General features: G+C 43.7%; 1 protein-coding gene across 1 annotated transcript; it reads right to left on the reverse strand.

Annotated features, from left to right (window-relative positions):
- Nucleotides 1–34080: 34080 nt before the first annotated feature.
- HAS2 (hyaluronan synthase 2) lies at nucleotides 34081–54791 on the reverse strand. Its single transcript, XM_075023883.1, has 4 exons — nucleotides 54209–54791; nucleotides 43867–44493; nucleotides 39201–39302; nucleotides 34081–37036 (listed from the first exon to the last, which is right to left on the reverse strand). Exons 2-4 carry the CDS (start codon nucleotides 44491–44493, stop codon nucleotides 36107–36109), a joined length of 1659 nt encoding a protein of 552 aa, XP_074879984.1. The 5' UTR covers nucleotides 54209–54791; the 3' UTR covers nucleotides 34081–36106.
- Between the last annotated feature and the right edge of the window lie 17298 nt (nucleotides 54792–72089).

Genomic DNA, 72089 nt, shown 5'->3' on the forward strand with positions numbered 1-72089 from the left:
TGGCCAGGATTTGTCAGTGGAATATTCCTTAGCTGAGAAACAAGAACTTCTGGAAACTGCAGGAGGCGCTGTCATTTGTGGGTGAGACAGTGAGCAAAAATGGATGGGAGAAAGGAGAACGAGCAGCCATCTCACAAGTGGCTCAGGGGACACAGGGAGGATATCTCTGAAGCAGGCCTGAGCTCCTGGGTCTCTCCTCCTAGGTAAGCAACAGCAGATGAGCCTCAGGAAGACTTTTTCCACATTTTGTAAGTATTTGTAGCAGGCAAGAAGGGCACTGCTGCTTTAGGCAGGAGTTAGATCGCTTACCTGAGCTGACGAGATCCAGATGAAAACTGTTCTGACAGAGCTGGCAGTTGCTCTGGGGGCTTGTCTGAGCTCTCACGCTTTCCACTTCTCAATTCCTTTCCCATATGAAGTGAAATTGAGTTTTTAAATTTTTACAAAATCAAATAAGTATTATTGTTTCCATCCCGTCCTTCCACCATGTAGAATTTTTTCTGTATCTTGACTGGACACGTAATTCTAATAAAGACAGGGATCACAGGGTATCACACACTATCTATGCTGGCTCGGGCAGCCCCTGCCCAGCTCTTGCTCTCCTCTCCCCTGGGCTTGTCCAGCCCTGCCAGGAAGCAGAACAGGGCAAAGCTACAACTTTCTTTACCAAGAGATGTTTGCTGAGTACCTGTAGATAAGAGAGGACAGCAGCAATGGAGGAGATCAGGCCTTCTGCTTTCTCCTTGCTACAGTGAGGCAGAATCAAATATTTTGATATAGAAATTGTAGGGAAGGTAGTTTTGGTAGGTTTTAGCAGAGAAAATGGCTAAAGGAAAGAGACCACAACCTCTGCAAATGTGATGGCTAACTACCTTGCAGCCTCCAGTGAACTTGCAATAGCCTTGAGAACAGAAATGCCCAGACTGGGACTTTTAGTTAAACCATTTCCATTCTTAGCTCAGGGAGTGACACTGAGTGAAAGGAGATTGTTTTGATCATGGGGATGACCTCACAGGCACAGAGTGGGGCGGGGGAGCAGTGAGAAAACAGATGAGTGAGAAAACATATGAGTGAGAAAACAGCCCTCACTGTCTTTCTGTTATCAAGAAATCCTACCCAAATTTACTGGAGTTAGGGATAGAGATCACAAGGCTGCAGTTCCTTTTTATAATCCTGTATCATCTGTTCTTCTTATAAAATTAAGCACTGAATTCTTAGCAGGCAATATCCTGAAGTTAAGGCAAGCAGCTATTTAGGCAGTATATTCTATGTAATAACAATGATGCAAGTTATCATAGGTGTTTGCTGTTGAAGCCACGTTAGGTATCTAAGACATGACTACCTAAGAGCAGTCCTACAAAGTGCAAAGTTTACTAGTCCTGGATGTCCTGAGTATGTTTATTTATTTGTCTGGCAGTGATCTTGGTGATTCCATGACTAACATCTTAATTAATGAAAACATGTGCTCTGGCCGCCAGATCACATTTATGTTGGTTTTTGTTTGAAATCCATGAGCGAGGGAGTCGTTTCCATGAACAGTCTGCAAAACTCTCAGTGATAGATTGTCCTGCAGGCAGGGGTTTTAGTGTGACACCGCAGAACAGGCTGTTCCTGACCAGCGGACCTGGGACGTCACGCCCCGGCTCTGCTTGTTCTGGAGGCGGCTCTGACAGCACGGGGAAGGGGCACCAGGGTGGCTGCCTCAGACCATGGCTCACCAGTTTCCCTCAGTTTTTCACGTGCATGTGTAAATCTGGCATCACTCCTCCCATGGCCTGTCCCATCAATGTGTTGGGAAAGAGCCATCTCTCCATCTTGCATACAAGTTTTTAAACGATTACATTTGGACACCTGTTCCTTTTGCACCTTCCTTTTCTGCAAAGTCATAATAACATCTATGAACCTGCACAGGCTTTTATCTCTGGGAATGTGCTTCTTGCCTTTTTTTTTTTTTTATCATCTCCTCCACATATACTTGGGTTTAGTAACCTTAAAGGCCTATATTTTAACACAGCTATTCACAAAAGGTACTGAAGCTGAAATTGCAAGTTATGAGTTTGTGACTCAGAATCAGACCTGAACTGAGAGCAAGAGGGAAAAGAGGTTTTCCTATAAAGGCCTAGTTTTATCTATAGCAGTAATAAAATCTATTAAGTCAGTAAAGCTAAATGTCAGGGAAGCTGATCTCTTGCTGGCTTTCCTACCCTTTCTCTGCTTTGGGACAATTCGAGCTCATATTATTACTATTCTTCCTGGGAGCAATGGCCAACTTGCGGGCAGGAGCTTTCTGCCTTACTGCTTTCCCCATCTCCTTTCACTCTGGCTGCTGCCTCATGAAATTTCAGTCACGGACTCATAGAGTTTACTGGGGTTCCTTCTTGAAACTTGGTATTTTCTATCTGATCTTCTCCCTCCTCTTTTTTTTAAGGATTGTGAACTCTCTTTTCAGGACTTCCATGACCTGACTCATCTTCCATCTTTCTCTATGACTTACAGTCAGACCAAGGTTAATCTTTGCTCCCATTAACTTTCTTTCCCTTTCTGCATCAAAACAGTTTACCCAACCCCTTCCCCGAATTTGTGCACAGCCTGTGATCTACTTCCTTTCCTGCCCAGCAGTTCAAATTCCCCCGCTGACACCAAATACTGCGTTTAAGATGATTGTCCTCTTTGCTCATAAAAAGCATCATCAACCCAATCTTCCTGTTCAGGCAGCTTTTAAGACTTCCCCATGAAATTACCCAGAAAATTCTCCCCTGTCCTCAGCCACCCAGGTGCCCAACTTCCTTCAGACCCTCAACACAGGCAGTCGTATGCATCAGAGAAGATGATGCCTTCTCCCTTTCTTTTCTGCCTGCCTTTAAGAGCCATGCGGCAGATGGGTTCTCCTGCCACCCTTAGGTGACAGTCATCATCCATCTCTATATCTTGGTGGCTCTGGGGAGGAATGTCAGAGTCTCAGAGTGGGGGTGGTCCTTGGCTTTTCTTCCTCCAACACCAGAGCCTGATGCTCACTTGCTGCCAGGACATAGTATCTGTTCTTCAACTTCACAGGTCTACAGAGGGGGTGAGAAGATGTCCAGAGCAAGACCTGCCTCCAGAACCGCCTGCCTCCTCCACAACTGGTCCTACCACAAATCTCTTTTCCTCTTTAGTGTGTCTCTCTGTTCTGCTGTTTAAAACATAGGGTTTCTCAGTTTGGAAAAATGATAATGGAGGCAGAATATGGCACAGTTCCGTAAAACCAGGGTGGTGCAGGAAAAATGAACAGGGATTGATCGTTTACAGTCTTTCAGAACATAAATTCTTAGGGGGCACCCAATAAAGTTGTCAGGCACAGTTTAAAATAGGCAAAAAAGGAAAACTTTTTTGTGTGGCCTGTAGTTACACTGTGGCCAAATAAATTAAATAAATTCCAAAAGGGATTGACACATTAATGGAGGATGAGTGCTTTGTTGACTATTTGATATTATGCTCTGGATGTAATTTCAGTCTCAGGAAATCTCCAAGCTGTTGATTTTTGGAGGCTGGAAGGCAGTAAAAGGACTCTATATGCCTTAATTCTCATACTTTTGTTTCAGTATCTGCTAATAATCACTGCCAGAGACAGGATACTTGGCTAGACAGGCCTTTGATTTGACTGGCTATGGTACTTCTTACGTTTTTTAATACACACTGGAGCAGCTTTGCTCAGAACTTGCAGTCACAGAGTTTATTCTGCTCTGTGTGCTGCACTCATGTTCTTTTGCTTATAGCCAAGAAAGACAAATTTAAAATAAGAATTATGACAGCAACAGCTTGCATGGCACAAGCAGCACAGTAACGGGTTGGTTTTCCTAGTTAAGTTCTGGAGCAACTTCATTTGCTGCCCATAAATGGGGTCTGTACATTCAATCCCTTGAGAGTGGAGAGGGCCTGCAGTTGGGACGCATCACAGCTTACTGAGCCCTGCAGCTCTCAGCCCTGCCTAATGCTGTGATTTCAATTCATAGGTTGAAATTCAAGCCACTGTGTCATAACCCCAAAGCCTGCCCACAGCCTGGGAAAAACAATTTCACATGATCCTCTTATAAAGCCCCAGTAGGTAAGAATAAGGGATGCTTCCAACAGCTAACGATTGGTAAGCAAAGTTACACACAGTGTTCACAGAGAAAATGGAAACGCCCTGCTAAATTCACCTGATCCTCAGGATCTGGTACAAACTCAAATTTCAGGGTAGGTAAGTGAAATGTTCCTCAGGCATGTCCTTTTCAAACCCTGCTCTGAAACATAGTGCATGAGGAATGATGATGCGTATGGAGCACAGCCAAAGAAAATATTCCCTAATATTTGGAGAAATAAAGCCATTGTCTTTTTGGCATTTGCACAGCAGGACACGCAGGAAATTTCAGGGGCACATTAACAGAATCAGTGCAGACGTTGCTCAGCATTTTCAGCAAATACTGGGCTTTTTTTCTTGTTGGATTTTTTTTTTTTTTGGTTTGTTTATTGGCTCTTTTCAATCCCCCAGGGTTCTGCTGGAAAGGACAGAAATACAAGACTCAGTCCTGCAAAGTGCTGAGAGCCCTAGCCTGGCTTGGCTGGTGTGGAAGCTGATGATACTCTGCACCCATGGGCAAGGTCCCTGCTGCTGGGCAGGATAAGTCCTGCTAACAGGTGTGAGGCTGTGAGCTATTGACGCATAGATTCAACTGTCAGATGTCCCATAAAGTAGTAGCATTTGGCAGATCCTATTATTAATGATACTATGTTTGCCAACAACGTAAAACAATAACACTTGCGAGTTAACAAAATTCAAATCATATGAAGATTTTCCTGCATTCTATCCAAAAAGCTCTTGTAAGAGGCTGATTCATCCGATATCATTTCTATCCCAAGAGCAAGGGAAGATCACTTTCCCACTCTTCCACTGTGGGAAACAGAACCCAAATCAGCACAGATTTAGTCCACTTGGTGATGGCAGACAGACACTACCTTTTTTCTAACAGAGTTTCTCTAAGCTGGGCTTGTTGCTGCTTTCTAAGGAAGCAACTGTTCTTTCCCTGTAAGGTTGCTCATATGGTAGAAATCTACCTAATCAGATAGATTTGAAAAACAGCAAAGAACTATTTTTCTTGCTGCCTCAAAGCCATGTGTCTGGCTTGAAGGTCCCTGCAGATTAATGTGTGAAATTCAAGCTTTGGCACTGTGGTCTTTATTTAGGGAGTTGCAAATACATACAGAGCAAGCGTTCTGTGCTTCCCCCCCTCCCGGAGCATTACGGCAAGATCTCAAAGCATTCACAAATTAACCCATTAATTCTTACAGCCCCCTCAGAGCCTTTCCTCCCATTGTGTCATGAACATCAGAATAATACTCAGGACTTTTCAGAACTCTTCCTCTTTAGGAGGAAACTTTGGTATCATGAACAAGGCATCATCTTTGCTGTTATCTAGTTTACTTCCAATGAGCGGGTACAAGAACATGTTTCCCCCAGGGGTACTGAGAAGTGTCAGTAATTCCTTGCTCAGAAATCCCCAAAATACCACTTCAGAGAAGGCAGAAGTAAAGCTCTGCCTATCCTTTTGGCCAGGGTACCATTCACAGCCGATTCTCATGGCTCTATGATCGCCGCAAACCCATATTCATACTCTGCTGCATTCCTATAGGAGAACACAGTTAATACACTGTGCACACTTTGCTTCAGCTTTGGCACATTGGCCCAGTTGCCTTGGGCAGTGGCTTTAGTTGTTTGCAAGTTTTGCCTCTACAGAATCATAGAATCATAGAATCATTTAGGTTGGAAAAGACCTTCAAGATCATTGAATCCAACCATCATCCATGCCCACTAAACCACGTTATGGAGTACCTCGTCTACGTGCTTTTTGAATACCTCCAGGGATGGTGAGTCAACCACTTCCCCAGGCAGCCTCTTCCAATGTCTGACAACCCTCTCAGTAAAGAAATTTTTCCTAATATCCAACCTAAATCTCCCCTGGCACAACTTGAGGCCATTTCCTCTCATCCTATCTCCAGCCACCTGACAGAAGAGACCAGCACCCACCTCACTACAACCTCCTTCCAGGTAGTTGTAGAGAGTGATAAGGTCTCCCCTCAGCCGCCTCTTCTCCAGACTAAACAACCCCAGTTCCCTCAGCCGCTCCGCATAAGACTTGTGCTCCAGGCCCCTCACCAACTTGGTTGCCCTTCTCTGGACACACTCCAGCACCCCAATGTCTTTCCTGTAGCGAGGGGCCCAAAATTGAACACAGGACTCGAGGTGCAGCCTCACCAGTGCCCAGTACAGGGGAACAACCACCTCCCTGCTCCTGCTGGCCACACTATTTCTGATACAGGCCAGGATGCCGTTGGCCTTCTTGGCCACCTGGGCACACTGCTGGCTCATATTCAGCCGGCTGTCGACCAGCACCCCCAGGTCTTTCTCTGCCGGGCAGCTTTCCAGCCACTCTTCCCCAAGCCTGTAGCGCTGCATGGGGTTGTTGTGACCCAAGTGCAGGACCCGGCACTTGGCCTTGTTGAACCTCATACGATTGGCCTCAGCCCATCGACCCAGCCTGTCCAGATCTCTCTGTAGAGCCTCCCTACCCTCAAGCAGATCGACCCAACCAGGTTGAAGAGATGGATGAATCATTCCACAAGTGGCTGGCAGTAGTCTCAGAATCGTGTGCCCTTGTCCTTGTGGGGGACTTTAACTTTCCAGACGTCTGCTGGAAATACAACACAGCAGTGAGTAAACAATCTAGGAGGTTCCTGGAGTGTGTGGAAGATAAATTCCTGACACAGCTGGTGGGTGAGCCAACCAGGGGAGGAGACTTGCTAGATCTGTTTTTTTACAAACAGGGAAGGACTGGTGGGAGCTGTGATGGTCAGAGGCCATCTTGTGCTTAGCGACCATGAAATGATAGAATTCTCAATTCTTGGTGAGGCAAGGAAGCTGGTCAGCAAAACCACCGCTATGGACTTCTGGAGGGCAAACTGGCCTCTTCAAGGCACTGGTTGAGAGAGTCCCTTGGGAGACGATCCTGAAGGGCAAAGGGGTCCAGGAGGGACGGACATTCTTTAAGAAGGAAATCTTAATGGCTCAGGACCAGGCTATTCCCAAGTGTCACAAGTTGAAGCACCAAGGAGAACAACCGGCCTGGCTGAATGGGGAGCTTTTGCTAGGAGTCAAGAAAAAAAGGAGAGTTTATCATCTCTGGAGGAAAGGGCGGGCAACTTGCCTCCCAATTTGGTGTCATCTGCAAACTTGCTGAGGGTGCACTCAAAACCCTCATCCAGATCATTGATAAAGACATTAAACAGAAAGGGGCCCAACACCAAGCCCTGGGGAACACCACTTGTGACCCACCGCCAACTGGATTTAACCCCATTCATCACAACCCTCTGGGCTCGTCCATCCAGCCAGTTTTTCACCCAGCGAAGAGTACACTTGTCCAAGCCATGAGATGCCAGCTTCTCAAGGAGTATGCCATGAGAGACAGTGTCAAAGGCCTGGCTGGAGTCAAGCTGAAGTTGCTTAATTGCCCCTTTCATGAAAACGAAAAGAGTGCTCAGGCCACCTCAAATCTGAACAGTGAGGCTGTTCTGGAAGAGTCACTTGCTGGCAGCAGTTTACCCCTTCCCATATGGGATTATTATTAATAATATTGCAGTTGCTTAGCATTGCACAAAGGTGTAGGAAGAAGGCGACATTCCACTACAAGAGGTTCTTATTGCTGATTAACAATGAAGTGCCACAGATGGGTGAAGCAAATTCAGGAAAGGGAAGGTTAAAGCCAAAAGCATTATTTCAGATCAGTATTGTGATCAATCTCCTCTTGCCAAATGCACTGTCTCATTTGAAACTGAAGTGGGGAGCCCAAGGAGGCCCCTGTTCTGCTTCGGGTGGCTTGCGCCAGTACAAAGTCCCATGGTTGTGTCCTCCTGCCCACAAATACGTGCAAAGCAGGAGGAACTGCAGGACTTGCTTCCAGGGCTCCCCCAGTTCATCCCTCTGGAGGTGCTAACCAAGTCCAGGACTCTTACACTGGCGTGGCAAAATTCAGTTCGCCTACAGCACCCCGTAGACTGGCGATGTTTTTGTGGGGCATGATTTGAAGCTATTTTTATTCTTTCTTGACAGATCTATGGATGAAGGCAGTGGTGCAAACACACTCCTTGGCAAGGGTATTTAAATCATCCCACAATTCTTTTTGTTCCAGTTTGTGCACCATTGCAGATGATTCTGGTGGTTCCCTTCTTCCCCATATCGTCACCCATTCCAGTGACAGCATACCAGTGCCACATCACTGTGCTTTCTTCTATTTTTCTTGTCCCTTAAGTAATTTCTCTGATCTGCCCTGCAAAGCAGATACCTTCTCTTCATGGAGACTTAAAAAATCTCTCAGTGAAGTCATCCTTTCTCTGTCCAGGTTGGGAATGGGCTCCTCCTTCCTATAGGGAAAATGGGGGAAAGCTGGGAAAAAGAGACAGGCATCACTTAGTTATCACATTAGAAGTATAAAAATTGAATTTAAAAAATAGCGAACGATGCTGTATAAGCTCAGGATCCCTAAGAGCAACCAACAAGGCAATAGCACACCTGCCCAGTTAAGAACTGTGCCTTTGAGGGCCCGTGAACTGTGAACAGTTTATTTGCATGTTGTATCCTATTCCTCCCTCTTGCCATCTGCCCAGAGACAGTGTGTATTTCAGCAGCCCCTTCCCTTTCCTCCGCTTCCCTTCTTCTCCTTTCCCTCTTCCTTTTCCTCTTCCTTTTCCTCTTCCTTTTCCTTTCCCAAAAGCTCTCAAAGTGGTGATATAAGTAAAGAAAATAGACATTGAAATGACTAATGAGGCTTAGATCAATGCGGTAATGGATGTCATACCTAGACTGACCTCCATATGCTTCTTTTCCCTCTGTTTTCTTCTCTGGAGAATATGATTTAAGTTTTTATCAAATGCATAGTTAAGATCTTCTAGTTTCAAGGAAAAGTTTATTTCATAATTGGATCTGCTATGACATTACACGGTTTCTGAATATTGCAATATTTTCCACAGATTACCTGTAGTTTCCTTGTATAAATTATACTTTAGAGATGAAAATCCAGATTATTAATTTTCTACAGTTTAATTTCAAAAAATAGTTTTCCAGGCTGAGCATTGTAGGACTAAGGACTCAATCTAAGCTTTAAAAAATAGATAATTAAATCCACATATATAGATGTATTTATATAATATGGAAGAATGATTTATGAACTTCCTCCTTCAAAAAAGACCCACATGCAGTGGGTCCTTTGGGATTTTGGAGTTACTCTTTTCCTCATAAAGGTCATTAGCACAAACCCATTTCCACCGATTTCCCTGTGAAGGAAAAATATCTTCTTGTGAGAAAATCACTGCTCTAACTGCTTCTGGCTACAGAATGAAATTTCATAGAAAAGGCTACTTTCCCTTTTACTTCCTCTAGTCAAGTTAGCTATTTAACTGAAATAGATGGGTGGAAAGTACAAAAAGATATCCAAAACTGCAAAGGGATCGACAAAGAAGAGCAACGAAGCTGGTGAAGGGCCTGGAGCACAAGACTTATGAGGAGCGGCTGAGGGAAACTGGGGCTGTTTAGTCTGGAGAAAAGGAGGCTGAGGGGAGACCTTATCCCTCTCTACAACTACCTGAAAGGGGGTTGTAGTGAGGTGGGTGCTGGTCTCTTCTCCCAAGTAACAACCAATAGCACAAGAGGCAACGGCCTCAAGTTGTGCCAGGGGAAGTTTAGGTTGGATATTAGGAAAAATTTCTTCACTGAAGGGTTATCAAGCATTGGAACAGGCTCCTGGGGAAGTGGTTGAGTCACCATCCCTGGAGGTATTTAAAAGATGTGTAGATGTGGCACTTAGGGACATGGTTCAGTGGTGGACTTAGCAGTGTTATGTTTATGGTTGGACTTGATGGTCTTAAAAGTCTTTTCCAACCTAAATGATTCTATGATTCTATGAAATTAACTTTCAAACTAAGCTGAGCTGCCAAAAAATGCTATCTGGTCTTGAAAATCTTCATACAGATGCACTTTGGTTCATTTTTAAAGCCTGATTGGCTTTTACATAATTCTTCTGATGATTAAAAAGAGGTGTAGATCAGAAAACTGATTTTTTTACAGAATCTTCAGTACTGCCTGTTGCTATTTCCTTACCTTTATGACTGCTACTGATGTTTTAATGTCTTTCTCGGTCTATTAGAGAAATGGGCAGGTTGAAACAGTCTTCCAGCTCTACATACAACATCAAAACTGTATTCAATTTACTTTAGAAAACACCGCAGAGGTACTTTATGTTAATGCAAGCCAAATTTTAATAACTAATCTCTTTCCATTGTAATGAGAGGAAATTTGTTTGCAAGTACAATCAGTCATTTAGAAGCCATCAACTGAAGCACTTATGGCGAAAAACAATTTGTGGATACACATTTTTGCTTTCTTTTGTACATAAAAGAATTCATTTCTATCCTTCGTATGGAAAGATGGAATTTAGTCACTTCAACCCTTCTTTTAATAAGTTTCAAATAATTAAGAAAATAATTGATAGGTATCTGAGTTAAAAGACAAGTTGTAAGGTTGCCTGGTTCTGTTCTTTTTCTTTTTTTCCTAGTGCTCATGAGAAAATGAATTATTTCCAAGAATTTGTTTTTAGTTTGCTAGCTCAAATTCTAGCAAGTGTCCTGCAAACTGAGAGGTGCTTACCTTGAGTCTTCTGTCTAAAAGGAGTGGTGTTGATGAGTAGTTGCGACAGCAGAAAGACAGTAGTTAGATGCTGGGGATAACCTCCGTCACTGGTGTTCTAATTTAAAAGTATTAAAATTCTTAGCGTGCAGTACAGGAAGGGAGCCTGAAGCCAGTGCTTCCTAGGCACAAGGACACCACCACCCAGTTGTGCCTCACTCTCTTCCTGCCCCTTTGACACTGGCCTTCTCGGCCACACCAGTTTTGACAGAACACGAGGAGGGTGTTTCTTCCCTGTGCTCCTGTGGGAGGTTGCAGATCTGAGCTGGAACTGCCTTTGGCTGAGGGGGAGAAAAACCTCCATCTTCAGCTTCCTGGGTAAATGTTTCAAACATGTAAATTGTTAGACATAAGCAACAGTTCTGCTTCCCTTCCAGATGCAGGACTTCATCTGAGGGCCTGCTGTGCTTCATGCAGAAACCAGTGCTGCCAACACACATCCAGCTTTTTCAGAAAACACCTACTAGACTGGAACACCAGGGACATGGGTGGAGGAGTGTCCAGTTTGCAAGTTCCAAAGGACTGCAAGCATGAGAAAGGCACCAAAATGCTCAGCTCTAGAGGGATGGCAGCAAACCAGGCTGTCAAGCACTGGAAGCACCTAGTGAACTTCAGTGAAGAAAAGATCAGTGGTTGTGGCCCTTTTTGTCCCTTTCAGGGCTAGGCAAGGTTTTGTGGATTGTAGTTTTAGACTTAGGCATCGCAATTCTGCTTCCTTCTCCCTTAAAGCATCTCCATCTGTTGGTGTGGGCCCCTAGATCTTAATCATGCATGCAGGCACATGCATGTAGGCACTGCTTTTACATGAAGCTTCCTGAAACTGAGGCAAAAGAGGCTGGATCTCTTGCAAAAGTTGTTTCAAGGCATAGCTTATTCCTTGGAAATTTTCTAAGCAGACTATTTGTTAAGTGTAAGTATACTCTTGGCCAATCGAGTCAAATGTTTTAGCCATTCCATAAAAATCATTATCTGGCTAAGTCTTGTCATTGGGAATTAACAAGATGACTTCTGCCAGGATCTGCACAGAAAGGGAACTCTGTAAAACAGGATGAGGCAGGACAAAGTTTTCTGCAAAGCTGGGGTTGTTTCCAAAATTGCTTACTAAAAAAATGGCTAATTTTTTTGTTCCAAACCAATACTAACTAAAATTTCCTCTCTATCTGTGTGTCATACGGAAAAGAATTCACTAAGCACAAAATATTTAAATGGAGATTTAGATTTTGTGCTGAATGCTCAAAATTTCTTATGGGAGGTGATAAACACTTCCCTTCTCCTGTAGATTTGTGAATCACATGAAGCAAAATCCATGTTGTTGCCAGTGTGGTCTGGCTTTTTACTTATAAGTAACATAAAAATTAGCAGTTCCATTTAAAGCCATGTGTTTGTTTTTGTTTTTCAATGCAGTTTCTCTTGTGGGAAAGATAGGTAATGAGCTACATGATATTTTTCTGAAGCAATACTGAAACTATGCATACGTTCACTAGCATCTGTGCAGTTTGGCATGCTGTCACTTCAGTGTGGATTCTGGGTCTTCACTAATGGAATCACCCTCTTTTTTTCATTTGCAAAGGTAAACTGACAGCTGATATGGACTGGATGCCTCAGGAGACAGCTGAAGCCAAGAGAGTGGCCCAATGACTATGCTACAGGCATGAGGAAAGGTTGAGTATCTTACACAAGGGTGCAGCAATTCCATAGGAGGGCAAAAATCTTAGGCAGTTAGTCTTGTCCCACATGGTTTTATCCTTCAGGGCCATGGGGCATCATACACAAAAGCAAATCCAAGTCGCATAACTTAAAAAGTATAAACAGAACAACTCTTTAGCTTTGGATACGATGCAGCCTTTTAATCATAGAACTCTCTGTTCCTTCAAAGCCTGTTGATCCTTTTAATTATCTAATATTTAGTCTTCTAATTCCTTGTAGTCCCACAGAGAGCAGGAGAAAATCTTTTGTCCCCAACTTGTTTCTGTTACTCTCCTTTCTGTACATTCCTGAAAGAGAAGCTTGATATGAAATTTTGCTTACTATAAGAAAGCTGTAGAAATGACATATCACAGCTTATGTACGTTGCACATCTCCACTGTGGCCTTGACTGATCTTTCTGGCCTATGACTAACTTTGACCATACAATTCTAAGGACCAAAATAATTTCAGCATAGCTTAGCTTTTCATAACAATACATTAAAAAGCAAACTCACACTGATGGTGTCATTCAGATTTAAGAAAAGAAGATCAGATAGCTTAGATTCTTTGTCATGTTATTGTAAACCCCCTAAAGCATGGAAAACCTGAATCACTGCCTATAGTTTGAAGGGGTAAACTAAGAAGAATTAGTTGGCAATCGAGAATATCAAGAGAAGAAAGGGGAATGAAATAAGACAGCTTCCACCACTTTCCTGGAAATCAAATACATCTACACCACTAACAGTTTGGAGCAACTCCACTGGTTTAGCTGTAGTAACCTGGGTTTCTCTCATGTAGCTGAGAACAGAGTATGGCTATTAATCTTAAATGAAAAATGCTCCATGCAGTTGGCATTCAGCTAGAAACTGCCAATCTTATCCTTAGCTTGCTGTGTTTCTTCTGGAAAACTTCATCTGTGTCTGACATGAATAGGCAATGCACCTCAAGAGCATCATAATGTTATCAGTTCCCTTACATCACCAACACCAGGAACATGAACCCTCAGGAGACTGGTTTGATAAGACACTTGGTTCCATCCTGGTTCATGATGTGGCTTTTTGAGTTTGATTCCTGGACTCTGCTCAAGAATGGAAATTTTCAGGTTTTCATATCCATGGTTATTCCTTGTGTCTTGGAGATAAGGGTAAAAGGAATTGCTACAAAGGGAATATTTTATAGCAGAATATTAAATGGGGGAGCAGAGCAAGGAAAATATAAATTTATTGTATCATCTTTAAAAATCATTTATGGTGGTTTAAAGTCACATTTCTTGTGACTGACTCACATCCTTGAATCTATATTGGCCTAAAAGCATTGCCAATGAATCAGTCCTATCTCTGCAAATCTTTGATGTATGCTCCTAGAGAAAAGGACATGCTCTCTATCTCTGACCATATGTTAAACTTCCCTGTTCCCTCTTTATTTTATTTATATTGACAGAAAAAAGGAAGGAGGTTTTGGAATAATCCCAGTGATGTGCAGAGACAAATGATTAATGCTTCCTATCCTGGATGCTTGATTAATTAATGTAACCTCAGACATCTTGAGGGAAAATTTTGCATGTGTAGACCATATTTCTAAAAACTCCCCAAATCTAAAACCTTGAAATTAGTTAAATACAGTCAGCTCTGCAATTAGAAGTTCTGTAAGGTAGTGTCTTCATGGCAGGAATCTGAAGTACTCCGATTAACTAGGGTGTCAGCTGCATCTGGAAAATTAAGGGTAACTGAGAAAAGACGAGATGAAGCAAGAAAAATACAAACTTTATCAACCTCACAGGAAAATATATAAATATCATAAAGAGGATTTATATTCTCTCATTTTGCATATTTAAATTAAACCAGTTCTAGAAGCTACCAACATTAAGACTGATAATGCTGGAGACCACTAATTTTATCCTGAATGCTTGTCAGTGTATTCACTTCCTGAAAGACACATCAACTCTCCTTTGTTTCAGTGTAGAAGACCACACAAAATGCCTCAGACTATCCTCAGACCAGAAGGTTTGTACCTATAAAACAGGGATCCTATAGCCCATGGACAGATATTCCCACCACTTCATTATGTGAGGCCTGTGGCCATATTTTGTGTGTATGCACCAAGTGTGTGCGGCACTGTGCTGTGTGCTAGTGTGGCCATCCAAAAGTGCTCAAAAAGCCTATTCAGCCTTCAACAAGAAGACGACTCCCTCTCCCCGCTTTGTAAGAACCAGCATCTCCTGAAATGACAAAGAATGAAGCAACAGCATGAGTTTCCAGTGCAATTATGCCTGGGCAACACTTCCACCCTCACTAATGCCTCACAAGCAAGAGAACATTGACGTTTTTCTGGTGCTCTGAAACTCACCTGAGTTTGGGACGGTAAAGAAACCAACTTTTTTTCCCAAAATATATATTTTTTTGATTATGCAGTGATTCAATAAAGCAGCAGAAGATTGCTCATATTATGTGAAATTGCTCACTTCACGGGTATTTTGCTGGATACTGGAGAAAGTGAGTGGCTTGCATCTGACTCTTTACAACTGCTTTACAACTGCTGTACAACTGGTGACTCCATCGGTAGCACAAAAGTCTCTCCTCATATTCATTTTACCTATCCTCTAATTTATTTTGCCTATGAACTAGGCTGCCACCCATTGCACTTTTGTGACATCAGATTGTAATAATATGCTCTTTTTAAACACTCATTTTAGGAAACTAATGTTTAAAGAATTTGCATCTCTATCCAAAGTTAAACTAGTGTTTAATGACTCTCTATGTAGAAATTAACTATAATCAGAGCTGTAGGCCACATCCAGATCATCCACTTAAATGCTGTCACCCTTCAAAAGTTGGAAGATCATTTAAGACTGGAGCTTTTCAGTCTGTCAGACCCTGGTTCCTTCAGCAGTAAAGTAAGAGCAATAGGTGATTCAGTGCCAGATGGCTGCAGTAAGGTGGTCTGGATGTGTATGTTGGAGCATAGATGTGGCTCATCCTGTCTAAGTGGACAGGAATTAGTCTTCACTTCTGTCTGCCATTGTTATAAAGTCCTGACTGGAAGGGGACAACAAAAAAAGTCACCTTCTGACCACGTCTGCTGGGAATTGATAGGGAACAAATGTGAAACAAGCAGGGATAAAGCATATATTTTCCTGACTGCAAAACAAATATATTCTTAAATTTAACTCTGATGGTATCAAGACATAGACCTATACTGGGAAATTGAACTAAAGATTCAGAAATATGCCTCAGACTAGAAAATCTCTACATTCACCTTTAAGAAGACAAATGAATACATTTTCTAAAGCATGTTTTCCATATGTGGCTAAATTGCAAAGCAATTTCTCACCACTTATCACCCCGATCCATCTGGATGGCTTGCAGTACTGAAGGAAGTGGGGCGACTCTGCAAGCTCAGAAGGAAACCAAAACAATACCAGGAACAGCTTTTGACACCCCGCCACAAAAACCCAGCCTTACTGCAGCCCCAAAGATTATCATGTTCTATCTTAATGTTTCACAAATACCATTGTCCAAGAAGGTGTCCTTCTCCACATGCCTGCCCCTTAGTTCTGCAAGTTATTTAAGCACACACTAGCTAGGAGGCACACTCAGGTAGTTGGTTTCCACAGGATGGACTGCATTCCACAGGCTGCTGGGGACCAAAGGAGAAGTCAGATTTAAGATTAAGTTAAAGATCTTGGCACTACTGAAACAGCAGTTTCCAGACAGACATCCTGGTTATTTTAGTTCCTTCCCTCCCCCTATCACCTGCATTGCTTGTGCATTGGTTCTCACTCAGGATCTTTCCCAGCATGAAGTTACTGGTTTCCCTTGAGACATAACCCAGCTACAGTTCTAGGAGGGTTTGGTCCAGGGGCTGCTTCCCACTGACAGTATGAAACAACACCATCTTCCCTCCCATATGTCCCCCAGACCTATATCAGAGGGCTTTGCACCCTGAAATCCCTCCCCACCATCTACAAACAGATGCCACCCACCCTAGTGCTGCAGACGAAACCCCTGGGGTTGTGGTGAAGACACCGCTCTGGAAATTGTGATGCAAACGACTGGGTGCACTTTGTGCTGCAAAATGCACATATGCATAAATGTGTTTTATGGCCTATAATGAAAAACACTCACACAATTAGGTCTTGCCCTAGGGCACCTCAGGATCCTACTGGAAAGGAGTCTACCTGTGCTTCAGTGTGGATGTAAAACTAAGCATCTATTTTTGAATGGATGAGTAGCTCCCAGAAGGTACAGAGCTCTGTCCTCTGACTACAGAAGGAGGCTGGAGTGAGACCTAGGTTTAAAAAATTATGGTAAGCTGAGAAAACTCCTACACACAAGATTTGTTATCTGAATTACTTGTCAAGCAAAGACCGAGGTGGAAGGGGCTGACGTTTTTCTACATGAAAGGTGGTAATGCAATAATATTAACTAACCATGCAGCAATCTAATACTTTATGTGTGTGTAATTGAAAAAAGTTAAAAGACCTGTAACTTGCAGATGTAGTGGTCTCAGTACAAAAACATCTTGGGACCTGAAAGCTTGTTTACTCTTCCTTCTCTCTCAAATGTCTTGATACAAAAATAAGAAGATTTTTACCAGTAGCACAAGATAAAATATCAGCTAGTGACATAGTTCCATGCTCAGCTGCTAAACAAATGTAGTGGCATTACTGACAGGGAAGGAATTAAAATTGTCTGTGTGGTGGTTTTTTTATGGTTCACTTCAGGATATATTTGTAAGCAACACGGCAAGCTTGAACGCCGACTGGCAGAACGGATCCAACACACTCACCTTCACCTCAGGAGGGGTAGTTTGCTGTCCACAATTGCAACCCCCACTTTCAGAGATGTTAAAGAGTTCAAAAATCCCTTCAGAGGCAAGGGGGTTGCAGGGAGAAGTGCAATTCTTACTCACTTTCTCAGCACAGCACGGTAAATAGTCTCATGACATCATAAAAACCGTGACAAAATCCATTTACAGTGGTGTGCCCACAAATTTTCATTCAGCTTTCCTGTAAGTTCAGATAGGCAAACATTGACATGTTATTTTAGGAGAGGAGGTTTAAAAATACTGACAGGCGGCTGTTAGAAAGGGCCGTTGCTTTCCTGGGCCAGGAGACACGCTCGTCGGAGCTGAGGGCTCGGGTAGCACAAGAGCTTTATTGTATCCGTGCATCATACCAAAGTGCTCATAAACAGTCATATTATTCATGCATAAACACTTTTATTTAATTTTAAGAGTGAGGTCTTACACATCTTTAGCTGGAAATGCAGTTAGTAGCAGTTTAAATGCATTTTTTTTCTTAACTAAGTGATAAAACTGTTGGTATTCTGGAGAGGAGCAAGATGACAGAACAGCCTGTTTGTCTCTGGTGTTTACTCACTCAGGACAGGGAAGGGTCTAAAGAAACATCTGGTGTCAGCTTTTTTCCACTGAGGAAAAAAAATTAAGCCAGTAAGTTCTTTAGCCAGAAAAGTGAGTTCATGAGTCATGAAAATTCAGCTAGAAATCACAGAAGTTAGAGACAGTGAAGACCAACAACATTCATTCCTACGTAATCCATAAAGGAGAATGGGGCATTCTTTTTTTTTTAATCCTGAATGTGTCTTGATTTACATTTCCAGCTGGGAAGAAGGTTGTGAGAAATTTAGGTGTGGAGGCCAGAGGGGAGAGAAAGGCGGGAGCCAGGCTGGCCGCAACTGGGAGTTTACAGTGAGCAGAGAGTAATGAGGAGGCAGGGAAATGTCTTCCCCTCCGGCCTCCCTCTCCACCTTCCCTTTTTTTTTTCCACTTTAAAAGAGGACGAGGGTTTCAGAGAGGCAAAAGGGTGCTTTCTCTCCCCTCTCTCTGCCCCCTTCCTCTCTGTTCTCCCTTAGCCTTCCTGCAGGTCACCCCGGGTTTCCCACATCCCTGCGGGAGCTGCAAGAGAGCAGCGTTGAACGCCGTGGGGAAAAGCCCCCTTGCACCTCACAACCGGACACAAAAAGCAGGGCAGGACTAGTCCAAAACCTACCACTGCACCCTGTGCTTGGGGCACCCATGACCTTGCATTAAGGCCTCAGAGTGGTATGGTGCAAAACTCCTGGAAGCAGATTCCCCATGCAAATTTTTATGGGGAAAATCAAGTGGTTGATATGAAAAAACCATCTCGTGTTAAAACTCCCTCCCCCTCAATAACAAAACAACCTTGCCGGGAAATCTTGTAATCTAAATACAAGCTTAGCACCATCCATCAAAGGGAGGATGTGAGCACCGCTTGTAAAAAGTTAATAACCTCCGTGGTGGGACAAGGCAGCGCGAAGGGAAAGTGCTGAGTAACGGCCAGGAGGAGCCTTTCATCTCCAAGTGAGTTCAGTGACTGGAAATGTGAAGTTCACTTTAGTTAATGGCAGTTTTTGAATGTCTTTTAAAATTACTATGGATAAACAAACAAACAAAAAGACTCATATCCAATCTTTCTGACTTGAAGGCTTTGGGGTTGTTTTGGGCAGCTCGATAGTCTCAAATTCATCTGAACAAAAAAGTTCAGTTTTCAAGCTAACAGTAACCAGCCAGGGTAAATGTCCATTTTTCCTTGGCACAAACAAAAGCCTGAAAATACAATTTTAGTGCATGTCTCAAAACCAACCCCTACATAGTTTTTCTCTATATTTAATTCTCTTCAGTGTTAAGAAAACCCTGTAAGTCTTTACGTGCAGTTGATGTCTTCTGAATTCTTGAAAACTGTATCCCCTTTAAAAACCGAGCACAAATGCCTACGTGCACCCCTGCACCTGGACCATACACAAAGGGACCTAATTTATTTTGGTGCCAAACAAGGCTGTGAAATACTTTGACTTCATTTTAAAGAAAAGCAAACAATGACCAGTGCTTGTGAAGGCACAAGCTGTGTCATAAAATGCACCCAACAAACCATTTACATTGCAAAAAGTTACCCCAACTGTTGTTTATATTGGAAGTAAGATTAGCACATTTGTATCCTCTGGCTAGCAGATACCATCAGCTGCAGTCACTTGCTGCCCATCAGTGACACTGAAGAAGGGAACACTCTCAAAGTTAAGACATGCAAAAGAATTTATTTTTTTTTAAAGCAGAGCTCAGGCCCATTTTGGTTTGCTGGAAAAAAAGTAGTATTAGAAATATAGTAAGTTTTCCAAATTTATGTGAATATTGTGTAGAATGCAATCAAAAACTCAGTATGAGTTTAACTGGTGTAAATCAGCATATATCTGCTGAACAAGGCTGATTTATATGAACTGAGGATTTACCTTCTGATGTGTCCTGTTTAATGTTTCTTTGCATTTGTTGATGAAAAAATGTCTGAAGTTGGTGAATTAGTCCCAGTACACCTGATAGATAGGCTGCTTCTAACGGCACTCCAAAATATTTCTACTCTCAGATGTTTCGGTCTGCTTCACATGCTCAAGGTTAGGCTCACCACTAAATCTGGGGGTAGAAGGGGCTATGTCCCAGGGCACAACGGCAGATAGGGTTTGGTTTTATGTATTGATGCTCAGTGTCTAAGGAACATCTTGTGCTTTTAACCAAACTAATCCAGGACACTAGTGATGCCCTTTAATTCTCCTTTTCTTTCCAGGGGAAGTATTTTACGGCTGTGGTGGACTGATTGATCTGTCAAGCTGCCTGCACTCTACAGACTTACTTACGATTATGGGCTAAACTTAGTAATCCAGGTGGGTTTCTTCAGTTGCATGTTTCCTAGTACAATATACTAGAACAAAAAAAATACTCTTAACCTATAACCTTGGTCCACAGAACGGACCAGCCCTAAATCACACATTGTGAATAGTCTTTTGAAGGTGTTACTGTGTTGTGCATGTGCAGGTTCGCAGCTGGGACAGGATGTGGATTTAGCATGTAGAACTTTAAAAATAATTTAACATTTCAAATTTTCTTTATGCAGTTTGGTTTTTTATTCCCCAGGACAAAAATATTTTTTAAAAAAGTTAATTTAAAAGTAACTAAGGATACTTTTCAATTTTGCAAAATTTTTGCTGACTGAGCCTGGTAAAAAAGAATAATCATTTCATAAACTCTTATTTCCTTAAAGAGGAAAGTGGAGAAGATGTGTGTGGGAAGGATGGCACAAAAGAGAACGTAAAGGAAGGCACAAACCAATGATCCATGGAGACTCGATGTTGAAGTTACAGACCAAACTGATCTCAATGTCCATTTAGAAACTGGGGAAATTTGGGAATGTTTCCAGATTTCACAATTGGCTTCTGTTTTGTCACGAGACCGGCTGAGCCCTCACATCGAAACACTTTTTAGCTTTCAGATTTCAGCTCAAACCCTCCAGCCTCTGGTTGTCTCTCAGCAAAATAGAAACATTCATTAAGCACCGAGTGCCCCACTTCCAGCCTGGGATATACATGGAAGCTTCCCATTGAAGTGTCGGTTCCCACAGTAGGACGGAGCCCTTTGGGGAGGTGTCAGTTGTCAGTAGTCAGTTGTCAGGATAATTCATTGCCTCAGGGGGAAATCTGAGTTCAGAAGCAACAGTCTTCTCCAGTTCAGAGGAGGTCAGCCACATCAAAGCGGAGATGTGCAGCGGCCTCTGAGCAGGGAGGAGTGGCCGGTGCTCTTGAAGTTGCCAGCTCTCCTTTTTCTGTACAGGCTAGGGAGTGGCAGGGGATGTGTTTGAAGAACTGGGGAAAATCTGGGATCATTCAAGCTGGAGCTGAGGAACAAAAGAGAAGGGCTCCCACTCCGTGGGGCTTGATGGTTAGATTTTGCTCAAATGGGTTGGAAGTCAGAGGGAAAGAATAGAGTGGGGCATTGCTGCTTCACATTGCTTCTGCACTGATACAGTGCAATTGACTTCAACTTCACTTTTACAGTGGAGTAGGTAAGAAAGAGCAGATCCATCTTGCTGAGAGCTAAAGGCTATTCCAGGGGTCCAGGCCTCGTCCCTCAGGACCGTGTGGTTTTACTAAGAACATATGTCCTTCCCACTCCTTGCATTTAGGGAATTCGGGAGTGAAAACAGCTTACTGAACTTTTTTTTTTTCTTTTTTTTTTTTAAATCTAAGCAAATATTTACCAGGTGTGTGAAAACAAATGAGCTTTACTGAAGCATCTGTGTGGTGAGAGAGGGAGTAGACAGGGCTGGAGCTGCTGTCAGGGGAGAGAACACAGGGATGGGAGAGAGCGGAGATCACTGGGATGGATGGGATAGGGCATGACCAGAAAAAAACTGAAAGTTGCAGAGTTTAGTTTATTTCAAGTTTTAAAAGCTGTTCATGTTCAGATCATTATTGATCTATGGCTGGAAAAGTGATACCTATTCTTCCTCTTACATTAAAACTTATATACAAATTCTATACAAATCTCTCTCTCTCTCTGTGTGAATATATGTACTTACTTATTTTTAAACTAACCAACAATTTCTACCTGCAAGTTTCCTCATTTTAAACTGTCTATCACCAAGGAAGGAGTTATCTGAATATGTTTCACTGCTACCCAGTGAGTAAACAGCAGAAGATGGCCCTGTGTCTGGGAGCCTGCTCTGGCAAGGCAGGAAGATAGTCCAAAGTACAGATGGAATGGGAAAGGATAAAAAAAGGGGGGGAAATACAGGACAGAGTATTAAAATAGATTTTGCATTAGGTTTACATGGCAATCATGATTCCTTTCAAGCTATGTTCTTGCACAGTCTTCGGAATATATTTGTCAGCCCATTATGTCTGCAGCCAGGTTTACAAGAGCAGCTGTAACATTGAATGGGCTGTAAATATAACATCCTTTACTATATAATACCGATTCTGCTGCACAGCTGAGTGCAGCCCATTGAGAGATGAACACCCTGCCTGCGTCGTGTCACTGGAAAAGGCTGTTGGACATTCCTGCTCATACTCCTCTTTGCTGGAGTTTCCTAGGACTCCCCATCTGTTCCTTTCCTCACCTTTGCCATGCTCTCTGAGTGCTCCCAAGTCAAGTTGATGCAAGTTCACCAGGGACGTGCAGCGTAAAATGAGTTTGCCTGGCTCTATCATGGCTAAAATATTTCCTGGACATAATTGCTCTGTAAGCAGGCGACACAAGAAGGGTACATGTGCTGCAGTCCAGGGTTTTGATCTGGAACATACTGTAAAAAGGACATAGCGTGATGACATTTATCAGCACTGGGCATCTAGTTAACAACCCTTTGAAATGAACAGGGCAAATAACACCACAAACCTATTGTTTTAAGTGAAGTTGAAACAAATATATAAACCTGTCCCACTTGTTCTCTGTCTTTGCTTCAAGATATCCCTAGCTGGGAGTTTTTTACTGAAATCTGTCTAACTGACAAGTTAGCCCCCCAGAATAATTGCAGGTGGCTAACATGGCACTGTCCATCTGTGAAATAATCTTGCCCATTTTGCCAGCTGTGAAAGTGTAGACAGGGTACCACAGTGAGCTAAATTGCATAAGGAAACCAGGTGGTATGTTACACCTTCTCCCTAAGTTCCTATGTCAAAAAGCCACCTGTGGATATCCTTTCTGAAAGACAACGGGGAGAACTCCAACTGAATGGCCAGGAAAGCAAAACTGATCAACAAGATCTTCTCAGTAGGCCGAAAGCAAACTGATGGCAAGTTATGGATATGTTATGCAAGTTAGGATTTCTGGCTGTACCTGTTGTTGCTGTTAGTCTATGGGACTGTCGTTCCCACAAATTTCACACGTATTAAGCCTGATTAAAAACAACTAAAGGAGTATTTAACTCTCAAAGAATCCTTTCATTATGGAGAACACTGAGATGCTTGTTACTTTTACACTTAATGAAGTGCATAAAAGACAGTTGCTGAAATACATTGCACTCTGGAGTGCAGCTCAGCTAACAGAATTTGCAGGGTTTTGTGAAATCTGGTCTCAAAACCAAATCTAAAAAAACTCTCTTTCTGCAAGTGCCAATTGTATCTTGACTGAAAGTGTAAGAGGACCAAGTAAACTACAAATAGCCAAGTAAGCAGAAAAAGCCCCTGTAGAAATTCTGCGTACCTTGGCAACAATTCTGTCAACTGTCTGATCTCTTCCAGCAGAGAAGTGGAAGTTTCCACCCTGAGCTAAAATGTTGGTACAGGAAGGTAAATGAGCAAACGAAGGAATGAATTGCTCATAGTAAGCCATTCACTAGAAAACAGTAAGTAGATAAGACAGAAATATCACAAAGCAGTATATTCTGCATATACCAATGAGAAAAGTTGCAGCAGAAGAATAATTAGCACTTGAAAGAGTTTTTATTAAAACAAGTAATATAAAAAATAATCATAATTATTCTTTCCTCAGGCAAAATACACATTGAATTTAGACCTGTAGATGAGTTCAGTGCCTCCTCTGCTAGTAGGTGTACAGCCTTAGTACCTCACAAGACTAGACCCACACCTATGTAACACTGGGCCAGAAACTTGTTGTTATACATATAGTTACACTGGGAAAAGCCTACTTCTCAATGTAATACTAGTCAATTTGAGACTGGATTTTATGAAGTGTGTGGGTGGTGATATGTGTCAATTAGGTAATTCCCATTATCCTAGTGTCCCTGCTGACTTAGAATATACACATCTTGAATTCATTGAGTCCCATGTTGGTCTAGAAAAGAAAATTAAGAGAATCATCTTGTCTTCTGGCATATAGATAGAACTGATTCAAGATTTAACAACAGCACAGATTCGGTTTCTCATTGCTGCACAATACATTCAGACAGATGCTGTAAAGTGTTCTGAATCATCCCAAACCATGCTGTAGCAGCTATCTGCTTTCAGCTCTGGTAGCTCAAACAGCTGAAATAAAATAGTCTTGTCAGGGAGAAGAGGTGAAATTAAAGATTCAATTGCCACAGTAAACGTAGAGGAAAAGGTTAAGATTGGTTGGGGTGTATGAGAACAGATGGAGAAATCCTCAAAATCATTATTCACCTCCATCTTTTTGGACACGGTTGTGGTGCTTGCATTTGCCTGAATTTGGAGGGTGGCCCTGGACTATTGCTTGGGAACTAGTCCAAGCTCAGGGGAAGGAGCAGAGGGCACAGTTGATAGGAATGGAGGTACCCCAGCTCCTGTGCCTTCTGTTGCTTCCTACCCAATGTCTACAGTCTGGCCCAAAAGGAAAGACTGTGCTGAAAAATTTACATATGCAAGTTAGCATAGCCTTGAGCGTTCATTGAGCTAACCCAAAACTTTCTGTGGACTACTAGGGACTCTCTGGGACACAGGAGGCTCCAGTGGGTTGGAGACTGGCAAAGCAATAACATCATAAAAACGAAGGCAGGAGAAAAGCAAGGAAGATAGAAAATAGTAAGTGATAAAATTAGCTAACGTATCTTTACTGAGAACAAATTCTGTCAAACTATCCAACAACCTACTTTTATGTGATAGGAGAAGAGGGGGAAGGTGTAGACATGCTATTTCTCATTTTGATGAGACTTTCAAGACATTTCACACACAGTGTCTTGAGCAAACTAAGGACCTACGATCCAAAGGAAGGGGTCAGGTGAACCATTATAAGGTATATAACATTTCACCCAGTTTTATAAAATGTTCTTAAAATCTTAGAATGCCTTTGGAGGAAATCTGATTTCAGTGAACATTTATATGCACAGAATCTGTATTTATGGAGCTGCCAAACATCTTCAGGTCTTTAAGTGGAAAACAACTTCTGAGGAGTCTTATTCTTACCAGAAGTGTGTTAAATTGGAATGCATTTCACAGGGCTTCAGAGTTTCTTAAATGGAGAGTTTCTTATCTTTCTGCTAAATACTTAAGCATAATTGGGGGTGAATTCAAGAAGAAGAAATTAAACAATGAAATTATAGCCATTAGAGATGGAAAAAACCTCTTCAGTGCTCTTCAACCTGTAGTTAGCTCATCGGTGGAAGTTACAAGCAGAACTGCAGAAGTTACAAGCTCGGCTCTGCCTGCTGCTCTCGTCTTTAACTTATTTCCTCTGACCACAACCAATTTTTGAGGGCTCTCAGAGCTGTGGGTTGGAAACTACTTTTCTAGAGTATTCTGCTAGTACGTAAGCAATTTAAGACTGCTCCTTCTAGCATTTTAGTGTTTGTATGTTCCTGTTTGTAATGAGTTGTGGCTTGTCTGAATTTTATTGTTTCTTTGAACATAATAATATAGGACAATCCATGGGGGAGGCCTCTTCTACTCTTGGATAGACTTACTGTGGAGTAAGAATGGCTTTTTTGGCCTTGATTCCAAGTAACATAGGCTTAAAAGAAAAAACCAAAACAGGTGTGCCTGAGTAAATTCCCAGGAGTTTCATTGATCTAATTGATTAAAATAAATGACTTCACATATACTAAATAAACTGACATGTGCAGACAAGGCTTTAAAATATGCAGCCCCTCCCTTTCAGAGGTTTGGCAGCAGCAGTAAAGAACGATGCCAGCTGGATTACAATCTACATGTATCAGGGCAAAGACAGACAGTGTCTTCCTAATGTAGCTGTAACTCTCAAAGAAGCAAATATCCCTGGCTGTTGGCTGCTGCTGTTGCCTTCATAACTGGGGTTATACAAGGGACTGAGAGTGCTATTCACCTGAATATCGCTATTCAAATATTTTTTCTGAAGTTACCATTGATGAACACAATTTACATTAACTTGGCTGATCTGGTGCTGAAGCAGGTGAGGATGCAAAGCATAAAACCTCCTGTGGCTGCAGGTATAACAGTAGGAGCATCTTGTATGTTTCGGCTATTTCTAAATCAATCTGAAGTATCTGGCATGTAAAGACAGTCTAGATGCTAGTCTTCTAGAACACAATATTGTCCTAGGCAAGTTATTTTAGTAGTTTACCTTATACGAAGAAGTAAACGCAGCTCTGCTGTGACATAGTCCTATAGCACAGTATGTTTTGCAGCCTAAATGGATCTAAGGAATGATTCATTTTCTGCTTTTCTGCTTTGCTTAGACAAACATATGTCCCTGCGTCCTGATGACTTATCCTACCTGTGGACAAGAGGTCAAACCAGGATCAAATGATTTAATATGCATTAAACTCCAGATAATTGATAGATCTGTTCAAACTTCTGCTTATGCTAATGGATTCAATGTATCTGAGCCAAAAGGAAGTTTTTTCCAATTATTTTAGATGCAGAAGTACCTGACAAATGTACAAAACAGAGGCATCACTTTACCATCACTAGAAATGTGGCCTTTCTGCCTTGGAAAACATCTGTTTGTTGTTATGCAGCCATGTTTCGGGAAACACAGTCGTTCAGAGCGGAGGAATACCAGCTCCATTCAAACTTCGGGAGCAATTCAATTAAAATGAGTGTTAACTACCGGAATTTATGGAGTGCTTCCTGCCTAATCTTATGAAACATAACGTGTAATTGCTATGGGTGGTTAAGACTTTAGTTTTATACCTGCCTGGCTGTGCTGATTTAAACAGAGAAGTAACAAATTAGATTTGAGGAAGTGGTTGGGAAACAAAAGGATTCAGGTGTCCCATGCAGTGATGCTGAGTTTCCTGGGGCTTTGCTTATTAGCACGTAGTGTATCATCCAAAAGTCACAGACAGAAAACCACAAAGATAATAAGCTTTTTGTTTTGTTTCAACACTGGGTTGATCAGAAAACTGCATACAGTGCTTGGGAAGCTGAAGTCAATGCCAGATATTTCCAAATGACTCCATCACTGGTTAGGTGTTTAAAAAAAAACACAAAGGAAAGGTATGGAGTGATCGATCGTGTGTGCAGAACATGCTCTCGCAGACCAGCACTCTCCCCAACATTTACCAACATGCTGCAGCAATGTATTACCGAAGAGTGCATTTCTGCTGACAGATTCTTTCCACCACAATTACAGAAAGAATAATGGCTGAGAAACAACACCCATATGTCCCCATTAATTTCGCAATCTGTCTAATCTGTGTACTTACAAAGCCCTCATCACATCTCAGATATTATAGTGATAACAGGGTAGATTAGACAGACTTCAAAGCTGCAAGAGAAATATGAACGTTGATTCCCAGCCATGATTAACTTGGCCAGAACCTCACACTCCTTTAATCTAATTAAGAACATAAGGAGCAATCAGATCAGTGACAAAGTAAGAGAGGGGCCGAGCTGGAAGCTGTGGACAACATGCACTACCCAACAGGTATACATACACGCGTGAGATTTTTCGTGCTGCCTGGGGAGCACACTGCCTGGGGCATGTGGGTAATTCATTCTCCATGGAAGTATTTTAATCACACTTGCAAGAACACTGCTATCCAACTGATTACATCATGTGTTTTAGTCCTGGAACTGAGTTAAGCCAAATGACCATCAATTAATTAATTACTAGAATTAAAGACTAATAATTATAAGAATTGTAATTAATGGATCTGGCAGCTGCCTGTGAGCATGCTTTAGTGTTGCAGTATGTGTAAAGCAGCTGATCTGCCAGCAAAAGAGGAGTAAACTGCTTCCAGCAGGCCAAGAGGCAAGAACATGCACTGTGGCAATTGTACCCAGCATAATGCACTATATGTTCATACTCTTTTTCCCCTGGGGTAACAGGCTGATGTGCCAGTGCCTCCAGGCAAAGCAGCCAGAGCAATGCTCATCTGACCACAAAGGGATGTGCCGGGCAGGGAGATAGCACGTTTACAACTTGTTTATGCTTCTTTTACTGATGAAACCTCTTCTTCTCCCTCCACTGCTGCCAGGTTCAGATTTCTCGCTTGCACACCTGCCTCCTGTGCTTCCTGGCAAATATGGGTTTGCTGCATGTACAGCATGTTCTGTTTTACTGCTTGGTACATCATATGTGCAACCTGTGCATCTGTCAGGCACTGGAGGTGCTTCACGGGGCACATGCAGTCGTTCAGCCAACAGCCTGCTCCTTGTTCAGCTAAGAACAGCCCAAAGAAAATGGTTGCTGGCAGCGTGAGGCAGGTATTTTGTCTCTGCCCTGTGCAAAATTCTGTGCGAGGCAGAGACAGTGCACGTCCAGAGGCACACCTACAACTATCCCAGTTTAATTTGCTTTGTAGTAGACGGTGTGTGCTCAGTACCTTCTTCCAGTGCCTGGAGGAGGGCAGCTTCTTACAATACGCTTATGATCCTGTGAGCACATCTTTAGTGTGCAAGAGGTAAACTGTATTGAAGTCCCACGTAAAAAAACAGGGGGGTTACTAAATCAAAGCAGAGTTGCTTTTATTCTGAAAGCACATTCTTAATGGAGGCCTCCCACAGTTTAAATAACCAGCTTGAAATCTTCGTAATTCACTTCAACTCTTCTGGGTGTCTGTGTGCACATGCCCCTGGTTTACCTAGGAGGCGGTCCTGATCAGTTTAAGGTACAGATATATTTAAAAGCTTCTTTGAGCAGCCTAGGACACGAGTTTACACTGCCTTAGTCATCATACATTACCTGTCCGTGTTTCCTCTCTTACCCTGTGGCAAATGCAATGTAACTAATGACTCTGATGCTGCAGGCTAAGCTAACTCACACTTACTGCAGAGCAAGGATTTGCCCAGGGCAGTCCTTATGGACTGTCTGAAAGGCTGTAAATTCACATCGTGGCTTATCTTAAGGTAAATCATGCAAGACTGAACTAAAATGTATCTGGCATAGATCGACATAAAAGTGTCATGTTTCTCTGCCAGTTTGATTAAACCAATTTATTACCACAATTTAAGCGGAGCTTTCTTCTTCATTCAAGCTAGTAAACAGGAGTTCCAATTTTACAATTATGGGCATAATTTCCTAAGAAACATAAATCAAAACAAACCAAATAAAATAACACTTATACTACAATAAGTAAAATCACAAAGCTTTTGGTTACAACAGATAAACTTTCTTGTGTAGACAAGGCTTTCACAGGGCATCTGTTTTTACATTAATGTAAACCTGGCTTGTATTTGTTTAGCTTTTAACTTTGAGAGAGATTTTAATGAATAAGTGTCCAAAGAGAACTCCACAGTGAGTCAAATGGATAATTTTTAAAAAACAACTGTGATTCAATTTCGATCTCATACCTGGTTTACATTAAACTTCTGGGACATATCCATGGTAAGAGCTACGTGGATATGCCTTTTAGACGGTTTTACTTCAACTTTCTCTTGGCTGGAATCAAGCACCACAAATTTTGCACCCGAACATTTAATCTCCTTACATGACATGCTCAGCCAGATGGCAGGTCAGAGCATTAACCATCCACTTCCCCTCCTCCCCCTATCTCCAGGAAAAGTTTCCAGCAAGTCTCCTTGGTGGTCGTTTTAAAAAAGACAAGATCAAGTATACATGGAGCTGTTTATAATAATAACAAGGAAAAAGGATCTCTATCTGCAGCATTGCTGCAGCATGCAGGTTCAACACATGTGAAATTGTCCTATGTGCCAGGATTTTGTCTTGCTACGAGAAATGGACTGTTACAGTCCTAGGACCTAGGAAGGAATATAGATAGATAGAGACATAGATGTATGTATATGAACCCATGTATGGTGGGGAACTGAGGAAAGAAGTGCTGCGTGAAGGATGTTGAATTCATGACTGGGAGAAGTGGCACGGCAGCAGCTAGGACTCTTGCAGCGACTCTTCCTCCAACACCAGGGTGTTGGTCCACCACTGCCAAAGTGCAGGCTGTCTGCACAGGTCGCTGGGCTCACCTTCTGGAGCAAGCTGATGTTCCTTGCCTGGACACAGCTAGGGTAGGACTCGTCTGACCAGGTGTGAGCATCTACAAAAGTCAGCGCTTACGCTGTGACTTTGTCTTCTCTCAAGTTGTTTTTACTTCATAGATGTTCCTGCTTTGAGCAGGAGGTTGGACTAGATGATCTCCTGAGGTCCCTCCAACCTGAATTACACTATGAGGCCATGATCTGAGCTGATCACTGAGCCTCCCTCCATAATCAGCGAAGAGAAACAGGCGCTTGTAGGGAAGGATGTCTGTCACTCTACAGCATGAGCATGAAATAGCCATTTTGTGAAATGCTACTTTTTTATCTCTGTTATCAAGTGGTTCAATTTTCTTGGAGGACGCCTCTCCCATGGTCTTCACAGACTTTCTCTTTTGATACTAAGATATCTTCTAATACATCTCACAGTGCTGTCATAGTTATTCAGGTATCATAGATGCTGGCAGAAACCAGGCCAGCACCAATTCATGCTGGCAAGATGCTGTGCAATTTTTGCATAAAGCAATGACAAATGAGGGCAGACAAAAAACACTGGTGATCTGCAGCATCAACTCAGTTGATGGGCTCAGCCTATAAGCTACATTCATTAAAAAGAACCAGTATGGAAAACTTAAAAGCACTTTTGGGGAGCAGATACAGGCCACAATCTTGTAATTAATTTAGAACAAGCTGCCCATTTAATCTACTTTTAGCCACATTCGGCTCAGTTCTTCATGGTTACAGTGTTTTATTGGCCCCCAAAGTGCTGTAGGGTCAAGGCATAACTAAAAGTGATGATTTCCCTCCTAGAAACTGTAAAATAAAAAATTATACAGGGAAAGGAACTTACAAAATCTAATTTCCTGTGATTCACTTGCTAGCTGTCACTCTTGCACATGCTCTTTGTGTAGGTTCTCTAATCTCTAATAATGTGACTGGTAATGTTAAATTCCAGACAATACTCTCTTGGGCAGTGTAAAGCAGCACTGATCACAGGCAAGCTCTTCATGCTTTGTGTTCTCACTGAACCTTGTGAGAAGCAGACAAAAAAAGGTTCTGTCATAACCATTTCATTTCTACAGGGTGTGTCAAACCTGGAGCAAATCAAAGTAGATTGCTGCCAGGAGAAAGGCAGCCCAGCAGGGATGCTGTAAAAGAAGCAATGGAAGTATTAATGCAATGGGTCCTAGACCCTGAGCACTGTGACCACAGTAGTTTTTGATTCCTGGGCGGTGTTGGTTCTTGCTTCCTAGACATGAGCAAAGGAATTAGAAAATACGTGGAGTTTCTTAGTTGAAAGGGGAAAAAAAAGAAAGAAGGTGTTTTCAAGGGCTGCAGAACTAATGACATCTATTGATCTCTTGAGATTAAGATCCCATGTGCATGATGTCCTGTAAGGGGTGAGCTGACCTGCATTGTCCTCCTCAGTGGGGTATTGATAGCTTATATTTAATCTAGTTAAAAAAAAAAAAAAGCCAGGCTCTGTTCTCCAGTCTTGAGACCAGCTGATGACAGAGATCATACCTAAGCTCTATGATCTCCCAAACCAGGCTGGTTCCCACTCCATGCAACTCTTCTACCTGTGTCCAACTTTGTCTGGGGCAGCACTATCTGACCTTTGACAAAAACGTGCCACGGACCATGCTTACACTTGAACAGTACAGAGTATTATCATGTACCAAAGCCCAGACATATGGCCTGGGTCTCTCATTTACTTAGTGTAAATGTAACTACAAGGCTGTTTTCTTCTATGAAGTCATGGTAACTTGTAGAAATTTTAGGGTTATTCTAGGAGAAAATTCAAGTCGGATTTCTTTGGGAGAGACAGAATACTTTATTATATAAAATACCATAGCTGGAAGAAGCAGCAATAATTTGGGACACTCATCCATCCATCCATCAGATATGAAACTGAAGCAGCAAACTTAGTCCAAGTGAGAGTTGGGGGAAAAATGGCACTATATTTAAGTTAATTGTGAGAAAAGTGGCATTTCCAAGAAAGCCTCAGTAATACCAAACCGTATCAACAGTTTTCAGTATGTTTTGTCTCCTCTTTGCCATCTTATTTCTTGCTAAGAATAAAATTCAGACCAAATTTTTTAACAGACAGATTCACAACAGCTTGTGCATCGGGACATGTTTGGCAGTATGTGACAGGATTTTTTCCACCTCCTAGAAAAGTTCTGCTAAATATTCATGCATTTCCCATTGAAAGATACCTGATTCTTGGCCAAACCAAAGCTTTTTAGCAGACAGAACAGGAGGGCTCCTTCCTCCCTGCTGCACCTCTGATTCCCACAGGTTTTGCTTCACACCTGGTCTCTGCAAACAGATGCTTTCAAACCCAAATTACTCCACTCTGGAAATGAGTTGTAACCTGAGATATTGCCAATTCATTGCATGTTTTTGAAAAATTGTTTTTTAGCTTTTACGTGGAATTTATAGTTTGTGGGAGTTTCTTATAGTGTTCAGCACCATCTGTCTATCAGAGGTAGCTGAAAAATATCTGTGTTATTAAAAAAGTTCAAAACAAAGCGTGAATTTTTCTTTTGACATGTTTTCTTATTTTGAGAGAGATGTCCCAATTATATTTGCTATTAATGAAAAACAGGAAATGTTACTGGAGAGTTTAATTTGTCTAAGAACACTTTGATTAAGAACTGTTTTGTAGTCTTGTTTTCTGCTGGAACTTTTTTTTACACAGCCGTAAACACGGTGAGGACGGTAACACAGGGTCACAGGAGGGCTCTGATTTTTTGGGTACTTAGTACCAGCTGCTGATGAGCTATTTGTGCCTGGGGTCAGGTTGGATGTGTGGGGAACAGAGATGGGAATGAGCTTCTGTGTGGGTGGGAGCTGTCATTAGGAAGCAGACTGTCAGCGCCTGCTTCAGAAAGGAGAGTTCGTGTTGGAAGGGGCCTCAGAGGTCTCTAGCTCAACCTCCTGCTTCAAGCAGGGGCAGCTCTGAGGTCAGACCAGGCATCTCAGGACTTTATCTAGGCTAGGCTTGAAACCCTCCCAGGATGGAGGCTGTGTTGTCTCTCCCGGCAACCTGCTTCAATGCCTGAGTGTCCCCATGGGGAAGAAGTCCCTGTTTATACCCAGGTTGAACCTCTCCCCTTTCAACTTAAACTTGGAGTCTTTTGTCTTCCCACCAAGCAGCACTGGGAAGAGACTGGCTCCATCTTCTTGATGACCTCCCTGTAGGTACTAGAGGTGACCTTAGGTGTCCTCCCACCAAAGCCATCCCTTCTCCAGCCCCTCCACTCCGGCCGAAACCATCACGCTGGCCCTGCGCTGAACTTGCCCCAGTTTATCAACGACTGCCTTTGTCAGGAGGGAACTCCAAACTGGGCACAGTGTTCAGACATAGGGTTGTTACCCTTGTTACTTGTTGGTGCTGAGTGCTGAGTAATTGACCTGTGACGAGCCTGTCACGGTCTGAGACGTCGCTCTGCCCCCTGCTCGCTCTGTCCCTGCTGCCCATAACCCTCAGCAACTGAAAATACATCCATGCACCTTGGCTGTGCCAGGGCAAAGCGGGCTTGAAAAATAGCAGTAATGAGGAGCAGCAGCAGGCCACGCACGTGCTCTCTGCTTCCCCAGCTATGGAGGGTAGTAACTTCGAGTGGACGGGAGGGCTGGAAAATACCAGCTCACGTGTGAAGTACTTTGGCCGTGAACTTCAAAGCGCTTCCCAAAAGGAGGTTGGATTGCTATTCCTGTTTTACAGATCAGGAAGCTGAGGGAAAAGGAATTGTTTTGACCGAATTCATCTAGCAGCTGCTGGCAGAGGCAGGCAGAGACTCCGAGCGCTACCCACATACTGTGCTGGCTCTCGGCTCAGGGACCCGTCCCTGCCCGCTCCACTGCCCAGCTGCTCTGCTACGCGGTGGCAAATGCCTGCTTGGGAATCAGGCTGGCGACATGATAACAACAGCCTTCAAACCGTGCAGATGTATGGTTTCAAAGCAGAAGCGCTGATCAGAAATACCATGAATTAGTCATAATCTTATCAAAAATATTTTATTTATGAAAGTAACAATTATACTATACAACCTATATTGGAAGTACATTGAATAATTGCTAGAATAAATACAGGCAATTAATTCAATCTTTTTATAGAATGAGAGGATTTATTTGACATTTGAATGTTAACCCAAGCTTTAACTTACATCATAAATAGTTAAAAGGCATAGTCAAGTTTTTTTTTATTTTTACTGTTTCTTTTGCTTTTTTTAATACTGTTCTATTTTGTAATCAACATGAATCAACTCTCTGATCATTAACATAATATTAGTATGACTTTCAAGCAATCATGTACCTCAAGATAATCAGACAAATAAGGTAGTGTGTGTGCAGTTCATTCTACAGCAGAATCTATTCATGTCTGCATAAAAAAGAGAAGCTGAAAATGCTTCTAAGTTCTTTAAGCATCATATGCTGATTTCTGCTTTACCACAGTGCTTTTAATACCAGAATCTAAAAAGGGCATGTATCTGTATGCAGCTGGCTTTCTGTTGCTCTTTATAAATTAATTTAGGGCTCAATGCCACATTCCTTTGGCTGGTGAAGGACTGCAGAATTTAGTCGTGAATATTATTTCTCAAAACCATGGTCCAAAATAAATGTCCAAGACTGATTATTAGGCACCAAGGATGTGATGGATTTGCTAAGGCTTGATGTTTTCTGATTAAAAATTGGCTTCTTTTCTGGTAGATATGCTCTAGTCAGACACAAATTATTGGGCTCAGTACTGGGGTCTGTATTACACTGGATGTCAGAGAAGCTGATGCTATATTTTCTGTAAACTGTGTGAAGGGCACTGCAGAAGTTTTATAGTAAGACACCCACATTTTGAAAGTGTTGATTTTAAACTCAAAAATCTGAACAATCTGCTTGGTAACTAGCACATTATGAACAACTACGACCATCAGTGAAGTCAACAGTAGTTTTGGGTGTCCAATATTTCTCCAGATCCAAAGTTTTTTGACTCCTCAGGTCCCGTATAAAATCAGTGGGAGCTTTCCTATAGCAATGTCTTTTCCAGTGGCATGGAGGTCTGCCTTGCCTTATGGCTATTGCGCATGCCAGGGATATTATGCTCTCAGCAGAGAAGCAAATTTCCCTTTTAAAATGTTACCCAAAACAAAACCCCAAATTGCACATATCTACCCCTTTGGCCTTTTTTACGCCTTTTTTATGCTTGTATTCAAAAACTGACAATGTTGGGCCTTTCCTAATAAATGTCTTCAAAGAGCACATTTAAATGCCTTTTCACAGAAATAACCATTCATCAGTTGCAAAAATGCAGAGAGACTTTTTATTCTTTCTGTTGTGAACAATATCAATTCAGCACAAATTGGGGGGGGAGAAAGTATGATCTTTTTTCCCAAATGTACTTAAAAAGGCTAAAGAACAAAATGGTGGGGAGGCAGCTTTTTTTGGCAGATAGTAAAATATAAAATATGTGATTTAAAAAAAAGTTGGCTTAAAAATACACACACACAAATAATACAATAATATAAAAATACAGCTCAGCCAATGGCCTCTTAAAATTTACCTTTGGCATTACATTTGGCAGCCTAACACAAAAGACCCTTCCTATAAACAGAACTATAAAAAAAGAGAAGTTCATAAATTAGGTTGCAAGGGGTTGTAAGATCCTTTTCTTGATTCTCCAAATTCCTTTCCTTCCTGTCCACACACATAAGCATGACCAGTGAGGTATATAGAACGTAACACTGTCAGGCGTATGCACAATAAAAAAAAGTGCATAAACATAGAAGTTCTCCCATTTTCTTGCGAACAGGTCGAAACTGTGTGGTTTGCATGTTCCCCCCCTTGGAAAAAATAAAATCATTTTTTATTGTTGGATTTTTTTTCCTTACTTTGGCAGGATGAAAATGAACCCAGAGGAATATAAATGTCCTATTCCCAGCAGCAATGATCCATTTCCCTTGGCAACATTCATCTGATGCCACAGATACTACAAGGTCGTTGGGTTGCTTTACAACGCTCTGGGTAACTTCCCACGGAAACATCATACGTCTAGCACCATGTCATAGTGTTGCTCTTTCTTCCGCCTGCCACATTTGGTGATAAGAACCAAGTACAAAGTCAAAAGCATAACCCAGTAACATGCATAGAGTATTGTGCCAATGATGAGAACTGTCTGTTTTGACTCAGAAAATGGCTTTTTTGATTCCTTGTAGATAGTGAAAATTACGCCACCTAGGAGGATTGTAAACCAAATGGAGACTGGAATGAGTCCTATAAAATTAACTACAATGGTTTTTCTTCCTGATGTGCCCCACCCTGCTTTGTTTATCGTGGCAATTGCAAACATCTTTGCTGGCAGTAAACTTGACATGTACAACACTGAGTAGAGTGACATGAAAACCATGACAATGTTGCCCCTAAGGAAGCTGGCAAAGGAAGACTTTATCAGGCCCACTAACTGAACTGTCAACAAGAAGAGGAGGATGTTCCAGATTTTTCCCCTGTAGAAGAGCTGAATGACTGTGGCGATAAGGAAGAAAGGAAAGAATCCAGTGATTACAGCTTCATAGGTCATCCACAAATGGTGCTTGTGGAACCACATTGCATTATAAAGCCACTCTCTAAAGTACGATTTACTCCAGCGGGTCTGCTGATTCAGCCACCTGAGATACTCTATTGGTGTTTCGGTAAGGCACTTGGATCTAGCTGTGTATTTTGTTGCATAGCCCAGACTTAGCACTCTGTTAGTTAGATGCCTGTCATCTCCGAAGCTGCACTGGGAGCCCATAAATTCTTGATTGTACCAATCTTCCACAAATTCATGGAGTAAAGAGTTTCTGTACATTCCCAGAGGTCCGCTGATGCACTGTACACAGCCAAAATAGGACTGACAGGCTCTTTCTATGTTAAATGCCATCCAGTATCTCACGCTGCTCAGAAAGGAGATCCAGGAATCGTATTTGTTCAAAATCTGCAAAGTAAAAAAAGTTTTCATTTCAGATGAGCTCTTGAGACAGAAAATATACACATTGGATCAATAAGGAATTTGCAGAGACTAGAGCACCATTAGCTGAAATACAGGGGGAACATCACTCCTGTGTCCAACTCATGGTGAATCCAGGACTTACCTTATTTACAGTCCAGGACATTGACAGGAAAGGCGAGATGAAGCCTTCAAATGTCTGTTCCACCAAAGTACTCTCTTCTTCCTCACAACCTTTCCTATTCTCCACCAAGAAACTTGTTTTCTGACTCATTCTTCCTTTCCCTTCACCCCCAGTTAAGGACCTGCTGGACTCAGACTTTCCCGAGAGGAGATGGTGGACTCCCAGATGTGGCCTCCTGCTTCTCTGCCCCCCCCCCCCCCGCACACATCTCTGGGACTCACGGGACTTCTTCCAGCCCTCCTAAAGCTATGCCGGAGCATGAGAAAGGCTGAGCACATGGTCTTTGGCCTACATTTTCGGTATCACAAGGCTGGCCCTAGAGGTTTGACCCCTGGACTATGTCCCCATATCTGACATTAGGCCCCCTGAGGAACAATCTGTCCTGATCTGTCTCTGCAGTACCAGCCCCGTTATGTTTCCCCCAGACACACTGTGAGACTCCAGTAGAGCCTTGCTTTGGCCCGCATGAAGGTCTCAGTCTTTCTCTTCCGTAAGCCCCAAAGCTCACCTGAAGGTCAGGCCTACACTTAAAATACAACATAGACATAGTCTAGGAGTCTGAACACTAAATGGAGGTATGAGCGCGTGCAGATGCCCAAGTCCACGTCTTCACATCCAGGTTCTCAGCACATACCTCGTGCTGGGGAATGTGGCAAGGAGGGGCACAGCAGGGTGGCAGTGCCAGCTCTGCGCTGATACTTTCTCAGTGTGGGGATTTTCAGGGCAATCTGTGGCCTTCTACAACTAGAAAGCGTTTCCCTGCAACTAGAAAAAAATAGGCTTTTGCTCTGATGGTCCTAATTTCTGTCAGGTTTGGAGGCCAAGGGCCAATCTTGTCTCTATTTCTATTTAATTCCAGAACATTTTAGAAGCAGCAGGGCTCAGGGATAGGCTCAAGCCTGGCTCAGATGTATTTGGTGTATGCTGGAAAGTGAATTGGGGAAAAAAAAAGCCCAGCACCTCCATTCTGTCACCTTTCCTCCCAGAGGACGCATGTCCTTCCCACCTCTCTCTGCAGATGCTTATGAACCTTCAGTATCAGCTGAACCCGTACTGTCTCCCTCCAGCTGTACTCACAGGTGCCTGGCATCTCACATGGTCGAGTGAGTGTGACACCTGGTTTGTGGTCAGTCCAGAGCCGCAAAGATATCCAGGCTTCTGTGGGAATCTTAATTTCTGGAGTTAAGAGCCACATGCCTACAATACTTCTGACTATTGGGGTGTTCATTAGCAAGTGCTTGCCCATATAGATGGCTCTTTCTCCTCTGTCTCACATAAAAGCCCAACTGAGTAGGGGGGACCAATCCTAAGGCCAACTGAAATATTCATATGCATTTTTCTTTATAAATTGCAGCAGAAGCAATTGTGTCAAAAAAGAATAAACAGCCCTTTGCTGTAGCTGTCAGCCAAACTCGGCAATGCTGGAAATCCTAACAGAAGTGGAGCTTGGCTGACTTGGGGGCTTTCCATTGTCCTGCCTGACAGAGATGCAGAGGAAACCCAACAATGCACAGAGTGCATAGTGCACTGTGTTTCAAAAAGGCTTTTATTCCTAACAATCTTGGCTGCCAGTAGTAACATAATTGAAGTGCTTGGGGTGCTGGACTTGGCTTTGGGAGACCTGTTCTCAATTCCCTGCTCCCCTATAGCTTTTCTTTGGTACCCTGAGCAAGCAATTATACTGAGAGACTCAGAGCTGCCACTACAGTCCTGACAATGCCATGGGGCCTGACATGCCAACGTATATGGGGCAGAATAATATTTGTTTGCTTTCTATGGGTGTTAAAAATATACAGTGCTCACATCCAAGAATAAGAATTTATGTTCAACAGACAGAAAGGTTGAGGTATCACGAGAGCCTCTGTAATGGTATCACAGTATATTCAACGCTATTACAGGCAGGGAAATCTGTTGCAGTGCAAATAGTTGCTGAAACCCCTCTGTTAATCTGAAAACTGTCATACTCACCTGCACATCACCTCCAACGCCTCCAACCATTGGATCTTCTTCTAAAACTTTTACCATCTCCACAGATGAGGCTGGATCAAGCATTGTATCTGAATCACAGACCTACAAGTAAGATAAAACAAGAACAAAAAAGGGTTAAGAAGTACACTAGAGAAGAAAATAAAAATAATGTGAGTGATTGTAGTGACTCTAAACGCATATTCTCCTGAATACAATTAAATCTCACTTTGGAGTCTGCACTGATACTTCTGTTAAAGGCCATTTGTATCAGGCAGCAAGGAGCGGTGCTGAATGAAACAGTGCTTGTTAGGGCTGTGCACGCAAAAAAATCCTCTTTTCTGTATCAGCTCTATTTGTTTTACTGGCACACTGGGCTGGCTTCTTCGAATAAGATATGCTCTCAAAGATGGGGCACTGCAGAGCAAGACAATGTTTGTGGGTGTATGGCAGATTCCTGCTGAGCCCTAAAGACATAAAGTTTCCCTGCATCGGCTGCATGGTTGGAGCACCCTGGTCAAATGTTTCCCATTGCCATATGAGGGAAGGAGCGAGGAGTTAAATTCCAGACACTTGTTATAAAAAAGAAATAGAAAAAGTCAACTTGGAGTCTGGGAAGAAACCTAATAGTTCTTTCACTCTCGGAAGGCTTTAGCAGTCCACGTAAGATGCATTTTGGATTCCAGAACAAACTCATTTTTAATTTTAGATGCATGATGTGTTATTAGTAATGCAGGGATTTGACATTTGATATATAGAAATTATTTGCTATTTTCCTCTGGCATTCTTATAAAAAATATGTAAGGCCAGAAAGAGCATGTCCCGAAGTACAGTACTCCACGAGACCAGGGCAGAAATAGATGACACACAGAAGGCGTTTCAGCCACACAAACACTCCTAGTCAACTAAACACTGTGTACATTAGGAATTGGCTTTCCCCCGGAGAGTAGGAGGAGGGTTCAGACAGGCTGGCCAGCCTGCGAGGCAGCTGGCATTGCTTTCGTTTGCTCAGAGGAGAATGACAGGGGCTGCAGCCTGTTTAAAATGAGCGGGTGTCTCCTTATCGCAGCTGCTGCTGCTGAAAGCGGTGCCCCCATCGTCTGTAAACTCATTTCACAGACACCCAGAAACTGGAGCAGAGGAGGCTGTCCCAGAAACACCCCTCTAGCTGGCTGAATCCTGCCCTACAGATTCTCATGCTGCTTCCAGTTTATCCCCATGTTGCATTCCTGTGATTTCAGATGGGGACAGTAGGGGCAAAAGTCGGTAGATCTGCATGAACAACATATTAAGTCAGATTCTGGTGAGGCTTCATATCGGGTATCCTAATTTTGGTGTCCTTTCGCCCAACCTTTCAGTTCAGCCTAAGGTGTCTCGCTCCAGGGGAGCAGAAACTTTCATGTCTGGTCTATGAGGGGGGAGGAGAGTGTTTTGGGACTCTGCTACAGACCAGACTTGAGCGGGGAGGTTACCTGGGATAGTCGGGCTGCATAGTTCAGGATGCAGCTGAGTGTCTGCCAACATGCTCCCCTCTGTGCTCGCTCGGAGGGGGCCAAGAGGAGAAAGGTGATGAAAGCTCTCATATTTCCATCAGGAGAAAAGCCACAAGCATCTCCAGCTCCTGCTAACTTGATGCATCCAGCTCCTCTCCCCAAAGGACTCATCCCGAGGAGCACCTCTGTAACCTGGCCAAGATGTGCCTCCAACTTTGGTGGAAAGCTGTCATCAGTGATAGCACTTGGTGATAGAAAGGGAGCAAAACAATTCTGCTGAAGAGGAGAAAGGATGCCTATGTTTTTATCTGGGGCTTCCTGCACAGACCTGTTGCCGAGTGTTTTGAGCAGGGAATTTGCTGTTGCTGACCACCCAGGGCTCCGGCAGTGATACTCATCCCATTTCTTGTGACAGCGAGTAGTGGGCTGGGATCAGCTCCCTCCCCAGCTCCTCCAATTTCCCTCCAGCACTTGTCACTTGATGCAGCTGAGCAGCCCCACACTATCAGATGCATTTATCAATAGCAGAAAGACCTGCCCATAAGCAACATCATTAATCTGAGATGAGGAATCCTGAAAACACTGGATTTATTTACAAATTACCAGCATGTGTCCTGGGCATGCTAGCACAGTGGACATGTCTGGGTTTCTGGGCCAAACCTGACAAGCCATCATTTTCCATTCGGATGAGGTTTTTGCAGGTGAAAAGAGGACACGCCCAGAGAAGGACAGACACTTAGGAACCCAAATAAAACACATCAAGGTCTGCCCAGCCAGGGGTGGCCTAGCACAGCCCAAAAGGTAATTTGTCACCTTTCCACTTAAGGGCTTAGTGACCTAGAAATTACTGCCTTGGGTCACAGAGTCGCATGAAAGGGACACTCGACCTTACGCGCGCTGTTCAGATACTTGTTATAACCAGTGGCAGTTTATCTAAGCTGCTTTGAGAACTTCAGGCTGCGCTGGTACCTCCATTAGCCAAGATGAATTGCATCCTGGCTGCCCCGACCAGCTCTGAGCAGACAATATCTGCCAGTTTAACTCCTTGCACCCTCCTAACCTCTTCCAGGATGGAAATAAGCCTTCACAGCAGTTTCAGGTATTTAATGAGGGGCCACTAATGAGCAACAGCTCGTTATCTGCATTGGTCTGACTGCTTATGATTGCCTGTCCGTAACCTGAAGGTGTCTTTTAAGAACCGTAAGGCCCACAGTTTCAGGGGTGGGCAATAGTGCTGACTGGTCCACTTTTTTAGTGCTTGATCATCGATGCAAATTGCTCAGCCCTTAAAATGTCAGGCCTGTTTAAAGTAATTTACCCTGGGTACCCCCAAAGAACCATTTGAAATATCTCAACCTCCATTCATTCATAAAACAGAGCCACATTTTAGCTGCATTACATCATGACTGTGTAGTAGCCAGGGCCACCAAGGTGCTGCATTTCTAGTATAGATGTGACTGTAGATGTGACTGTGGCATCAATCATTACTGCAGCCTTTGGTAGCTGCTTACAGGAGCACTGCAGTCCCTGACACATTCACTAGGACTTCTGAGCCAGGTCAGGAGCATTAATTGACTGAAAAAACAGAAATAACTCTTCCATTTTCTCAGTTTATGGTATGACTGTTGAAATAGAAACACTTTTTCCAGGTTCCCTGAACAAATGCAAGAGCTGGACTGAGGGAGGAAACTTGCAGAGAATCTGTTTTCTCCCTGCCTTCTCTCTCTGCAATCTGATACTTCTGTGCAAAGTGATTATAAAACCACGCTAATAAAGAAAACCAGCATTTTTATCCCATCATAGTCCCTCACAGCACAGAACCAAACTGCAGACAATGGAGAGCTTAAGCCCATTGTTTTCAGACAATAAATCAGTTTCAATTTTGGAAGCAGTAGGGGATGGGTTTTAAATCTTTGCCTAACTTTCCCATCTCCAGTAACAGTGTGGTTCCCAGCACTTTTCGGTTTCTGCCCCTCCTGTGCATGGAGGACTCGCTGCCCTCAGCCCAGCTACCGGCAGCCTTTCCGCATCCCTTGGACACTGTGCCTGTGGATGCTGTGCGGAGCGGAGCGCGCACACCCCACACCCCCCCTCGCACAAGGCTGGGCATGGACCCCACGAACACATAGGGCTCAGCCACACAGCTGCCCTGAGCCAGCCAAGAGCATCTCGTGGGGAGCTGCCGCTCCACTGGAGGAGACTGCCGGATGCTCTGAGGTCGGGAGAAGGGGGGAAGGGCTGAGGGTGGTTTATTAGGAAGATCATGTCACATTCAGTGGGATTAGTCAAATGAGCCTTGCTGGCCTTGATCGATATGGAAGGGTCCTCAGTGTCCAGCCAGAAACCCTGATCCCACTCCCCTTCCTCCACACACGACCTCTTCCCCTTCCCGCAGTCAGCAGGGCTGTTTGCAGGAGCAAGGAGTGCTTCCATGTGTAAGGCAAAAACATAGAAAATCTTTCACGGGATCCAAGGCAGCTGGAAAGAAATGTGTCTCTGCTGCTTTGGAAACAGGGAGAGAGGACCCAGCCTAATTCATTTTTAAGTGAATAGTGTCATAAGGGCTTTAAAGGCCAAGTCGCGGTGAGTGAGGTAATGCAGCTGTAAGTGATGAAGCAAAAGCTCCTTCAGGCTTTAGCTGAAGAAATCTTTCTTTCAAGGCTGCACATTGACCCTTTTATTGAACACTCCGCATGGCCTTCGAAGCCTTTAAAATATCCCCATCTTTTTTACAGACTCCATCACTGCTCCGAGACACTCCCTGGTGCCACCAAATACCTGTCTGTCTGCTTGCATATGGGGCCACTAACAACCTCACAAAATAAAACCTTATCCAAGATCTCAACCTACAGGAGCAGAGATGGGGTCTTCAGGAGGCCACTGGCTTTGTCGGAAGCAAAACCATTTGGATGAGGAGGCAGTACTGAAGTCTGGGAAAGGATTTCAGATTTCTCCAGTAGCTGGTGCACAGATTTAACATATTCATGGATAGGTTGACCATTTTAAAAGGTAGCAAAATACGCTTTTAACGGTCAAGCTGTTTCCAAACAGACTGAAAGGAGCACTGTGTTCATCAGGGACTAGGATGGCCTCTAACATGCTGCACGAAATACACAAAAGCTGCTTTCTTTCAAAGTGTGTTTGAATTGGCACTGACCTGGTGCTCTAATACCTACCTGTACATAATCCACGCTTCTCCCCAGTGCTTTGAATGCTGTGTACATTACTTCTCTTTTTCCACCCCATTTCTGCATGATGCAAACACTTTTGTTGGACAGGACCAGCTGAGATACATGTTGCATGCTCTCTCTGTGAGACTCCTCCGTCTCACCCGGACCTTTGTCGTGGAAGTTATTACTCCAGATATAAGTGGCAGATTTGTCCCTACCCATGATTTCAGTAAAAATGTCCATCATGTAAACGTCATCTTCCGAGTTCCCATCAATGACCATAACAACTTTAATTCCAGGGTAGGTCAATCTTTTCACAGAAAGTAAACATTTTCTTAAGTAGTCAGGATCCTCTTGATAGGCAGCAATACAAAGGGCAACTGTTTTGTTCAGCTTGATTGGAGTCTCTAGCGACCGCTTCATTTTCCTGTGCTCTAGGAAGGCAAACAGGCTTTGGATGATGAGATGTGATGCCAGGATAGCACCATAGAGTCCAAAGGAGAAGTAGTAGTTGTCTGTTTGGATGAACTGGTAGCCCACAATGTAAGCAGCGGTGATTCCCAGCAGGAGGGACACCCCGAAGAGGGTGGTTCCAAGTATTCTCAGGATACATATAAACCTCTCACAATACATCTGCAAAGAAGCACGGAAGCCGTTAGCAGAGCCACCACTTGCTGATATAAGACCTCTTAAGAGGTGTGTGTGGCTACAACATAGAGCTTGGCATCAACAGATACACCCTGTGCTTCTGGCTGTGTCACGGACTTACCGCATCACCTTGCTCAACATCTATTTGCAGTACTTCCTCCACGTGAAGTAAGATTCAAATACATTTACTGTACCAGGGATGTTTTCTACCATTTGTAATGTCCTCACAGAAGGTGCTCTCTGTGTCAGGATCTTATTTTGGCAGCCTGGGCTTGCTGAATTGAGACCCTCTGTCTTATTACCCTGGGGGGGGTTGGAGAAGGGGCTTTTGGGCCACCACTCGCTTCATATGGTCATGGGTGAGCGGAACAGCTGAATGTCTGGGCAGCCCCTCCTCATCCCCCATCCATGTCATAACTGCATCCCACCCTGAATCGCTTCTGTCGCTTAGTTATATTTGCAAAAATATTGGAAAGACATTCTTAAAACAGATGTCTGAATGTATTTATAATTTTTTAAACAGATGTCTGACTATATTTATAATTTATATTTATATAATCAGACATCTGCTTTAAAAGGTCTTCTTAATTCCACTGCAAAAATGTATTATTCATACATTTGTGTACATAGATATATGCACGTGTGAGCATGTGTGTATAGGGCTAAAGCTTGACTGAGATTAAGTCTGTGGCAAAAGTACACATTAATTTAACAGAGCCAAGACTCCACCCTGGACTCAGAAATTCATTAGAACATCAGTTGATTCTGACCACTTCTGCATATTTAGGTTACCTGCCTGCAAAATCTTCTAACCTAAGCTCTGGGCTCTGGAGGAGCTGGCTGGCATGGAGGGTGCTCTGGCATTTGAGACAAACGATGTAGGCAGGCAGACAGGCATAATGTATTGCTGCTTAACTGCTTTTTCTTGACAATCCCATTAACGACTTTATGCAACAGCTTTCTCAGGATTACAGGAAAGTTAATGACAATGTCTTATGTCAGTTGATGTGTTTGACGTTAAGGACATAAAACAGATAATGTCTATTTAAGGCTAACCCAGCAAGTGCGTTGCAAGTCAATGAATCTGAAACTCATGCTTGAATATCTTGCTGAATTAGGACCTCTCAGAGTAATGGTCTTAATGTTTGTATTTTCTTACTATTATTCATATTTTCCCTGCTGCTATCATCTTGCTCGTCTGCTGATCATGTTTGTTTCACCATCTGTTGGCCAAAGCTGAAGTTGGAACAGCACTTCCTTACATCATATATGCCTTTAACTCTTTCTTGAAAAAAATACTACCAAGCTGCAGCAGCATAGCTGTCATCAATTATATTTCTGTCTGAAAAGTTACAGGCTTGGAAAAAAAAAAAAAGTCAACACAGAATCACTTACAAAATAAAAATAAACTAGGCGAGCATAAAGTCTGAGGTTACAAAGACTATGCGTTTTTCCACTGGCTATTTAGGGTCTTAAATTTCAAGACAGGAGGAAGCCTCTTAAATGTATATTTGGAGACACTGTTAAAGAAATCGGACCCTATCTCTAGGACTTCCTTGAATACTTAACGGCTGGGCTCCAACAGGTGCTATAATCACCCACCAGCAAAAGGGACCGTCCCTGCCCTGGCCTGTCTGAAAGTCTTTCACAATGGGGGTCATAAAGAAGCCTAATAAAAGATAGCTTATGTTTACCACCACTATAGGTGAATTAAAACTCAGTGCCCAAAATAGACTCGCTTTAGAAAACAGATTAAGTAATGGATCCCCTCTAGATTACCTTGAAGTCAAATAGCCTGTGTGTTTATTAATCCCTCAAGCACACAGAAGGTCACAAACATCAAGGTAAATGTTTCATTAACAGTGCAGTTGTACTCTGCTTTCCCATTTGGGGTCCACTATTTCTCTTCTCTTGCCAGAAATAGAAAATTCCTTTTAGTGAGTAGGGGCTAAAGTCTGCTTACATTAAGAATTATACGGCTGAAATAAATGGAGCGCTTGTACGGGTAGGGCTCACAGGATTTAGATTAAGATCTGGAGCGTTTACATTTGACTGACTATATACTGTACCAGCCTTCTTTTATATTAATTTGCTATTGCTTTTCTCTTCATATGAAGTGTTTCCACACAAAAGGAGAAAAAAAATAAAAGAATTCTCTGATCTTGTCATTACAGCACAGCTTCCCTCCCTTGCAAAAAACCCGTCTTTTAAGATCAAGAAATGGATTTCTGGTCTTAATAAAACAGCATTTTTTTTTTTCTATCCTTTCACTGTCAACCTTGGGAAAATAAAATGTGTTTTGATCTAAATTCCTGGCTTTCATCAAAGAAACTTTCCCCTTTGTATGTGCAATTGAGGTTTTTATGTATAGTTCTTAAACTGACTGAATCTCAGGGAAAGTCTGGAAAACGTTGCTCAATATTCTCAAGCTTTAGCACGTGAGCTGTTGATAGCTTGCCCAGCAGAACTGATCTTTATCAACACGAACGTGCCCAAACAATGGCAAAGAAGCCAAAACCTCTCCACCCTTCTCCAATAATTGAGCCAAGAAGTTAAAAGGAAATGACGCTTGTGCAAGTCTGGGACCAAAAATGAACTGCTGAGTCAAATACTAGCACCGAGGGTAGGGAATCGCTGCATCAGACATTCTAAGGACAGGCAGTGCTGTTATGAGTATCTAGCCTGGCCTAATGCAGTGAAATGTAAAAGGACATCCTTCATAAGACATCAGTTGAAATCCATTCCTGAAGTTTCCTGAGCTTGTCACACAAAGCTAAAATCGAGTATTATGAGAGAACCAGTGTACAGTACTGTGTTTTAACAGTGCAAGCCTAAAATAATGCCATGCTGAGTCAAGCTGAGTCAAATACTTGGTGAAGGAGAAACACCCACGTTAACTTTCAAAGCCACAATTACTTTTCAGTCATTTCGCTGATAAGCACTCTTTCTAAGGGCTAGCAATATTCTTTCAGAAAGATGTGATTGCTTATAGCCAAACTTGCTATCACTACAGCCCTATTCAACAGCTGACTAATTGGTGGAGGGTACCGTACACACCTCATTCGTATGATCAGTGCAGGTTAGTGTTTTGTTTATGTCTCAGCCTAATGGATATTCAGTTCCTTGAGGGATTTAACCCAGTAAGTTTGTCCGGGGAAACAGGCACTGCAGCACTTAAAAAAAAGAAAAAAAGCACTGCCTAGGCTAGGGATGAGCTGCTCAACACACGGAAGACATGCAGCCAGCCCATATTCCTGGATCAACAAAGATAATTGCCAGTCATTTCTGTATACGCATGGAACTGCTGCTACATGGGAACATGGTGTTGGAGTGAGGAGAGGGACAGAGCTCCTCACCTGGTGAGAAGGTGAGTTGGTGGGTTACCTTACTGTGTCTGGAGTCATACCTGGATCTTGCACTTTCTGGGCAGGTTTTTAACCAGTTCTGTAAAGCAGGAGGAGGAAGATCGTACCTGCAATGTTATTTCTTTATTATTATTTTTTTAAGAGTGAAAGCTATTTAGCACTGAAAGAAGTCAGAGGGTCCATTGCTTTGCATCAGCCCTGAGGGACATTTCCAGGGGGCAATAGGATTGCACTGGCTGTGTCAGACTCTTTTTGGAGGTGCCTGTGTCCCCCATGTACTGCACAGGAAGCCTGAAATAGGACTGCTAATTGTACTCTGCACTCTGGGTGCCTAAATCCTTTATGGGCACCTTCACCTAACCCCACCGTGCTGAACCCAGTACAAGCTTTACACAGCCTCCACCAAACAGGCTCAAGGTTTGTATGCACAAGATGAGTGTATGTAGAAAGGCTTCACAGTCTACTACTGAGCAATTTGTTATCATGATCTTGTAGCTGTTTATTTCCATGGATGGAGCTGGTCAGTGCTAACCAGCACACCTAGTAGAAATGAAATATGAAAGCCATATGCTAAATCCTAATGCTACATAGGCTGTTGCTGATTCAATGACACATTTTGATTCACCAAGCAGTCCCAAGTATATATGTGCCTTGTAGCGACTGTACAGGAGGAGGCAACGTATGCCTTTTTGGAGGCTCCTCTGGAAAAGCGTGGCCAAGAAATGAACTGCTGCATGTACCTGACATCAGAGTCCACCTAGTGAACTGTTGGCGTTGTGTCTCTTTTGGAATCCTGATAAAGCCAAACAAAGAGTGTTCTTTTTGGTCACACCAGTGATGAAGGAGAACTTATTCTACATTACTATTAGCAACTGGCATAACTAGAAGTTGTAGTCTTCTAACATTAGTTTCATGAAAGACTTCAGGTAACAGTTGACTGATACCTACACTGTACATATAATGACTGGGGTATTAACTCTAACTCTAGAGATCACACTCCTGTCTCAGACTGAATAATGTCTTAGATCTCAAATTAGAAGAACATAGCAAAATATGATTGAGTTGTCTCTATTCTGAAAAAGATTTAGGCTAGCATTTAACTGTAGTTATGGTACATAGATCTAACTTTAATAAGATCTGGACATTTGACTTAAATTCAGCAGGTCCTTATGCCCTGCTTTGGGCTGGGTCTTTGCTCAGCAAAGAACACTGCTGACTTCCATGGTAAAGTACCACCTTTCCCCCCCTCCAAAATCATATAGCACAGTCTGTCTGTATGGTTATTAACCAGCTTTCATGTATCCCTGAGAGTAACAGGACCTGGAGATAGTTCATTCCTTTGCAAATTCAGGAGGCAAAGAGAAAAAAAAAGCATAATTCGTTACTAATACACCAAGAGAGTAATAAACAAAGTAGGGGCAAATACACATCCAGAAAACCTTGGTGTCTGAACACATCACTGTTATCTGCAGTCTGTTCACTTGTTCTGCACCAGCCATTGTGTAGCTGCTATGAGGATTAAGGAAGCAATCAGGTGGTCCCCGGCATCTGCTGATACAGGACATGGAACCAGTGACTGATGGGAGGTCAAACTGAAGTTAGCTTTGCTTGGAACACATGGGATGCAGCTCACTACATCATCTGTTTCAGAACTCATCTCTTATGTACAACACTCGAACATATTGCCATGTAGTATTTCTGGCTAGCTTTCCCCCAGAAGATTAAAAAGCAAAAGGGCAAGACACAGGAAGTTCGTACATAGAACGTAACGATTTGGAAGGTTGTTTCAAAGAATTAGCACTTTTTAATTTCAAACATCTGAAAACTTTTTTTAAAAACTTTACACTGCAAAAGACAGTATTTGTCTGGGAGTCAACAGTAAAGGTTCAGTCACAAGTGTGCTTATTTTGTCCCCTTCACCTTTAAAGGTTCAAAAGAGCTGTGCCTCTCTCTAGACATCTAGGGCTATGGCCACATCACAAAATAGTCTCATACTGCAGAACAGATCTGCAAAGAGGAACACCTGGTGCTGAGGGCCTAACTCCACCCTCGATACATTCTCATATTTTACTCTGAACTCAGTTTAGTCAGACCCCGTGGATTGAAAACCCATTAGGGTCTGAAAAGTGTGCTCCAGGAGTACATCTTGCAATTAGTTTCATTCAAGAGGAATCCAGTTTGTGCGCCCAGTGATCGCTTTGCAATACAAACCCAAGCAATTTGGTTGGAGAGGGGAGTACTTGTAGCATTGGCTTCAGTAGCAGACTCCTGATTCAAAATAGATTGGTAATACAAACCAACCTCACGTACAAGGTCTGCACATCAGACTTGTCTGCAAATCTTTGTTACAACCAGAAGTGCTGAGCACTGAAAATCTTTGAAAATGGCTCGTTTTTACATACCTGTATAGAAGCTGTATTCTTTAATGTCTACTAGTCATGGTCCTCTGAACCTTAGTGCTGAGGCTTTGGATTCAGCAAAGCATGTAAGTATGTCATTAAAGATAAGTGTGCACTTAAGTATTTTGCTGAAGAGGGAAATCAGTGGATAATATATCCCACAGTTCTGTAGTGCAGGCGTAAAAAAAAAAACAACTTTCTCTGTGAAGCTGCTATTTCTGGGAAACTTATAATAAAAATGTATGCAAACACTTGACAAATTTATTATAGAGATTAATCTCCCTTATGAAGGTTGTCAGAGGGGACATTGCTTAACCACTGCATTTCTTACATTAGGGAATCTTAGAGTGGACTGGAACCCAGACAATTAGGATTTTATTCCTAGTGTTCCCATTCACCTGCTGGGTGACCTTAGGTAAGTGAATTCACCTCTCTCTCTCAGCTTCCTCACCTGTAAAATGGGAATCATGATCATGCAAGAGGTTTTTGGAGGTCTACAAAATGCCTCATAAGGCTTAGATTACTGATATTTGTAATGTTCCTCTTTCTGGTGTGATATAGGACCCACCGGCTCTCTAGTTCCGTATAACTGTTTTTCCTCAAAAAAAACCCCAACAGAAAACCGAACCACACCACTTCCCATTTTCCTTGCCTATATTCACCTGAAGGGATAGTCAGTAGGGGTTTGTCTGTAATAAACACACAACTCTTACTCAGCAGGATGCCTGAGATCAGTGAGGTTGGCAACATAAAAGCTGACACATGGGGGTATAAGCGCATACAGCTACCGAGGGCCGGTTTGCACACAACCAAAGGAAGAATATCAACTTTTATAAGCCTTAAAAAACCCCAACCTCCTTCCTTGTGAGAATAATAGCGTTGACTTCAACAGAGCAGCTGCTTCAATGACGTGAGCGTGTTTGAGTACATGTGCGAGTGTGTGTGTGCGTGCACACAGGCTGACATGTACTGTATGCGGCCTTATACACAAATACTCTGTGCGTATACACAAACCATATCTGAGGGCTACAGTTTTTCACCCAATATTTAGATTAGTTATTAGCCTTATTTTGGTGGCAAAATAAACCATTTATCTTTGAAGTACAAATGATTCCAGGTACACATTAATTACAAGCATAAAATAGCTGTCCAGACTCCCTCTTCTATTTTACAGCCTGCAGAGAGGAAACTGAAAAGTTATGTTACATCTGTACATCTTTACTGCAGCAGAGTTACCATATCTGGTGCTTTTGGTTATTTATCACTTCCAGATTTTGTCATGCCATTGATCTTCTGGAAAGGGCTCACATAAGACTAAAATTAACTCTGGGATTAGGTTTAAAATAAAGAACAGGATTAGCAATGATGGCAAACTGTATCTGCATGCACAGGCTTTGATCAGCAAATCAAGCATCTCCTGTCTGCTCAATGTATGTTTCCAACTAAACTGCCCAAATTTAGTCTCTTACAGGTTTCAGCAAACCACACGGAATGAATTCTACAGTTGTTGGTTGGATTTGTCCCTAACGTAGACAGTGATACATTAGTTGTTAAATTAACCAAAAGAAAGAACACCCCCCCAACAACAAATGCTCTAAGAACTAAATTGTATTTGTACTCAGGTATTTTGGATTGTGGTAAAACAAAAATCTAGTTTAGAAACGTTTTCTGATTGCTGGTTACGAAGCCCATGGATGCTTTTGGCCCAAAGCTGACTGCTCCATGCCTTAATCCAGCAAATAAATATTTATTTGGCGTTCACAGCTTATTATCTTATAACTTGTTTATAAAGCACCAGTCATATCTTTTTTGACTTAGTCGAGTCCCATTACACTGAATGGAGGAGTACTTTGCTGCTTTATACGCTAATCTTGAATAGTAACAAAATGAAGCAAATTTGCTTCCACCCCATAAATATGAACAGCTGAGTGTGTTGCTAGTGAACTAGCATGGGAAGCTCTACTGAATCCAGCAGAGCTGCTCTTCCTACTGGGAAAACCTTTTCCCAGGTTTTTCTGCACTTGCCTGTAGGAGAAGGAAATAAAATGAAATAAAATCCTGGCTTTACTGACACCAGCGACAACACTCCTCTAACCTCAGCAGGGGCTGGATTTTGAGCAGTTTTTCGGGGGAAGAGAACACATTTCTCTGCCATTACCCTCAAATGACATGACCTACCCAGTCCCTGAAAGGAGCCCCAAGGCACCCACGTTACACGCCGTGTGCGCCGGAGAAAAAGCGCACGTGCGCCTACGGAAAGCCGATCCCTAAGGAAGGAGACCACGAAGCAGAGCGCCAGCGGGGAGGAACGCCTACGCCGTGGGAGACGTGGGGCCAGCGCAGGCCCCGAGGAAGGGATCAGACGACGCCCACCCCGCGTGTTGTAGCGTTCTGGGGTCTTCTCTCGGGGCGGGGCAGTGGGGTAAACTCTCCCTCGAGGCCCCTTTCGCCCTCTTTGCCAGCACGGCTACGCGGGGTCCGGCGAGGCGCGCAAGAGCCGGGCCTCGGCCGTGTCCCAGGGACACCAGCCGGCACTCGAACAGGTGCCGGCAGGGGCCGTTGGGGACGGCGGCCCGCGGAGGGCCACCGGCGGGGTTCCCGGCCGCGAAGGAGACCCCGAGGACCCGCAGAGTCCCGAGGGGGTGAACGCCGAGGGGGTGAACACCGCCGAGGGGGTGAACACCACCGGGGGAGCGCCCGCGGCCGCCGCCCTCTCCCGGGCCGGGTCCGCGCGGCTCCACCCGCCGCCGCGGGGCTGCTCCTCCGGGGGAACCCCGGCCGGCCCCGCAGCCAATGGGGGCGGCGCTGCCTGCGTCACGGCGGGTGGGCGGGGCGCCGGGGGGGAATCCCCCGCGCTGCCACGTCACGGCGGAGGGCGGCCCCCGCTCCGCCCGGCGGCCCGTGCTGGGGCTGGCGGGGGCGGCCGGGACCCCCTGCCCGCGGCCGGGACCCCCTGCCCGCAGCCCGGACCCCCTGCCCGCAGCCCGGCCGGGCCGAGCGCGGGCGGCGGGGGGACCTTCCCCGCCCGACACCGGCCGGGCATGGGGGGGCCTCACAGGCGGCGCTGGAGCTGCCTTCGCCCCGCGCCCCCCCGGTGTGACCCTCCTTCGGCCCGACCCCCGCCGCCGCCGGGCGCCGGGCCGGGTCTCGTCGGCGGGCCGCCCGACGGGGCGGGGCGGCGGCGTGCGGCGCTGGAAGTTCGCGGGCAGCCTGCAGCTCCCGCCCCGGCGCGCCCCTCCTCTCCCGTCCCGTCCCCCCCTTCGCCTGCGGGAAAGCGCCCGCCCCGCCCCGCTCCCGCGCAGCGCGGCGCGGCGCCCGGGCAGCTCGGCCGCCCTCGGTTTCTCCCCTCCGAGGAGGGAGCTCGGCCCTCCTCCCGCCGGCCGCCTGCCTGCCTGCCCGCCCCGCCGGCCCCGGCCCTCCCTCCGCTCCTGTCACGTCCCCCCGCCCGGCCCCGGGTGCAGAGGCAGGGGGCGGCCGGGGAGAAGCCGGGAGAAGGCGGCCTGGGCTGCGAGCAGGTCTCGCCTCCCCCGCTGGGCGCAGCGGAGCGGCTGCCTAACCTGTTGCTCCATTTTATTTTAATTTTAGGTTTGGGGTTTTCTTCTTTTTTTTTTTGGGGGGGGGGGCGCTCTGTGTGGTTTGGTTGGTCGCTGGTTTTTTTGTTTGTTTGTTTTTGGGTTTTTTTCCAAATCTTAAAGCTCAGCAGTATCTTAAAGGGATTACACGGAGCAAGGGTTGAAGCTGAAAACCTCATTCATCCTCACTGCTGTCCTATTTATTGCTGAAATAGGTGTAGCGTAGAGCCGGTAAGATCCTCCCCCAGCCCCACTCGTATTTGGGGGATCTGTTTCAGCTTTCCTCCCTTGAATAGTGGGGATGGGTGGGAGGAGAGGGTCTTCTGCTCTTGAGATGACAGAAGCGTAATCATAAATCACCTACCTTGTTTGTCCTTCTGTCCTTTGGTCATAGAGGGGCTCCAGCCAGCTGTGTGGTCTCACGTACCGTTGCTCCCGCTGAACAGTTTCCAAGTTTGAGGTAAAAGATCAAATCGCACTTTTCAGGGACTTACTGAGACGCTCAGAAATAAAAAATAATTAAAAATGAAAATAATAAAAAAATCGTTTAAGGCTATTCAGTCCTACTCATTTTCTCCCACGTGTTTTCACAATTACCATGTATTTGTCTTTCTCTGCTTCAGTTTCTAGCTCAAAGTTGTGGGATATTTTTTTTTTCAAATAATAATAATAAAAAAAAGTTGGAAGTAATAAATTAGGAGTTAGTTTCTCGTGGTCGAAGCTGAAGCTCTTATTTCAAACCCGGCTAGCCAGGAGCCTGGAGAAGTTGCAAGGCAGCGTCTGAAAGTTTGAGATGTACAGCATCAGATAAAGTCTCTTTGGTGATGCCTTGCTGACCGAGTAACTGTTTCAATGAGGTTTCTCAGCAGCAGCAGCAGCAAACGGGTAATATTTTCCAGACGTCTTTTTCTTTCCTGCTGCTGCTGCTGCTTTTCTGCCTCCTCCACGTTATGGGGTCTTTTAACAAGTGAGACTTGAGTTGTTTTAATAGGCGGAGGATGGGAAGAAGGAGGGGAGGGAACTCCTGTAAAAAAAAAGAAACCAACCCTGCCCATTGAAATGATCTCAGCCAAGGACCAGTTCAGCGGCAGGAATTCAATTAGGTAAGTTGCAAATTTTGCAGGGAAACGCAATACACATACGGTGCCACCACCTGATATCCTCTTCGTGCCCCGTAGGCAGGGGTGAGACCCCAAATTTCCCCACTCCCTGCATCTCTGCGCTTGGGGTGTGGGACTCGTCCCTCCCACAGCCACTATTCGGCTGGGACGGGTTTTGCTGCTGCTGGTTTTTATTAATAGGGGAATTGCCTCTATGAATGGATGAACTTTGCAGTTTCCAATCCTGCTTTACCCATTCACTCTCGGAAACATTTGCTGTAGTAAATACCCAAGAAAGCTCCCACTGGCATTAATACCCATGCCACTTGCGTTAAAACAAGCCAGGAAACGCGTTAGGCAGTTTAAGGACTGGAAAACTGCGGTGTTCGGGGTTTTCATTTTCTTTTCTTTTCTCTTTTTTTTTTTTTTTTTTTAACCAGAAGCGTTCACTCTGTGCTCAGTTGATGGTTTACAGTCAGCCAGGGGCACCGGCAGCCACCAGCGCACCCCCCCGCCGGCCGCCCGCCAGCAGCTCCCCCTCGCCCAGACGGGCTCCTTCCCTTTGTAACTCCCCTCCGCCTCGAAGGCGGATTTCCCCGCTTTTCGAGCCCCCGTTTCCACTTGAAACGCTTTACAAAAGACACTAGGTGGCACTGTTGAAGTGAGAGGAGCATCGCGGAGCCTGGTGACACCCAGGGCTGGGACCGGTGCGCGGAGCCGGGCTGGGTGCTGCTGGGGCTCGCCCTGCCCTGGCAGGACCCTCCGGGGGAGGAATCAGCTTCTCGTTCCTCCGTGCTGTTTTCTCAAGCACCGCAAAGGTCGCTGCTTGGAGACGTCGAGCCCACAAAGGGGACCGCGTCCAGACACCGGTTGGGAAACGCGGCGGTGACTCCTCGCCGAGTTATCGCCCGTCTTACCTTCTGGCGTGGGAAAACTTTGCAGCGCACGGGGGGACTCCTCGTGGGCAATAAATGGTTTAAAGTCGATGGTTACTTAGGCTGGGGATTTTTGGGGTACCTCGGGGAAAGCGGTCAGGTTTTCAGGTGTGCTCAGATACTGCCGAGGGGAAGAGCGGCTTTAGGATGTGCATCGAAGTCGAGCTCCTTGGGCAATTGGTCTGCCCCCAAAAAACAAGTCTGCCTCTAGCTTAAGCCAGAGTTTTGTGGCTGTTTTAACCTGGCAGTACCAGGGAAAGCAGCTGTCTTGCTCTCCTGCTTTGGGCTCCTCATTCCTGTCTCCTCACTGTCCCTTTCCCTATGTTCCAAGAACTGACGTAGGTTACAAAATAGTTGTTTGGGGAGAGGGAGCAGCAAAAAAGTAAGAATAGGTAAGTTGGGCAGGGAGAAGGCAGAACAACTGCTTTTGGCAGCAATCTGGTTTATGATGGTCCTTGAAAGCACAGCATGGTTTAGCAAGCATGAAGCCCATCACGGCTTTCAGGCATGCCTCTGTTGCAGGTCTTCCTCCTTAGACAGCACCATTCCCATACTCCAACCACCTCCAAATGATCTGTGTTACACCTCTTGCTACAGGGCCCAGCACATGTCTCTCATCAGGCAAGGGGCAAATTGCAGTGTCTGCTCCAAGCAGGGCCAGAGGGCAGAAGTGTGTCAAGAGGGCTACTGAACCCTCTGTCCATACTAGCCTTCCTACCACCCAAATATCCAGTATAAGCCAAGTTTATAACATGATCAATACTTGTCATTTAGTTAGGCAAGGAGCTACCACCAAGCTCTGCTACTATCGTACATGTAACCAAGTCCTCCACATCTGTGTGAGTCCTAACGCATAATTTCCTGACGTTAGACTTTCTCTGGTGCTGCCAGAGGCAAGAGAGGATTAAGTTTTAACACAGATCCCCCAAGTCCGTCCTTGAACATGGCTACCCCCAAAGCTGTGTCTTGGGGAGCTGTTGCCACCAGCCTCTCTCAGGCTCCCTGGGCACTTGTTTCCCTTGTCTTGATTCAGGGACACGTATGTCCTGCACGGGGGCCTTCACATCTAGGATAATTTCTGAAATGAGGGGGGTGGTGGTGCGGTGGTTTGGGTTTTTTTCTTCTTTTTGTAACCAAATGTTACAAATGAACTTTTTCAAATGAGCATTTGTTACAAATGAACTATGATTTGTTTGTTTGGGGTTTTTTTGTTGTTGTTGGTGGTTTTTTTTTGCATTCCACCTTTTAATAGTTTAAATTTGGAGGCTGCACGTCTCCTCTACTGATGACTGTATATTGCTCTGGAAATACAAAATGTCCCATTGGCTTAATCCCATGCTCTTTAGGTTTGAACAGGGATCAAGAGACAGAGTCTGGTGAGGCACAAATCTTTGTGTCCTGCTTGTATTACAGGGGCAGCAATAGCAGCACTTAAATCACACTGAAACTTTGTTTTAGAAAATGACATAATGGGAGTGGTGAGTCTCTCATGTCCACAGCTACTTTCTTCTCAGCCATAGCTCATGTTGTGTGATCGTGCTGTCAGGGCAAGGGGGATAACGTAGGTCACCGAAGCTAGGTTCGCCTACCAGGAAGGAATTAAAAGTAGGAGGATATGATTAATGCCAATCCACGTAGTGCTATAGAAAACAGATGTAGATGTGTTTCATTGAAAGTATATAACATCTACGGTTATATGTTATGTTACGTCTACATGGTTACCATTATCAAACAATCCTGTTTTCTAATTGGGATTTATAATCACAAGTAGTGGGGAAAAGGGTCTTCTTGGCTGTCACTGTCCACAGGCATAGATGATCACCAGTAGCAGGAGAATAATCTTAACGAACTAACCTGACTTCATTTTCTAATGAGGCAATGGGTTTGTTTGACAGAGTTCAGACAAAATATATTTGGGGGGGGGAGTTTGATATATGCTATGGTTAAATAAATTTGTTACCGCAGAGCAAATTAGGGGATGAATTGATGGCATGTTAGACACTTTCCAGGAACTACTGAGTACTTGCTTTTATCCCGAAGTGATGACTCCATATGCATTTTTCCTGCCTCTTCTTTCCTATCACCCTTAAATATGTCAATCCTTCCCCGCCCATCATACACCATACACACACACACATACACATATGTCAATCTAATCCCTCGCTTGGACCAGCAGAGTTTGCAGTGCTTAACTGATTGTTTCAGTGGACTGATCTGTGTTGAAGACAGCAGCAAAGCATGAAAGCCATTTCTTACCTACATGTATGAACTGGCTGTCCAGGGTGAGGGGAATGGGGATGTTCTTGGGTGGAAACAAGCAGCCCGTAGTAGGTGGCAGCAGGACTGCCCTAACCAGTGTCCTCAGTAGCATTGCTGGCAGGAAAATACGGGGCTGGTCCCTCCATGAAGCTGAGGTGGCTGAGCCCGTCCCATCCGTGCTGAAGGGCTCTTATCTCACATCTTCTCTAAGGTAAGGATTTATACACTCTCTTTTACTGCAGATCAGCTACTGTGCAGAGCTTGTCAAAAAGAAAAGCAAGAAGCAAACTGTTTGCAATGCACAGTTGTCTTCACAGTAAGAAACTGAGAGGTAATAAGGATCTTTTTCATGTAACAGTGAAAAGCTAAAAGTAGAAGATAGACATATTCAAGTTAGGCAGGAGGCATATTTAATAGTGAGCTTTCTTTAACAGTTGTCTGAATGATGAAGGGGAGTGGTGGATTCCTATGTTTTGAAATCCTCTGGATGCTTTTTTGGAAGCTACATTTTAGTTCAGTGCAATTTATTGGACTCAGTACAAGAATAACCGAATGGATTTCCATAATGAGGATGTCAGACTAAGCGCTCTAGCAGTTCCTTCCATCCCCAAACTCCAAGAAACTACCAACAAGTGGACTGACATGTCAGGTGTGTGTTCCACACCTATTTCCACATGTAGTGGATTCTGCTGGAAGTTACGGAAACTGATATGGATGTAAGTGAAAGTGGAATCATGCCCTAAATGATGATTTTATGGCAACTGAGAATCCACTTGCAGATTTTAATATAAATGTCACGGGCAGTTCGAGGCACTTGAAGACTGGGTGCATGCAGACCTAAAATTCTGTGCTTGTTTTCACTATATACAGAACCATTTTAGAGGCCGCCAGTGTTCTGGGCATTTAAATCCAAGGTTATTTATAAGTGAAGCTTTACAGGATCTGGAGAAAACCACTGGTCTTTAAAATGAAATCACTCTTGCAGAATTGAAACTTTCCAACAATTTCTCTTTCACATAGCAGAGAAAGCCATAACTCGAAGCAACAGTTAGAAGTTAATAGCAGACACGTTCAGACTAGAAACAAGTCATGCACATTTGGATGTGTCCAGAACTCTTGGCTAGAATGGACTGTGATTGTCAGCAAAAATGCCCTTCAGGACGGTTTGAAGTAATGAGTTTTAATGCGTAAACAGCATGGAGTAGAAGTAAAAGCGGGTCAGTTAGAGGTTTCTTTTGTGAAGTCTAATTTAAGAGAAATGACTTAATCACATGCCTGTAGTCTAATGTGACAGTAGTGAGAGCCCAGTTTAGAACGACTTGGTGTTATTTTTAAATAGCAGCATTATAGTCTGTGTAGGATCCATAGATAACACCACACAAAACAAAGAGCACGTGCAATTGAAAGACAGATCTAAACCCAATGACTGTGCTAGTAAACTGAACTGACCAGAGCCAGGCAGGTCAAGGCTGGCACATATTCATCCACATTATTTCACTGCTGCCAAGCCCCTGACAGGGCTGATCCTGACCAGTCTGGAGAGCCCCACCATCCCTGAAGAGGACCAGTTCTCCACCTGGGAGGATGTCGGGGCTCCACCTCCAATGGGCCGCTCACAGAATGGGGACATACTCCTGTACATTCCCAGCTGCCTTCAGATGGAGAAAATGGTCAGAGTAGTGGTTTTTACACCCACCAGCGTAGCAGTTTTTAGAAGCCTCCACGACTGATTGGAGTTGCCTTTATTCCTTGTCCTGTTGCCTAGGCAGGGCACTGAAGTGGTGCAGCTGGTCACAGCCTGCTTGCAGCACTTGCTCTGGCCTCTGCCAGCCTGGGGTTTGGGGTTGTCCTCCCAATACTGCTGCCAGCTGGGGAAGTGCAGTCATCCTCAGCTGCCATGTGGGAATGAAGGGACAGGGATCTGGACCCTCCAAGATGCTTAATTATAATTAAAAAAAAAAAATTGAACTGAAATTTCAATTCTCATTGAATTTCAATTTTCATTGAAATGAAATTTTCATTAACTGAAATAAAGAAAAATGAGTGAGACTTTTCTAGAGTGTATGAATTTTAGCCGGGGGCTTAGGACACCCCTTTTATTCATTTTTAGGATGCTTTTTTGTCTCTTGCTGGTACTGACTAACCAGTTCACCCAAACTTGACACTTTACCTAAATAATTACATGGCCTCTTGCTCACTTCCCAGGAGCATGATTCACACTGCAGATCAGTGGAGGAAGGTGAATACTATTAAATGGACAGCCCCTCCCTACCGTCACCAGCTCAGTGAGAGATGCCTCACCATCCTGCAGGCATCTGAGTACAGCTGCCCCAGGAGACCCCAAGGGATGCAGCTGCACTCGTACGAGTTGGAGGCCCATTTTCTGCCCATGTTGTATGAAAATCTGCCAGAAATCAAAGGGCACATGTATCTCTTGTTCCTTTCTCTGGAAGTCCCACATCAGAGCAGTAGCTCTGAGTTAGTGACTCATTTTCCATCAAAAGTAGCTAAAAATCAGGAGTGAACCTGACGCTTGTGGGGTGCTGTGCACCTCCTAGTTGGCTGGTGAGCAGCGTGGCTGTGCGATGTGTCTGTGACATGCAGACCTTACAAGGAAGGGTGCACCTCGAGATCGGACCCAACACACTTGTCTACAGCAACATCTTATGTGGCATCACTAACAATCAACTGCTGCCCCAGGAGCCTGGTTTTGTCCATACTTTTTCTTGCCTGGGATATGCTGTTAGGCTGTGGGAAGGGTGCAGGTCCCACTTTGCGGAGTTCTCCGGCCTTCGTGGATTTTCTCGACATGTGGTCTGGGTAGGAGGCTGGGTTGCAGCGTACGACAGCTGAGCTGTTTGGGTTATTGGATGGTCAGGCGGTCACTTAGTTGCTGAAGATTTTTGCCCCATGTTACACAATGCATCTAGAGTGTGTGAAAATGTCTAGTAGTGTTGCATTGAGGAGCAGGAAATGAACCTGAAGAGAGCAGGCCTGCTTACAAATAATGAATATCAGAGGGTACTAATGATCCCCAGCAGCTTGCACACAAAGAAGGCAAGACCTCATCACAGGCAAACACGAGCCAAATAATTTTCTTGCTTTCCTCCATGATCTGAACAGGGCAACTGTGCCACAGCCCTTTTGCAAACGTGCGTTTTGAATGTGCGTGCTGCTAACAAAGCAAACCTGCGAGTAATGACAGGCTGCAGAGCCTGCTGATTCAACTTGCTCTCCTAATCTTTTACTGAAAATGTTGTTTAGAGTTCTGGTTATGAGGGCAGATTTCAAAGACACTGGTCTTTCATGCCTGTTGTCAGACTGAAGCCTTGACGATGAGGGGGTCTTTTCCCTGACCACAGCCACAGGAGTAGGTGACATATCAGAGCTACCGGTGAATTGAGGGAGATTTGGCAGCGTTAACATGCCCCGATGCAGAGTTCAGCTTTTCCTCCTGCCGCTTACTGCGTGCCGAAGTGATATTGACTGTCTGGCCTATGGCGGGGGAAAGTCTTTCCATCACTGGTCACGGGAAGAGGAAATCCTCCAGGTAGACACAGGCGTGGAAACAATGCCATGAGAAGAAGCAGGAACTTCCATGTTCATCTGTCATGGAGAGCTGTGAGCCTTGCCACCCCGCTCTCCCCACTGTGGGCTACAGGCAGCCACTGTGTTTCTGACCCCCCCGAACTGGGAATAGCGTGTTAGGGCAGGAGGGGAGTGTGTGTGAAGGCTGGATGGTCTTTCCAAGACCTTTCCATAGTCAGCGGAGGACAGCAGCTTCCTTCAGAGGGTAATTCAGAGCTGTTGTGTTATGCTTGAGCAACCTGGTCTAGTGGAAGGTGTCCCTGCCCATGGCAGGGGGTTGGAACTAGGTGATCTTTAAGGTCCCTTCCAACCCAAACCATTCTGTGATTCTATGATGTTGTGGACTGACTCTTAAAGGAACATCATGGCTAAAGAGCCATCCCCCTGTCGCATCTTCCCGTCTTCTAGTGAGTCGCTTTTCCCCACTATGGCTGGAGGACACAACACTGATCTGGCTATTAAAATATCTTCAGTGCTCCTGGAATGTGCCTGTTTCTAGATGTTAAACACACCTTACACTACTGATTTTATTAACCTTTTGGAGTAACCCTCTGCATCTCACACTACGGTCTGTGCAGGCAAACACACAATTTAGCAGAATGCTCTGATGCTGCTATTTAAACAGTGATTCTGCAAACACTCATGTTCTGTGACCGGTGGTAAAAAGTGCCACCCTCCATCTGCCATCCAGCTGGAACTTAGGCTACTGCTGGACATGACACTTAGTAAGTCCCTGGTCTGCAAGTACTTACCAGAGAGAGCTCTGTCCTCCCATGACATTTAATGTCACCTGCAGAGGTCTCAGCTTTCTGAGGTCAAGAAATATTTTTTCTTCCTTTTGAGTATGCTCATCTGACAGCACGTCAGGCTATGTCTACTGTACCAAACCAGGCAGAACCAGCTGCAGGCTCCAGCCCAGTCATGAGAACACAAACCATAACATGACCCTTCAGGACCAGTGGACAGACTCTAATTAATTTCATTTACTGGGATAGACACAGACTTCGTAATGTATTAGGCATATGATTGCTGGGACTTGAGTTGCAGCAGCTTAAGATTTTGTAACCTGTCACTTGACCCCATCAAATGCACTCATTCAGGCCATGCTAATCTATACTTTGTGTAAATCTCTCTCTTTTTTTTTTTTTTTTTTTGCTATGGGTTTGAGTTTAGCATATGCTGTGACTCATGTCAGATGCTGTGGCTGGGTGTGCAGCATAAAATCAATCGTGTTCAATCCCACATGCATGCAGCAAACATTTGGCAAATTCCAGATTACAGCAGACACAAGACCTTTTAACATAGATGTATTAAGGGCCTCAGTCCCTCTGCTAGTTCTGCTAGATTCACCGAGCCCTAACAGGCTCATTTCTCTCACTCTCCCCTCTCCAATCCATGGCACTGATGGTTTCATACTGTATATTGCAAGGAATAATAAATGCATTCATGAATTTGAGGCCAAAATCAAGAGTACAGATGTACAAAGAAGGACAGATAAAATCTCTTCACAAAATCTCTGGATTTTGTGGCATTGCTTCAGGTTGCTACCTCCTGCTGATTCCCTTTCATTAAAACATCTTGGCAATAAAGTGCCACCAAAAAGATCTATGCCACTTTCTATCAAGCTATCATTGAATGGGCAGTTACATTAGAAAATGAGAGCATGAAATCAGTATGATTTCTTGATATGCTCACATAGGGATATTCCCAAAGAATCCCCCCCCCAATTTTCTGCAGATTAATATTAACTGATATTAATTATTATTAATGATTAATTTACTCTGTCAACATATTTTTGAAAGAAAAATGCAAGATGTTTAGCTACAGTGATGACATACAAGGCACAAAGTTCATACCATTGGTTTGCAGATGGCTGGGTAAGCCTGAAATACTGGGGGACAGCATCTTGATTTGATTTCTGATGTGAGTACATTGGAGATTGAAGAACTGCAGCAGCATAAATCTCTAACTGCTGTCTATGACTCCAAGTCCATTCACTGTGAGCAGACCCATTTTGTTGCCTGGCTTTTGGCCAAAACTGTCACGGGAAAGAATCATGTTGTAATGCAATAGCATCCTGACTCTGCAGGATACTGTTTGATCTTGCCTATATAGATGGGGCTAAGCCATGCTATGACGGCATTATGGCAATGTGCTGCAGCCCTTTGAAGATGGGGGGTTTTCTTCATCTGTGTAAGTTGTACTCCTCGCTGGAAGGAGACCCATCCCGAGTGGAGGCAGAGAAATCATGGGAAAAGCAGAACTAAATTAGGGGACAGCTTCTGTTAAATCTCTGTTCTCAAGAGAACAAGAGAAAATTTTCCCTATGTCCTTTGCATCCTGGTCCAAGGGAAGTCCCAGCAAACAGATATTTCTTTCCTCACTTCCCTTCCAGATACACCTTCACGGTCCTTTGAACCTGCAGCCTGCCTCCTCCCCGTGCTCCGAGACAAGAGCTGGTGGCTTTTCCATAGATTCACCCTCTGGTGTCCCCAGCGTATGGATGTACTGAGGCTTTCTCTCTCCTGGAACCCAGGACAGAAGGAATTTGTCTCCATCCTTTAGTTACAATTCCTTGTAACAATGGAAAAAAGAGGGATCTTAGTTGTTTCTTGCATTCAAGAAATGTGGGCATGGTTGTGAATGTAAAGAGGTGATTTGTGAAAGCAGGTGAGCACCAGTGGTTGCAGAGACCTATAACTTTTTTACTGCTTCCTTGGGAAGTACAGAGCCATTCCTGAGGGACTTTCCATGCTCGAGCTCAGGTCCAGGACCCAGCTAGAGATATCTCCATAACATCTGTGCACCAAGACTCACAGTCTGTAACGACGGGGTGCCACCTCACCCCTTCCTGAGGTTTGATTGTTATTTCTAGAATGGAGCAATGGAAAAAAAACCCTCAAATCTTTCTTCTCAAAGCTGCCTTTATCTTGTATCCTGCCTTTGAGTTTGCTTAGCTGCACTAGACCTCCTCTTACATAGAAAGTAAAGGGCCATGTGTTTCAATTAACTGGCAGCATTTGCTTTCCCAGAGGTGGATTTGTGCCCCTTTACCCTATTTCAGACAAACATTGTAAGCTTAGTGTAAGCTTGAAGATTCAGGAGGCAGTATCGTGTGCTCCCTGTGGGAGGTAGCAAAGAAACCAGAACCCCCCACCTGCACGTTCAAAGGGAGTTTGCAGGTGCACACAAGAGCTGAGGAGGCTCCAAGTGATGATAACCCATGCATGGGTGCCTGCGGTCTCAGAGGGGCTTTTCAGCCTTTTGCCTCTCCTGGAGCTTTAGCTTTTTGCCCATTCCCAACAAAACGTTGCAAAGGGTTTGCCACACACTGGTGCTTTGGCAGCCCTGTACAGCCACAGTGCCAGCTCTGCACTCAAAAGCAGCTGAGAGCTGCTGAGAATACCTGAGTTTGGAGTATGTGGTGTATAAGCAGCCTGGTAGTGCCTACTATCATATCATCCCTGTCAGGCAAAAGTTTTGATCCTTGCCCCTGTGGTCTTCATTTACAGCTGAGCAAATTGGAAACCTGAATGCCAGCCTTGCTTTGCACAGATAACTCGAAGTCTCATGTTGCTCAAATAATGCCGTACTGTGCAAAGCAATGAAAGACAAAGATGCTACATTAGATTTACCTGTGAAGAGGACCCTGAAGAGAAAAGGTCACAAAAAGGTTAAAATTAAAATTCTATAAATATCATTTTGTATCAAAGCAAGTGATGCTGTGACCATCAAGGCTTGTTCCCTGTCAAGCTTTGCTTCTGTGATGTCTATTAAGGGTTGTGCCCATGTTTATCTCAGTGAGGTCTTTTTTTTTGACTCTTATTTACCCAGAGCTTGGAATACTTCCATATTTTTGAAACTTCTCTATCTCTCTGATTAATTTTGTAGAAACCGGCATGGGAGTTAAAAAAGGCTGACAAATAATAATAATTTAAAAGTTAAAAATAGAGGAGGTAAAAACAACTTGACGGAAGTTAAAGAGACAAGGTAATAAACACTTTTGAAAAAATACTCTAATGCATGAATGAAAAGTGCCCATTACAGTTAATCCCCATTGCATAGCCCAATATCTTAGCTGATTTTTGCCTGTGCAATGGAATATCTACATTTTCAAATGCCAATGAAGTTTAACAGCTCTTAGTCATAGGGAGTTGCAGGGGATTAATAATGATTCTGGCATAGCGAAAATTTCCTCTTACAAGTCCTTTCATTTTTTTCCGTCATTAATCTTGGATGATCTGTCCATATCTATTCCTTTATCTTCTTCTCTCTTCCAGGAGCCAGTCTTCCCCAAAGCAGTTCAGCAGTTGTGTGGGCTGCTCGAGCCAGCCACAGTGGGGAAGGCAGGACTGCAAAGTGCCCTGAATCCTTATCTTGTGTCTGTTACTGCGAACCTCCACCTCCTTCGGTGTCATTTGTTTTGTCATCTTCTGCGTGGCTGATCGAACCCCTCAGCAGCTGGGCAATGTTTCAGTAAATGCAAATCAGCAACCAAATCCCCAAGGTGTGGAGCTGGGTAGAGCTAGTTTGTGGTGATGTGTTATACTTGCTCATCTCCGGTTCTTTCTCGGAAACAGAGAGGAATCTTTCACTGAAGTAAAACATAAAAGTTTTTTTTTTAAGTTTTTTTTAATTTACTTTCTATCTTCCTCTGTTCCTACAGAAACCAGCAGCCCCACTGGATATTTCCCACTTCCCCCTTACCCTCCTGCTGGGGAGATAATCACCCAAGCAGCACTTTGTGTGGTGCAGGGTTAAGCTTGCCTTATTGTACGTGCCACAAACGGGGCTCATAGTTCTGCCTCTACAGGGTAGGACTAGCCTGAGACCAGGCTTAAGTGTCAATTCCCTTTCTGCCTATGTTTCTTGCCTGAAGAACCTGGGAGGCTGCTTCTAACTTGGCCCATGTGGTTCTCTGGTAAGTCCTGGAGGCTTGGGGGAGCACTCGCCCACAGTGTGGATGAGCTCTTTGTGCCTGGCCAAAAGCTTCAATGTCCCTGTGCTGAGTTTTCATATGAACTCTGCTCAGCAGGCAGAGCTGCCTGAGAGCTTTTCTAGGAGGGCCCATTGCTGTTTAGGACAGGAGCAGGCGGGATGTGGAAACCTGAGCTCAGACCTAGGTCCTGAGAGTGTTCTTGACACTCTGGGCTGCTTCTACTTGGTAATTCAGACATCAGGCGTTCGACGATCCTTTTTGCCTGGTCTCAGGTGTCCTTGGGTACCCTCGGGTTGGGTGGACCCGACCAAGTGCACTCTAACTGCCTGCTCTGCTCCCTTTCACCTCCACCCAAGACAGATGCTGGAGGAGAGCAAATGAAGCCATTCCCTCCCGGTGGGGTGTCCCGTTGATGCCTGGCACGGAGCGGGGAGGTTAGTCAGAAACCACTGGAAACAGAGCAGCCTGGGAGGAATCTGCTTCATCACGCAGCTGCTATTGCCTAACGTGAGTTTTGCACAACACAGTAATTGGTTCCAACTGACTCACGGCAGAGCCCTGGCAAGGGAAAGTTCACGTCTGGAAGGGTGTGCGGTTCCTACGGCGGAGGACACCACATTTCAGAGATCCTCAGCCGGCAAATGAGCTGGGAAGACAGTGGCAAGAGGCGATTCACCAGCGAGTGTTACAGAGAGAGCTTTCAGCCTGTTGGAGTAAGGACATACAACCAGATCCCTGTCTCTGCAATGCCTGTGGAGAGCTTACTCTTTTGTCCAGAGAGGGCACTCTTATTGCAGATATTTTAAAAGGTCTGCAGAGACAAGTGATAGCACGGCTGATTGTAAGCTATTAATAATATTCACTAAGAGCATTTCTTACCTCCGTTCTAAGCTGTGAATATTACATGAGCTCAAATCAATTGTATTTGAAAAGATCCGAAATCTGGTAAAAACAGACTCACACTTCTCTCTGTTCGGTGTTACTAGCCAATAACATTAGCAATGCATAATATCATATCCATTAAAAAGGGGATAAATGACAACATAAGTATAAAGGCAACATTAATTTGGTCTTTATTCACACAGGTGAACATTCGGATTTACTCATTCTGGGTCTGGATCTGTTGTAGCTCTACTTAAGCTGACTTAGCCAGAGTGAAACCAGGCTGGAAGCAGCTCTGCTCAGTATATACCATGGTTCTCATATAGCTATAATGTAACACCTCTGAGCAGATGAGTTTTGAGCCATAGGATTGTTTTGCACAAGAGTCGCACTTTCTGACACTACCCTTTCCAGAGATTCAAAATATTGGTGGGATAGCTCTTTTACTTTCTTTCTTTCTTCTTTCTTTTTTTTTTTTTTTTTTTTAAACTGGTTTATATATGAAGGAGGCAGTGCCCTTTTATTTTCTGTGCTTTTTTCTACAGCTCACTGGTTGCTGCCCTTTTCTCCCAGCCTTGTAGTATTTCCCTTCTCTCCCTTCCCCCAGCCTGCCACAGTGTCAGTGAGAAACAAAACTGCTGAAACCTGAGCTTTCTGGCTAGAGAAGATGAAGAATGAGTGGAGGAGGTGGTAATTAAACCCTCCCCCATATTATTCATGCAAAGGAATTGCCTTTGAACACCACTTCATCCTGGGAGCCGCTCTGAGTTCAAAGAGAAAGCTGAGTTGTTGTCATTCTGGGACCTTAATCTAATCACAGTGTCCCCCTTTGATTTAAAAATCTTCTTTGGAGGTGGCAAATATCTCTCTCCATCTACCTTTTAAATTTAATTTCAATTTTTTGGTCCTAAGAATGTGGCAATTGTTTTTTTGGCCTTTTTCTTGTAATGCAGGGTTTTATCATCCAAGTTAGGCTGGTTCCTGCACTGGCTATCATTTCAGAGATCCAAGCCTTTGGTAGTATCAAGAACAGAAAAGTATTGCTCTCTGTACCTGTAGACAATTCTCTGTATCTCTACATACGTGATAAGACCAAAAGGCTCTCCAGGAGCCTACATCTTTCAAGGTATTTCCAGATTCATGCTTTTAAGAAGCAGTTTTGATGTAAGTGATGCTTCCTGGGACAGGCATCTACCATCTGCCTGGATAGATCTACCATTCGTAATCACTTGGCAGGTGAAGAGTACTGAATGTGTTTCTTCATCTTTTTCTTACCCTGTTTCCTATGAGGAAGCCCCCAAAACCACCTCTAAACATCAGTCCAATTCTACCCAGACCATAAATGCTACCTCTCGCACACAGATATATGCCCACGCACATACACACATTTAGCCTGTTTTCCTTGTGAGGCCTGTTCTACGTCACTGGTTGGAAGCAGAAAAAAAATCATCCATTATGGTTTGTGAGATTTCCAAGTGAAAGCTCTAGTGTTACTCAACATCGTGGGTGAGATAAGGCTGATTCCCCCTTCCACCAACTGCCCTCCAGCTAACATCTTCCCTTGCTGTTAGCATTTTAGGCCTGTTCAGAGCACACTTACTTGTACAAGGTGCTTCTGCAGATTCTTGCAGAGTTTAGAGTATGCAGAGGAATAAAGGCAAAATTAAGATATTGTCATTGCAGGCTGGGGTGTTTCTGAGCACATGCGAGTGAGTTGCATGGTAAATTTTAGCTCCTTGGCAGTGCAATGGTGCTGGAGAGTTGCCTGTCCAAATATAAGTGCAAATGCCTGGGCTGAAGTGCTTGACTCTGTATGTCCCACCTGAGGCAAGATTTCAGGACATCTGAATATTGTCCTTTGATTCTAACATAAAACAAGGCAACAAAATTTGATCTTCTGTTGTGGACCTATGTGAGGATAAAAAACCTTTAGGCCAAAATCAATAATAACAGTAGTAATGGCATAAAAATAGATTTTTCCGTCAGTTTAAAGCTTTCAACACACAGCTTCATTTCAAAAGCACCAAACGCTAGTAGCTCCCCTCCAGCCCATATGGCTCTGCTCAGTATACACACTTAAAAAAAAAAAATTCTTACCACTTCTTTAGATATCTAAATATACACCTGGCACACCTATTGTTAACATCTTGTCTTAGATTTTTGGTTCTAACATATGTAGATATAGATTTACAGCAAAGTGATAGCTATTTTAATCTCTATCCAGGTGAAGCGGTTTTGTGCTACTTGTATAATTAAAATTTCAAAAGCTGCTTGAGTTCATCTCGCCTAACTTTGTGTATCTAAGTATTAGATGTTGAGTCCAAGGTGGTCACTTAAACTCTCACTTTTCAACAGCGAAATGTAGACACTGGTGATGACTGTTTATCCCTTCCTAAGGTTGTTTGGATAAGTGTTTCATGAGGAACCTTGGCTGATCATTTAAAGAAAGTGCCTAATTTTTAGGCAGCTAAGCTAAGTGAGAAAAAAGCGTATACTTCGGACCCTAAACCTTGTCTTTCCCAGTAGTCCAAATCTACTTCATTAAGGGTGACCGGTATAGCTAAAGTGCTTCATTAATTATTATATAAAAACTCTGATATTCAGAAATGCCAGTGGGGGACAGCTGAGAAGTTCAGATCGATAGTCCAGAGTCTGACTTGTTTCCTGCTTCCCATGTGAAAATGGCCGCGTTGAACACTGGCCGGTTTTGAGTTAGATCAATGAGAAGGGAAGATCATCTGAAAGATGCCTCCCTCTGCCAAGACTATGCATTCAAATACACAAGCAGATGATGCGAAGGAGAATTTGTTTTGCAGCAGTCTGGTTGGGCGGTAATATTTGTATTTTTTAGATAAGCCCCTTCATATAGCTGAATAGATCTTTTCTTCTGCAAACAGATAGAGCGTGACTTTTTGTGTGAAATATAGGATAACTTGCAAAATGGGATGAAACCCTCATGAACAGACAGCTTGAAAGAAAGTAGTTGTCTTTTGATAACTGGATGTGGGTTCAATTGCAGATGTTGTCAATAAAAAAGAAAATGCTTGACAGCAGGGAAATAAATAACTAAACAATAACATATAAATTCACAATTTTCTGTAAAACTAAGCCAGGCTGTTAGACTCACAGCTTCCATTTCTAGTAAAATCTTAGATAATGTAATTCTGTAGAAGCTGGTTGGCCTTCTCTTAGGTGATATTTATCTGCACAAAATACATGTAAAAAGATACCAAAGTGTGGTTTTGAATCTCTCTGTAATTTTATGTTGGTCAGCTTACAGACAAATTCAGGATGTCCTGACTTAATCTGAATGACATCAGGCTATATAAAATCACATAAATATCCACAGTAGAAAAAGCACTATTCTGTTCAGAATAAAAAACCCCAGACCACAACCAAACCAAGCCTCTACAACCAATTCCCCAGATCTCTGGTTTCCATTCATAAAAGCCAAATGAATGAATAGGCAAGGTTATTGAGGTGTCTTACTGAGCTACACTTCCAGCATAAAGCAACCAAGGCTGAATTTGTGTTTGGATTTGGCTGATTCAGTGACTCCAAATCAAAGTTGTGGGTCTGGTTCCTTAAAATGACCAACACAACTGTGATCAGCAATTGCATCAACATTAGGCAATTTTGTAATGTTTAATGGAGCTTACATCTGTGGCTAGAAGGCAGCAAAACCTATTTTTTTACAAGCATTGCTTTTCTTTTTTAAGAAAAAAAAAGCAGTATAAAGCCTTATACAAAAAAACCCCTAAACCCAACCCCCTTATCTTTTCAATTTTGTTTGTTTCAAGAAAAAAATACTTACAAAATGGCTAAATCTTCTTATTATTTTTGCTGACATACATTGGGTATATTTCCTTTGTACTCCTTCATCCATGATTGACACTACCATAAAGAAGACAAAGCCATTATTATTCCTACTGTAAGTGGAGAAGAAAATATCCCCTGATTAAAATAAGGAGTAAGTTTCACATTATACCACAGCAATTCATTGTGTAGCTCAGGGCAAGCAGCTCTAAATTCGAGTGGTGGATTATGGGGCTCTTAATTGTGTTATTCATCAATATTTGTCATCTACAAAATGAGTTTATCATCTCTGTAGTCTTTAGACACTTGTAGATTTTTGTGGTGAAAAGCATCATTACGGTATTGGTCATTTTATTAGTCAATGAGGTATTGGGAAGCCAATGTTACACCACATCCCATCTGCTTTCATTAGTGGCATCTGTGATGATCTTTCCTTCCATGGTCTGAGGTCAGCCTTGGTGACTTGCACCTCTGATGCCCACCCTTCCCCTCACACTCCCTGAACCCTGCTGCCACTTTCCTTCTGATGCTTTTAATTTCCATTAGTGTTTTTCTGCTCATTGAACTTTAGTGAGGTACATGTCCTTCACTGAACCTTGCCTGTGCTGGTAACAGAGGGCTGTGGGCATTGTAAGGTGCACCCTGGTTTACACAAACTGCTATATTTTGCATTTCTGTTTGTGACAGAAAACTCATCCCAAATTCCAGCATTTAGTGGCAGCACAT

The sequence above is a fragment of the Buteo buteo genome, chromosome 3 (assembly GCF_964188355.1).
Source record: "Buteo buteo chromosome 3, bButBut1.hap1.1, whole genome shotgun sequence".
Classification (NCBI taxonomy): Eukaryota; Metazoa; Chordata; class Aves; order Accipitriformes; family Accipitridae; genus Buteo; species Buteo buteo.

What these genes read in the sequence shown, in the direction of transcription:
- HAS2 (XM_075023883.1), bottom strand. Translation starts at nt 44,493, where the DNA reads ATGTATTGTGAGAGGTTTATATGTATCCTGAGAATACTTGGAACCACC. An exon ending in GAAGCGTGGATTATGTACAG is followed by an intron (nt 39,303 to 43,866) that starts GTAGGTATTAGA and finishes TCTTACTTGTAG; the next exon opens with GTCTGTGATTCAGATACAAT. An exon ending in GCGTTGGAGGTGATGTGCAG is followed by an intron (nt 37,037 to 39,200) that starts GTGAGTATGACA and finishes TTTACTTTGCAG; the next exon opens with ATTTTGAACAAATACGATTC.